The sequence below is a fragment of the Azolla caroliniana genome, unplaced genomic scaffold (genome assembly GCF_043228905.1).
Source record: "Azolla caroliniana isolate FFs.n. ecotype wild unplaced genomic scaffold, voAzoCaro1.0.p SCAF_2, whole genome shotgun sequence".
In the NCBI taxonomy this organism is placed as follows: Eukaryota; Viridiplantae; Streptophyta; class Polypodiopsida; order Salviniales; family Salviniaceae; genus Azolla; species Azolla caroliniana.
Genome location: NW_028230437.1, coordinates 21,026,133 through 21,098,221, shown reverse-complemented (window position 1 = coordinate 21,098,221; position 72,089 = coordinate 21,026,133). Strand labels below are relative to the sequence as shown.

Here is a 72,089-nt window from a genome sequence, read left to right as displayed (position 1 = left end):
AAGCATTTACATTGGCTCCAATTCTAGCTCATGTCGATCCAGAAAAACCATTCATTATCGAAGCTGACGCATCGGATTTCGCATTGGGGAGCATTCTGTCACAACGGGGTAATGATGAGAAGCTACATCCTGTGGATTTTCACTCACGCAACTTTGACGCTGCCAAAATCAACTACGAAATTCATGATAAGGAGCTATTGGCAATAATGGACTCGTTTATGCAATGGAGGCATTTTTTAGAGGGATCCTCTCATCAAGTCACCGTATTCAGTGACCATAAAAACCTTGCCTACTTTCAGGATGCTCGTGTGTTAAATCGACGTCAAGCTCGGTGGGCCCACCTCCTCACGCGTTTCAACTTCAAAATTACATATCGTCTAGGGAAGCACCAAGGGAAGGCAAATGCATTATCACGACATTCGTATCTAACACCGCGTCTTGGCGAGCCAGCTTTTGATAACCAAAAGCAAGTAATCTTGGGACCGGCACGATTGCAAGCAACACAGGTTTTTGGCATGCCCATGGATTCCCACGTTATTAATGTCATACATGCAGACCTGAAGACAGATGCTTTCACCCAAGCTATAATAGCACAAATTGATCCCTCTCGAGCTCCGTGTTCACAATCGCAACCACCAGGTACGGACTATCGGCAATTCAAATACCATGATGGATTACTCTTCTTTAAAGAACTTTTGTATGGTCCTAATGGTTCTTGCCGCCTTCGAGTAGTACAAAACTGTCATGACACATATACAACTGGGCATTTTGGTAGTACTAAAACATTACATTTAGTACAACGATCATTCTGGTGGCCCCATATGCGACAATTTGTCGAAGATTTTGTTCGGACTTGTGATACATGCTACAGAGTGAAAATGCCAAGGCATCATCCATATGGTTTATTAGAACCATTACCAATTCCAAGCAAGCTGTGGCAATCCATTGCTCTAGACTTCATCACAGATCTTCCAGTCTCTAAAGGGTTCAATGCAATTCTAACAGTGGTAGATGGATATACGAAGATGGCTCATTTTTTGCCATGTACTAAGAAAATCTCCAGGGAAGACACCGCCGAAATTGTCATGCGTGAACTATGTCGGCATCATGGACTTCCCGATAGTATCGTCAGCGACCGTGGACCCCAGTTCGTGTCAAAATTCTAGAAGCACCTTTTTAAAATGCTCAAAGTCACTTATAACCTCTCCTCTGGCTACCACCCACAAACCGACGGCCAAGCCGAATGAACAAATCAAACGCTGGAGCAGTATCTGCGGTGCTTTCTCAGCTATCGTCAAGATAACTGGGTAGATATTCTCCACTAAAGTTACGCCATTTTATGCTTATACGGGATGTCACCCTCGGTGGAGTGTACTTGAAACCCTAGAAGTGTCCACAAATCCTTGCGCGGAGGATCGGCTGGAGCAGTTACGCAAGATACAAGTGGATTTATCTACTCATCTCCAGCAAGCTCAACAAACACACAAGGTCTACGCGGATCGTCATCGACTTCCATCTAGTTTTAACATTGGAGATCAGGTGTGGCTGTTACGACGACCCATCAAGACTACTCGCCCATGTGAGAAGTTGGATTATCGGCGATTAGGTCCTTTCCGTATTATCGGAAAGATTAATGATGTCGCTTTTCGCCTCGATCTACCTCCTCAACTTTGGATACATCCAGTGTTTCATAGTTCTCTCCTCGAACGCTATCACGAGAGCACCATCCCAGGACGTATTATACAACCTCCACCCCCGATCGAGCTTGAAGATGGAGCAGAGTACGAGGTTGCCGCCATCCTTGATTCCAAGATTGTTCGCAGCAAGCTCTACTATCTAGTCGATTAGCTAGGCTATAGTCCCAACGAACGTACTTGGGAACCAATCGAGAATGTGACCAATGCTCGTGCGCTTCTTGAAGACTTCCATCGTCAATATCCACACAAACCGGGTCCTCCATCCAAAACGACTTGTGACACTCGTCGTTTTAAAGGGAGGATAATGTCATGATATGGCAAGACTCGAGCCCATGACCTTAAGTTATATGGGTCGAGCTCTTGACCATTATATCATTTATTGTACTACGTAGAATATTATTTTCATTTACATTTTATTATAAAAAATTAATGTATATTCCAGATTTTTCTGGAACATTCTAGAAGCTTCAGGATTACTCCTGAGAACACTATAAAAGAGGGCACTAGGCATTATGTTGAACCAAATTGGTCCAATGCCAGTCTTTAGCCTCATAACCCTTTTGTACTTACTCTTCTTATAATATATAATCTGTTATCATCATCTCTCTCTCTCTCTCCTCTTCTCTCTTCCTCTCTAGTTTTTCAAAAAGATCATACACATGATCATAAAGATCAAACGTTTAGTAGGTTCTCAAAGAAATTAGCGAGATGTGATGCTTTCATGCTTCCTACGCTGTCAAAGTTGATCCTTGAACCTTATACCGCAAAGCAAGAAGTACAACATTTGGATGAAGTTTATGATTTTAAACACTTTTGCGTGGATGGTGATGGGGCTCTATGTAGGGTTCTTGTACCGCTTAATAATATCAATTTTAACCACATCTTCCTCATAAAAAGAAGTTCTATGAGCCACAAACAAATATTGTTGTATGCCAAACAATACTCATCTAGTTCACAATGAGAGCCACAAGAGGGATGTAGGCTCCTATTGCGTTTTCCTTATGCGGTAATCCATGGTGCAGAACAAATGTCGTATGATAACTATAAAAGATTGACTCTTGGTAGTTTGATTGAAGAGAAAAAGATATATTGGATGCGATGCTTGGAAGAGAAATAAAAAAATATTGAGTGCACCAGGAAGTACGCTGGTGATCATGATGTTGAATGGTGGTGTTGAATGTTGAATGGCGAGATGGAAAGGCAGTTTGCATGAGCTACAAGTTGGTATGTTGGTTGCAATATTAGCTAGGGGTGATGAGTTGGGGCCTCCCTTTTGGATTGCTAGAATTCTTGAAATGATTAAGGATGAACAAGGCAATCAAGTTATGTCCATTGTGGTTCATTGGTATCATACCTCTTCCCCAGATGCATTTACTGGGAAGTACTCTTTAGAGATGGTTAAGGATATCGAACGCACACACAGAAACCGGAGAAAAAAGAATGTACCAAGCACGTCTACTCTCACATTGGATAATGTAGACATACTAGTGTATGACTTCTCCTTGACCAAAACACGCCATCTAAGACAAACCACAACCAAGATAATAAATGTGAAGATACCAAATGTAGCTCCCACAATGACACAAAGAAGAACGAGGAGCATGTCTCATAATCACGGTGACGTTGGATTGCAATTGGATGAAGACAATGCGTTGGTTGCTAGTGATGATGAGGATGAGACCTCACAAAGCTCTTCTAGTTCATTGGATGGGTCTAAAGGGGATGACATAGCTTTGGGAAGTGATTGTTCAGATACATGAACTATAAAAAATGTATTTTACAACAAATTGTCGATTCACGAATATGTATAAATATAGGTGGTAGTCCTTTTGTAAATTTTGTACATTCTTTTGTAAGTTTTGCGTGTCGATTATTTAGGCATTTGAGGAAAGTCCTAAACTTTCGGACATGCTAAAAATCAATATATTTTGATTCAATTTTGAAAAACCTTTACGCATGCGGCATCCCTTTTTCTGAAATGACCTATTTTGTGCCTTTTTATGACGGAAAATTCTTAGAATGTGACATTACCTATTTCAAATGACCCGGGGTTCTGGTCATTTTAGTTTGTCTATCAACAAATACCCAACTGGCATCATGGCCTTTTTGGGTGCGAGGAAGGCTAACAATAAAATCCAAGGATATATAGTTTTGCATTTATTGTTGGGAATGTCCAAGGGACATAAAAGTCCCACATCTTTAAGTCACTCAACTTTGTTGAATTGACATTGGTGCCATGCGAACAAGTGTCAGATGTATTCTAGGCTGCTCCTAAGAGCGCATCATGGCATTAGAAAATAACTTTCATTTTTGTTGGGAATAAGGTCGTCAAGATGTAGATACAACTCCAACAAAATGTGTCAATAAACTAACACGATGAGGGATCAAAGTAGATTGAACAAGATTAGACATAGACAAACTTCAAGATCAAGCTGAACAAGTAAAGGGAGAGAGAGAGAGAGGCACACAAACAATACTCTATATAATTCAATAGTTAGTTACAAACCAATGGCAACATCATCTTACAAACTGGTTATATACAAACTAGACTAGGGCAATTACCCTTTATGTTATTTACATAAATAACCTATCCTAATTTTTCCAATGGGGTAATGTGAATATGGCCATTATATCCCTATATTCAATAAAAATCAACAAAGGTTCGGTTTAGTTCAATTAAGCTCAAGACTATCCAAACCAAACCATTTAAAAATTTCGAGACCTCAACCAAACTGAACCGAACCACAAAACCGTTCAACTAAAACCATTAGGTCAAAGTCCAAACCGTTAAACCATTAAACCGTTGTCATGATGTTTTCGACACATAGTGTGAAACCACCCTCAAAAGAGAATAAAATAGTAGTCCAAATAAACTAATGTTGTTAAATCAACTATAGTAATAAATGAAAGGATAAAAAGTTAGACGTTGTTTTCAAAAGTAGAGAAAAGTAGAGAAAAAGATGGGAAAAGAAAAGCTAGGCGTCGATATGAGGAGCAAGGTCGAGTAAAAAGCTATTAATTTCCTCGTCCAATTTCCAAATCAGAAAAGGAAATATGCATAAGAAAGCTAACATAAAGAGCTTTCTAAGAATATCTTGCATGTCAGATTTGATGTTACGAAACAGAAATAGTGATAAAAAGAAACTCAATTCATATAGACAAACTTTGAGGGAAAACAAAAGAAGGGAAGCAAGAAATCCTAAACCTATAATAAGAGCTCCATTTAAGAAGAAGGGGGAAGGGAGAAGGGATGTGGAAGCTCTACTAAATTGGAGAGCGGAAGGAGAAGGGTCAACAACATCAAGAGGTGTCATCAACAAAGGAACTCCTTCTATATTCCAGTCTCTTCTTTTCTCCACCTGTCTTCCCCCATTCCTTTATAAACAATCCTTTATATTCACATCCAAACCGTTGTAATATGATTCTTATACTAAAAGAATCTATTATTTTGACATAAACTAATTTTTTCTTTCATCTACATGTGTTATGTGTAAATCTTCCTTGTGTTATGCGTATGAGCCCTAATTCCTTCCAATCCATAACCCTGGCGGTTCCGCCTCACGATCCGCACGTAGTGGTGGATTTTCACGACATCGTTTCAACGTAGGTCACAATTCAAATTTTACAATTTAAAATTTAAAAATGATTTCATTATTTCTAATTTTAATTTTTCAAAATTTTAAATATTTTTCCTAAAATGTGAGAATTAGGCTTAAAATTAAATGGTTGTTTAAAACAAGTAATATTTTTGAAATAATTTTTTTTTACAAACCGTTAAACCATTTTAACCGCAATTTCAAACCATTAAAATCGAACTGAACTGAACCAAGCCGTTTAAACCATTAAGGCATGGTTTCACTTAAGTTTTGTCTTCAGTTGCCGAATCAGCTTGGGCCAAAGAATTAAAGTCGAGTCGGCTGGGCTAAAAGATATAAGTCGAAATTGGTTGGCTTGAAAAACTATAGCCAAATTCGCTGAGCGAAAATCATCTGTGTCTGAATTGATGGATGATGTATGAAAGAATGCGCGGAAGAATATGTGTGAGAACCTGTTGATATATGCACAACAAATGCCACATATATAGGAATAAGAAGATGATTATAGACATACTTCAAGCACGAATGGAAGTTCTTATTTCTCTCTCTAACTCTTTCACTCCAAGACTCAAGACACTCACTTATACAAAGTTAGGTTAGAGCTTATGTAGTCACGCCCTAACTATCGGACATGTTCACACTTATAGATTCAAAGCGGAAGGAGTCGACCTTTTATGCCAACAAACTCCCCCATAAAAGGACTACTCTTTTGTATGTATACAAATGATTTGGGGTTAAATCTCCCACTGTCCAATGAAGCCTGTCGGTTGAGACATGTAAATATCTTCTTCCAAATCTCTGTGTACAAATGTAGTCTTTACGTCCATCTGCTCTTGCTCTACATCCTTTGCCACCATGACCCCGAGTAGGAACCGAAGGGTGGTCATCTTGACTATTGGAGAGAATATCTCATCATAGTCAACCCCGTTGTTGCGAAAATACGACGAGGATACGTGAACTTGAGGCAGGACCTTGGGGCCTCCGATAAAGGATATCACATTCGTGCGTTTATATTTTTAACAATGAACGGAAATATGAAATTTAATAATTTTCATTAACAAAGTAAAAGAAATTACAATATGTCCCAAGATTGGGATTCCGAAGTTTTAGGTTTACTGAGATTAATAGAAAAGAAAAATTAGGGGTTTTGAGAGATATGACTTCCGTAGGGAAAATTAGGGTTTTTGAGTGTTATGGCTTCCGTAGGGAAAATTAGAATTAGGTTATACGAGAGATATCGCTTCCGTAGGGAAAATTAGGGTTTTTGAGTGTTATGGCTTTGATAAGATAAGGAAGCTGAGAAAGAAAAGAAAAAAAAATGGAGAGAGGATAAAGTGGAGGAAAAGAATGGAATATACATGGAGTTCTTCGTTGATCATAGCCTCCCATGATCCTTTGCATGCGTCCGCTTTTAGTTGCATGGCCTCCATTTTTAGTTGCTTGGCCTTTTTTTTTAGTTGCATGGCCTCTTTTTATTTAGTTGCTTCGCCTTTACTTTACTTTACTTTAATTCGCCACATGATCCTATCATTCGTCCATCTCGACCGTCGCCCATCCGATCCGTCCGGTCCGCATCCGGTTTCCGTTCCGTCGTCGTCCGGTTGATGATTGCCGACTCCGTCCGATTGCCAGTTTCCGATTGCCGGCTCTATCCGGTTTTCGGTTTTCGGTTTCCAGTTCCCGACTTTGTTGCCGGTTCTATCTAGTTTCCGGTTCCCAGCTTTGTTGTCGGTTCTATCCAGTTGCCGGCTCCATATAGTTTTCGATTCTCGGCTTTGTTGCCGGTTCTATCCGATTGTCGGCTCTATTCAGTCGCCGTTTCTTTAGCCACATTTGTCCATGTAGACAAATTGGTCCAAGTCCAACTATTCCTTTTGTGCTCTCAACACATAGATGGAAACTAATGGTTCTCAATCTGCTTATATAGATAGATCTATGTGGGATATTTCACAATTCTATTTTCCTTATCTTCTCAAACTCTATATTCACATAACTTAATACTTACTTATCCGTTTCATGTGTAGTAAAATGCGTTATGAAGCTTTTCAAGACATCTATCTTTCCATATCAAGCCATTAAGCTAATCTTAAATACTTATTTTACTAGTTTTCATATTGTGTGTGGAAAACCACACGACACCGTGTTCTTGTTTGAATCCCTTTGCGAGGAGCGGAACTTTGTATTTGGGCTTCTCTGAATCAAATACATATTTTTATCTAAAAAACCATTTGCAGGGTAGCGGTTTCCTTCCGGCTAGTAGTTCTACCAACTCCCATGTTTGGTTCTGATGAATCACATCCATTTTGGATTTCATGGCTTGTAGCCATGTGTCGGTGTCTCACGCAACTATGGCTTCCTCGTAGGAGCTCGGTTCTCCTTCGCCTGTGTAGTAGACATAGTCGAGGCCTGGTTGATAGAACTCTGTAGGCCTTCAGACTTGTCTGGATCTCCTAGGTGCTGATTTTGTCAGTTCGATTTCTTCAATCAGCTTGGTCATTCGATGTCGAGTCGTCCTCCGTTATTTCATGTTGAGTGGACAAGCTCAACCGGATCCAAATCGGTTGAACAAGCTAGAGCCGGAACGAAGAACCAGATCGATGTCTAGATGGTATCCAGAACCAGGAGTTGAATCGGATTGGAACTAGTAGGACGTTAGAGGCCTACGAATCTAGGCTAGTACATAGGCATACTTTTAGGAGTATGTGTGAGTCGCTCGTATGAGCATTGAAGTACTTTTAAGCACATCTATGAGTCCTTTTAAGAATGTGTGTAAAAGCGCTCATTGAGCACACTATACATACAGAGCATTATTATTATGAATTGAGTTTATGTTGCTTTGTTCTCTCATTCTCTCTCCCACTCTATATCTCTATGATTGAAGCTTCCATTACACCTTGTGTCTGTTATCTGTTGCTATTCAAATAAACCGGTTTGTCAAAGCTTCCTCATATAAACTTTTACATGGTATCAAAGCGTGAGGGTTCAGAACCTCTGTTGCAAAGAAAAGTTATTTTTTCTAAAGAAAAAACCTAACGATTGGTAAAAGAACAGACCGAAAAGAGAAGGTATGGACATGAAGCATGGCAAGCTTCCTTCCAACAGAAAAGCTCGACCGGAGCAACTATGCATCCTGGTCGTATAAAATGCATCAGTACCTCCTGGACAACGGATACTGGAGCTACATGGAAGGAGCAAATGTAGAAACACCGAATTCGGCACACAAGAACTTCCCGGTATGGGAGCAAGGAGCGAGCCGAGTGTTGTATTGCCTCGCATCCTATGTGCACGACCAGATGCTAGGCTACATCAAAGATGCAAAGTCATAGAAGGAGTCCTGGGAAAATCTCCAGAAGATTTTCATCACAAGTACCACGGCGCGGAAGTTGCAGCTCCGGCAAGAGCTCAACAGTATTTGACAATAGGACATGTCGGTCACCGACTACACCACCAAGACTAAGGAGATCTACGACGCGCTCAGTTCTAACAACGTGACATTGGATGAGGATGAGATCTGGCTAGGTGGTCTAGCACAACGGTAGGGGTAAATCCACATGGCAATTCAAAGGAAACCATGCGAGTGTGTCAAGGACCACTCATTCGGACAACTAGATGTTTTACATAGAGGTGGATTGGGCCTATGGGCATGGAGAATGAGGTGGTCGGCATGCAATGCAGGCGGCCGACAAGAGCGGAACCCAAGGCACAAAGATAGTGTCGATAGCAGTTCCAAACCCGCCACAAGCGGCGGGAGTTAAAGCGTCGCAGAAACCGGCAAGGGAAAACTGGCACGGAATGCTACTACTGTGGCAAGAAACGCCACCGGGAAAGCGAGTGCTAGAAAAAGCACTCCGATTGAGATAAATCTGGATACGGCAAGATCGGACAAGGGAACTGACAAAGCTCGCACTACGCAGAAGCATCAGAAGGATCAGGAACCGGTAAGACCGAAAAAGGGCCAGCCTTTGTGATGAAGCACAAGGCGAACTCAATGAAGAAGACCCCTTCTGGATCGGGAGAAGTGTGGTACGTTGACTTAAGAGCATCAAACCACATGACGAGCCGTGAACAGTGGTTCATATTTTCGGAAAAGCTGGAGCAACCGGGAGTTTAGGAACCGAAAACGACACTCCTCACCCCATTGTGCATGTCGGAGAAGTCCCTTTAAGGCATGTCGGAAAAAAGGGAAAGCAAATGAAAGTATTAAATGTTTCGACAATCACAAAGAACCTGGTGTTGGTCGGGCAGATCGTTGACCAGGGGATACAAGTGCGGTTTATGCACCTTGGGTGCTTCATCTAGGAAGAAGGCTGAATAATTTTGCAAGAGTGCAGGTACAGGAGTTGCTTTGTCATCGCCATGTTCGAAAAAGCACGTAAGGTCGAAACGGATATCCACATGTGGCACAAGTGGATCAGCCACGTCATCTATCAGAGGCTTCAAGACCTACAATCGAAACATGTTGTTTTCGGATTGCCAAAATTTAGTGGCTGGAAGGCCCAAATTTGTAAAGTCTATCAGCTCGGGAAGCAACACGAACTTCCATTCCCCACTGAAAGAAACCGAAGCCGTAACAAGCTCGATCTAATACATTCAGATGTATCAGGACTAACACAGAACGTTAGTCTTGGCGGAAGCAGATATTTTGTCTCCTTCATCAACGACTACAGCTGACACACATGGGTCTACCTAATTGAAAGGAAAAACAAAGTTTTCGATTATTTCTGGAACTTGCAAAATCTTGTACAACGGAAAACAGAGAGGACAATCAAGTGCTTGCGGTCGAATGGCGGAAAAGAATATTTTTTCGGCCAATTCAACAATTATCTGCAGCAGAAAGGAATTCGGAGGGAATTCAGCTGTCGATACACACCAGAACAAAATGGTGTGGCCGAAAGGAAGAACTGGTCAATTGTGGAGGCAACACGGGCAATGTTGGAAGAGAAGAGCATGCCCAAGTTCTACTGGGCCGAAGCGGCTGTCTACATCCAAAACCGGATCGGGGATAAGGTGTCAGCACACGAGCTGTATTTCAGGCGGAAGCTGAATTTAAGGCATCTTAAGATATTTGGTAGCATTGCATTAATGCATGTGTCGGATGAGAAGCGGAGAAAGCTGGACCCGAACTCGGAGAAGTGCATCCTTGTCGGCTACTCACATGAGCAAAAGGGTTATAAGAGCTATAACCCCAAAACAAAACAAGTTTGAGTGAGCCGAGATGTCGAATTTGATGAGTTGGCATCATGATACTCTTAACAAACTCTGATATACGACTCCGACCCGATTCCGGAGGACGAGGCCAATGAGCCCGAAACGATCCGAATGAAGATGGATTTGGTATTCTAGATGAGTGTCCGATCTCATTCCAGCTAAGTTGGCCGGATGAGCGACTGAGTCAAAATGACCAGTCCGATGATGAGCCAGTGAGTAGTCGAGAGTCTATCGTGCTCTCCTCACACAAGGAACCGAGGAGACGGTTCACACCGGAATACGCCACCGGTAGAGACGAGTCGGATCGGAGCAAATCCGACTTTGGAAAGAATGAAGACGAACCTTCGAGAACGAAGTCCGAGCCGGCCCAATTTAAGTTAATGTACCTTATTTAAGAATAGGTCAGCGTGATGTAAATATAAACATATTAATAGGATTAGCAAATCAAGGCGTATCTCTATCTGAAGGGACAGAGAATAAAAGGTGATGTAACTAGGATGTAACAGCCCACGCTCAGCGGCCTATAAAAATGGGCATTTCGGAGGACGGGGTGTTTTTTGCGTCCGCTTGCGTGGGAAGCCCATGTGCTTTCGGCAGGGCCCCATTGTGTATCCCTAGGTGTGTGTGTGTGAGTGTGTTTGATTGATCGCCAGCACGCCGGTTCTAATCTCAACAGGGTTGTAATCACTTACTTGTAGTAATTGGTTCTTCTTGAGTTGCATTTCCCCGGTTTTTGCCATTCCATCGTTTCTCTTCTCTTCTCCCTCTTCTTTCGCTCACTCCTCGGTTCAGGGCCGCTACAGTTCTGCCTTAGTTTCCTACGCGCACACATAACAACATGACAACGTCAAATCTCAAGTTTCAAGAGAGTTGTCGCCAACAACGTGCAAAGGCGGGTCATCGAGCTTCAAGAAGGGAAGACAACATGGTACGAGTTCGAGAAAGAAATATTAGTAGAGTTCACGACGGAAGATTTGTCGAGAATGACTCGACATTTCTTTATGAAGTGGATAAAGAAGAAAAATAAGAAGATGAGCGCCTTGAGGGTTGTTATCCGTTCCTTTGGAAAACATCTTTGATGAGCTCACAAGCTATCGGTGTCAAGGGACCGTGTTACGTGGAAGCTTCTTCTACACGGGGGAAAAAAAGCAGAACACGGATCGTACATAGGCCACAACCTGTTAAGTATGAACGTAGCCCGATTTACGAGTACGGGGAGAATACACAGATAGAAGTTTAGAAAAGACGAAACTTATATTTCATGATAAAGCTTAGAACGATTACAATAATCGGCCTCATCCGGAAATAGTACGTACAAAGCTTGCTCCTATGATATTACCCTCCCTCAGAATGATCTAGGTATCCCCCCCTGCCGAGGTACGCAGACCTCGGTTTATATACTTTTTGTTCATACAGAGCCGAGCCGTCGGCTGACTGTGAGGCTTGAAGCTCGGCGTTTTCTTAAACTCTACCTTCCTCACCTACTAACCTTACCTACCGGCGTATTATATTTAACTAATTTATCCTTTTGTCACATGGACAAGGATTTGGCAAAACAACACAAATTACAAAAATTGCCCGTTCCTACGAGGGCTTATAGGTTGGTTTTATAACTCTTCCAATATGCCGAGGATATCCTCGGGGGCGTGGGGTTGGTCTGGCTGCTCGGCAGGTGGGGTTATAGTCTGTGGCTCGGGTGGGATGTCGAGGTCTGTAGGGGCAGGTTTCTCCGGTCTAACTGCCGTGGTGGTTGACTCGGGTCCTTGCTCGGTGGTTGTGGGAGCTCTGTTAATCACTGTATCGAGTCATTCCTCCTTGTACGCTTTGGAGGTTGTGATGGAGGTTGTGTTGCCGAATTGGGGATGACGGTGTCGTCGTTTGTGCCCTCCTCTGTTGGCACCGATTAAGGCAGGGTCGGGGTTATAGTCTGTGGCTCGGGTGGGATGTCGAGGTCTGTAGGGGCAGGTTTCTCCGGTCTAACTGCCGTGGTGGTTGACTCGGGTCCTTGCTCGGTGGTTGTGGGAGCTCTGTTAATCACTGTATCGAGTCATTCCTCCTTGTACGCTTTGGCTTCTAAGCGAAACACCATTAGATCGTCGTTGAATTCCTCTAAGAGTTGCTCCATGGCCGCGGTGTGGGAAGCTGCTAAGGCATGATATTCCTCCGTTAAGTCCTCGCGGAGGGTCTGGATGCTGGTGTCATCCATCTTGTAAAAACCTCGGCCCTCCTTCCGTCGGTTCTCGGCATCCGCGCGTAGTATGTGTAGGTCCGCGGCTTGGGTTGACCACCCCTGCCAGACATGGTCAAGCATTTCTTTGATCTTCATGGTGAATTGTTGGCGATACTTGTTGATTAGGATCTTGATTTTAGTATCATCCATGTTGATGCTACCGTGGTGAACTTCCATTGCCTTCCATGCTGGCTTTTACTTAGCTTTTGCAGATGAGGAGTGCTAAAGTAGCTAAAGTAGCTTGATTATCCTTTGCTTTCTCGGTGATGAGCGTGATTGTCTGCTCATAGCGTGTGGTGATCTGAGCTACAATTTCGTCCATGTCCTGTCGCCAAGCATCCCGATGTTGTTCTTTAGCGGCGAGGTGCTCGGTTTGCAACTGGTGATAGGCATCGGAAATTTTTTCCCTTTGCTCTTCCGAAATCCTCCATTTTTGCATATGTTCGTTGGCCATGTCTTGTAAGGCTCTTTGATGACGTCGTAATTCTTGGTTGTTCTCCAAGAGCTCTTGTTCCCGTTGGCTATTCCACTCGGCTTCTTTGAGGAAACATTCTTTGGCCTCAATGATAGAGACCTGAAGGGTCATCACCTCTCATTCTCATACTTCAAGCGCGCCCGACCTTTCAGCAAGCAGTCGCTTGAGGTTCGCTTCGCGGCTTGTGGCTTGTTCCCTTAGCTGGCCAAGAATGTTATTGTGGTTCTGTTCTGCCAACTCGGCCAGAGCGATCTGGGCCTGAAGCTCCTCCTGGTAGTCCTGGAGAGGAGGCCCTGTCTAGGTTGCCGCTTGCTGGATTTGGGGCGAGGGCTCCCTGTCTATCTGTGTAGATCGTTCCATGACAACGGAGGGTGGTGGCGTTTGCGTGGAGGCTTGGCTGGTTTGGGGGTGCAGGCTCATATCTGCTCGTGACAATGGTTCACTTGTCTGTACCGAGTCCTTCATTGTGCTGGCCTCGACCGTGGCTACCCTGGGGTGGGTGGTACCTTCAGCACTCGGGCTCAGGTTCGGAAGAGTGGCTGGTGAGACAACGTCACTCTGCGCAAGGAGGCTTAAGGGCGGTTGTTGCTGCTTGAATGTCGCAAGTTTCTCCTCGGCAGCTTGCCATAGCTCAGTAGCCCGTTTGGCTTGCTGATGGACCGTTTTGATATGTCAGGCCATGTCCTTGGCTGCCTGAGTAGTGTGGTGTAGATTGCGATATGCCTCAACTAAGGCCATGTTCAGATCTGGTAGTTCCATGAGGAGCGAAGCATTCTATGCTTGCTTCTTCCGTCCTATCTTTTGTAAGGCTTGATCCTCGTGAGGTTTGATTTCACCCATTAGAGCGCCAAAATCTTCTCCCTTTGTTTCCTTGGTGGAGAACACCTTTGGAGGGTTGTTATCCGTTCCTTTGGAAAACACCTTCGATGAGCCCACAAGCTATCGATGTCAAGGGATCGTGTTACGTGGAAGCTTCTTCTACACGGGGGAAAAAATGGAGAACACGGATCGTACACGAGCTACAACCCGTTAAGTATGAACGTAGCCCGATTTACGAGTACGGGGAGAATACACAAATAGAAGTTTAGAAAAGACGAAACTTATATTTCATGATAAAGCTTACAGCGATTACAATACTCCACCTCAACTGGAAACAATATGTACAGAGCTTGCTCCTATGATATTACCCTCGCTCAGAATGATCTAGGTAGCCCCCCTTGCCGAGGTACGCAGACCTCGGTTTATATACTTTTTGTTCATACAAAGCCGAGCCGTCGACTGACTGTGAGGCTCGAAGCTCGGCGTTTTCCTAAACTCTACCTTCCTCACCTACTAACCTTACCTACCGTCGTATTATATTTAACTAATTTATCTTTTTGTCCCATGGATAACAAGGTTATACGACGAGTTTGACCAGATGTTTAATCATCTCCCCGCCACGAACGAAGTGCTGCTTGAGGAGGACAAGACTTTTTACTTCTTGAAAGCTGTGGATATGAAGGATAGACGAGAATTCTAGACTCTCCTCGAAGATGATACCCAAGAGAAGGGGCTTGTGGCAGACTGGATTGCAGTGAAGTGAGCATGCAACAGGCTCGACAAGCGTCGTCAATGGGTTCATGACACTGACTTGGCAGGATTGAGGGGGGGGGGGGGGGGAACGGAGATAACCAAAGGTGACTGAGTCGCCCAAACAAAGCAACCCAGATGAAAAGAAGATTGATGATGACATCATTGAAGAATTGGAGAGAAGAAGTTCGAGACAGTCACACTAGCGAACATGAATCGTCGAGGCCCGAAAGGAAAAGAACCCTTTAGATGTGTGTGGTGCGACAACATGGACCACATGAGAAGGGTCTGTTCGACCCTTCGAGAGGCCTTTCGACAAAATATCCTATACATGGATGGCAACATGATCTGCTCGAATGAAACCAGAAGACCCTTGAGGGTGAATTTCGGAAGAGGGGGAATGAAGAAAGTTACGTAAGATGCCGACGCGACTCATGTGGATGCGATGCACTATGCTGCATTGACCGGAATAAGAGTTGGGAAAGTTTTGGTCTTCTGTTCTAGAGTGTAAGAAAAAGGGCAAAGTTACTTCAGACGATGTAGAGCTTGTGGACCAAAGTGTGCAAAGATAACTGGATGGTCGGATCCATTAGATGACAACACCATACTTGCAGAAGTGATGTGTCACAAGCACGAGGTGCTCGTGGATGAAAAGAGAAAAAGAATAGAAGAGCAAGAAAACCCATCAAAAAGACATGAAACAAGGAGCACAGAAAAGAAAGAAGATGCAGAGGCAAGTCGAGCTTTACGAACGAAGGATGGAGACTCAAGCCGGAAAGGGGAGTCGAGCAAACGAGTCGAAGAAATGGTTCGGCTCATGAGGGTTGACGTCGAAGACCTCGCTCGGAAGACAAGAACTATGCCTACCTATAACCTATGGTCGGACATAGCACAAATGACCAATTTGAAGAAAATTCTCAAGGACCGTGTTCTTGATAGCCATGTGACCTTGTCCTTGAGGGAATTGTTTGGCATTAGGAAGAAGGAATTTCATGGTACGATCGTGGACCTTGAAGGAGAAAAAGGCGAAAGTCAGATGGGGAAGAAGAGAAGCCATAAGAAGCAAAAGAAAAATCCATAACGATGGCAGGGGATGAAGTCAATAATGATATGGTGGACAACCATTATACTCGGCCTCATTGGGCACGAGCGACGACGGAGATGTTAGTAAAGTTGGGAGAGAGAAAAGATACAGTCGTAGCTTTAATAGACCATGGGTACAAGATCAACCTTATATCGACTGAGGTCTACAAAAAGGGAAGATGGCCCATAAATACGAATCATGGGTGGAAGATCCATGCGGCAACGAAATCTACCGAAGACCTCTATGGTGCATGTCCTAATATCCCCATGATGATTGGCAACGTCGAGATAGATCAACATTTTTTTGTTCAAGATTCAACATCCCATCCTATCATTCTTGGGAAATTCTACATAATATCATCCCGTATGGAAACCAAAGTATTCGATAATGGTGCGGCATTTTCTCGAATAAGGAGTCTTGATGGGAAGAAGGCCGTACAGTTCTTGACTATACGTGCCAATCATGAAAGGAATCGGGATAGTCTCGGAGAAGATGCTTCAGGTTGCAAGCGGAGTGTGAATAGTCCAAAGAAGTGTATGCCCCAAGAAGAAAGAAAAGTTCGAATTTGCAAAAGGAGGGTTGTACGTAGCCCCTAATGGAGTGTGCAAAATCAACACGTTTGACAAAGAAGAGAAGTCTCCGATGCAAAGCTTCAAGGAAGCTTTACGAGAAGAACAAATATTGGAAAGTGATGAAAGCATCGAATGGGTTATGGAGGAAGCCTCATTTAACAACACCATTGGAGGAATGGAGAATTTCGTGAACTTGGGCCCTCGTAGCTAGCGATCAATTCAGATAAACTCCATCGAGATGTATGTCGCCATTGACGAGTATAATCAAAGTATCATGGCAGAGAATGTCGAAGCTAATACGAAATACAAAACAGTGGACAAGAAAGTAAAGCATGTTGCTATTTTACTATTTGAGGATAGTTGTCAAAGGATGAATGAAGTTGCACAAGATCCAAGCCTATGGGATCCGAGAGGAATCAGACATGCCTTCAGTAAAGAGACAAGAGAAAAGTTTCGTGCCGAGAAAGATGATTTTTTGTTGCTAGAAGAGGAAGTCGCATTTTGGGAAATGCTCAAAAGACATGGGAAAGCATTTGCATTCCATCCAAATGAAATAGGATGCACCAATCCAAGGATGATAAAACCGATTATGGTATTCACAATACCACATGTGTCGTGGAACCTGAAGCCAATACCAGTCCCAAGAGCGAACATTCCAAAATTAATCAAGCTCTTGAAAGAGAAGGTTGAGATGGGAATTCTGGAGCCATCAAATGCCCCTTACTCGAATAACTGGTTCACGGTACCAAAGAAGAATGGAACCTTAAGGTTTATACAAGATCTTCAACCAGTGAATAAAGTTACGATCCGCAATGCTAGGATTGGTCTAAGTATCAATGAGTTTGCAGAAGCATTTAACACCAGGACATTTGAAACAGGTAATATGTCCCATTTTGAGAACTGTCCATCAAAAAATGACACAAATTAGGGTGATTCACAATAAGGGGTGTTGCATGCGTAAAGGAATTTTAAAAATGACCCAAAAATATATTGATTTTTAACATGTACAGAAATTTAGGTGTTCAAAAAAATGCCTAAATAATGGACATGCCAAACTTACAAATGAATGTCCAAAATGACTAACCCCAATATTTATAGAAATTCTGAATCCAAATCTTGATGTGCAATACAATATTTATCGTTAACGTATCAGGACAATCATTTTTCAAGTTTATGTCATCATCTTCATACCCATTAGATGAACTAGTATGAGTTTATGAGGTCTCATCCTCATCATCAATGGCAACTAATGCATTGTGTTGATCCAATTGCAATCCAACCTCATCGAGTTTATGAGCCATGCTTCTTCTTTGTCTTTGTGTTGTGTCTGAAGCCACATTCCAGATCCTCTTTTAGTATCTTCATTGTGGTCTGTCACAGATAACTTGTTTTGGTCAAAGATAAGTCATACACTAATATATAAACATTATCCAATGTAAGAGTAGATGTGCTTGATGCATCTTTCCTCCTCACTTTTTGGTTATGATATTTCATTATGTACTTTCCATTTACAAGATTAGATTATGTGAGAGAAGCTTTCTACCAAAATCATTAGAATCTAAAAAATGTCTTAAAGATTCTCATAGTAAGCCTTTGATGTCGTACAGAAATCTGATTCATTCCATCTAGATTTGATGCAACATGTCGAATTTTAATCTATACATCTAGAATTGGATATAATGCATCAGATTCCTGTAAGTCTTGGAATTTTTTAAAAATTTCCATTAAAAAAATACTCTTGCATTTTAATGCATTGCATTGAATTCTAGCTACATAGACTAAAATATGATACATTGCATGGATTTCCCGAAAATACATAAATAAATACAAATTGAAAAAATAAAACATTTTCCCATAAATAAATAAATAAACATTTTTTATTTTACTCGTAAATAAATAAATAAAAATTGACAAATTAGATTTCAATGGAAATCCAATTCCGTGCATCGGATTCAATTGAAAATCCAATTCCGTGCATCGGATTCAATTGAAAATCCAATTTCTCTTATTTTTTTGAAAATTTTCTTATTTTTTGAATTGTTTTTGAATTTGTTTTTATTTTTCCCATAAAAAAATAAATAAAAATTGAAAAATGGATTTTCAACGGAAATCCGATGCACTGCATCGGATTTTGGTTGAAAGTCCACTTTTACGTATTTTTTTCCAAATTTCCTTTATTTTATTTTATTTTTTTGAATTTTTTCTATAAAAAATAAATAAATATTGAAAAAACAGATTTTCAATGGAAATCCGATGCACTACATCGGATTTCCGTAGAAAATCCACTTTTTGTTTGTTTATTTTGTTTGTCTATTTTCTCATAAATAACTATATAGAAATTGAAAAAATGAATTTTCAAAGGAAATCCGATGCATTGCATCGGATTTCTATTGAAAGTCCACTTTTTGCTATTTGTTACCAAATTTTCATATTTTAAAATATTTTTTTGTATTTTTTAAATTTTTTCTCATTTTTTCCCATAAATAAAAAAAAAAAATTGCAAAAAATGGGTTTTCAACAGAAATCCGATGCACTACATCGGATTTCTATTGAAAATCCATTTTGTCTTATTTGTTTCCAATTTTTCAGATATTTTGAATTTGTTTTTGTATTTGTTTTGAATTGTTTTTGTTTTTATCATAAATAAATATATAGGAATTGAAAAAAATGGATTTTCAACGGAAATCTGATGCACTGCATCGGATTTCCATTGAAAGTCCACTTTTTCTTGTTTGTTTAAAAATTTTCTTATTTGTTTATATTTTTCTCTAAAAAAGTGTTAAAAATAAACAAATTGTGATTTTCTCCATTTAAAATGATGTGTTTTCAACGGGAATCCGATGCACTGCATCGGATTCCCGTTGAAAACAGATCATTTTCAACAGGATTTTCAATGGAAATCCGATGCACTGCATCGGATTTCCGTTCAAAATCACTGAGTTTCGTTGAAAGTCCAATATTTTTCTTATGTTTTTTCATAAAACATTAATTTGCAATTGAAATCCGACTCAATGGTTTAGATTTTGTTGAAAATGTAATATTTTTTTATTATCTCATTGTTTTATGAAAAACCTAAAAGAAATTTGGATTTTTAATTGAAATTCGATGTAGTGCATTAGATTTCAGTTGGAAATCCACTTTTTTAATATATTTTTATTTATTTTTTGAAAAAATGAAAAACAATTGAAAAGAAAGAGGAAGCGCCGGTTGAGCCACAAAGCGACGAGCCTAACCACGTTACGGTGCCACCAATCACAACAAGTAACGACGAACGCTAAATATCCTCAATATTTTGGAAGACGAGTAAAGGGAGGAGGGGTCCGACATGCCAAGGCATTGTCCCACAGGCGTGCCATGTGTTGTTTGCCGTAAGAGGACACACGTAAATAACTCATGATAAAGAAGCGTATTAATTATAATAGAAGCGTTGAAGTAACGCGTTTAACGGTTCAGGCGGGAAGCGTAACCGACTAGGCCCTGTGTATATAAAGGGCATATGAACATTATAAAGAGCTAGCGCAATACTAAGCACAATCGTTTAATATAGTTTTGGTCTTCTCTAAGTTCTGTCTCTTATCTCTTGTCTCTTCTCTGTTGTCTCTGTGTGACTGTATCAACGTAAGTGTGTAAGGTGAATACAAGTTGCGTGGTTACGCACACTAGGAGCTCGGTTGTAGCCGTCTCAAGTGTTACGCCGTTAGTAAACACATTGTCGTGAAAATATGATGAGGATACATGAACTTGACGCAAGACCTCGGGGCCTCCAAACAGAAGATATTAGATTCGTGCGTTTATACTTTTAACAATTAATGGGAATGAGAAAATTTAGTAATTTTTCATTAGCAAAGGGAAAGAAAATTCCAATATGTCCCAAGATTGGGATTCAGAAGTTTTAGGTTTACTGAGATTAATAGAAAAAAAGAAAAATTAGGGTTTTTGAGAGATATGGCTTCTGTAAAGAAAATTACGGTTTATGGCCCTGATAAAAAAATTAGGGTTTTTGAGTGTTATGGCTTTGATAAGATAAGGGAGCAACCCCCATGGAGAAAAGAAGAGAGTAAAATATATATGGGGTTCTTTGTTGATCTTTGCCTTTGATGTTCCTTTGCATGCCCACTTTTAGTTGCATGACCGTTACTTTTAGTTGCATGGCCTTTACTTTTAGTTGCATCAATCATCCATAAAGTTCAGCCCGTGCATGATTCGTATTTGCGTCCCGACCGACTCGAGCCATGCAATTGTCCTGACCGAGCCGTGCGTGCATCCCGCAATTGAGCCACACCAAGCCGTGTGTAATGAACCGTCGAGCCCACGTCCTTTTGAGCTATGCACGCATCCCGCGCTTCAGCCGCCAAGCCGTACGTCACAAATTGTCGAGCCACGCGTCCTTCTGAACCGTGCATGTGCCTGTGTGTGTAATGAACCGTCGAGCCCACGTCCTTTTGAACTGTGCACCCATCCCGCGATTCAGACGCCAAGCCGTACGTCACAAATTGCCGAGCCACGCATCCTTTCGAACGGTGCATGCGCCCGTGCGTCGTTCTACCCATTCATCAACACAATCTAGCCCAAATCACCTTGAACATTCTATGCTCCACACATTGATATAACAAATAGGTTCTGACCCTCCTTATATACTATTGGATCCGATGTTGTCCTATCTATGTGGGATATCTTGAAGACGTCCATCTTTTTGTACTAAGACATTTAAATTAATCTAAAACAATTATTTACTATTTTTTGACATCGTGTGTGAAGAACTACATGACATTCACCCCCACCAAACCTGCACCAATATGTGCCAATTGTGGTGAGGTTCCTCTTTTGATTACTCTTTTTCAACCTCGATGGTCGAGGCTACATCGTTTAGAGCTTTGATTTCAAGATTTGGGGCCTCTCTTCTCTTAAAGATCTTGATTCTGTTTCTTGCAATTGGCAAAGCAAGTGGTGTACCATCCAGTTCTACTAAACGATATGTTGCATTATTTTCCACTTTCTTCAGCACATGGTCCAAACCATCGTTGTGAAAATTTTCGAGCCGTAATATGTTGGTTGTCTAGGCTACTGTCGTAGACCAGCACCCAATCTCCTTCAACGATTTTCCTCGAACAAAGTCAATGTCGTTTGTCGAAGTCTTTCTTGTTTTTCAGCCTTGCATTCTTTTGCCACGCTTTAGCCACTTCTATATCTTCCAACTTCCGCTCCAACTAGTGAATCTTCAATGCTAGAAGATCTTCTCTACTTATCTCATCTTGCCATGGCAATGCAAACCATGAAACTGTAATACTCTGTTCCACTGGCATTATCGGCTTCTGACCGAATATAAGATCTTCCAGCATGTATCCCATCACCGTGCGATGAGTAGTCCTGTCAGCCCATAGTGCAAATGGCAATAGACATGGCCATTCTCCTATTTTCCCATGGCAAGCTCTCACTAGAGCCTTCACAATCAGTCCATGTCCACATTCCACTTTCCCATTCGCTTCCAGATTATACGCCGTGGTAAGAGATAATTTGATTCCCATCCTAGACAAGAATTCTCTAGCTTCGTTGGCATCCAACTCGCCTCTATCAACCACTATCTTGCTGACGCATCCACATCTGCAAATAACATCTCCAAGAAGGAATCTGCATACTGATGATGTCTTCTTAATTCTCAATGCTAGCCCTTCAACTTGATTGGTAAGATCCTCTCTCGCGAGCACAAGATACTTCATATGCCATCGCCCCATTCGCATCATTACGATGTCCACCATCCACTTGTCATGCATAGCCAACGGGTAAGTCAGATGAAGTTCATCTCGATGGCGAACATTTGAAAACATCTATCATTCCTTACATGTTTCCACATAAGTTGCTACATCTTTGTAGATGCACGACCACCAATATTTCTCCTTAAGCTTCGCGAATGTAGCCCATATTCCTCGATGGCCTACAAAAACATTGTCATGAAATTCAGACATTAGTTTTTGTCGGTCTTCCAGCTTGCAAACAACTCTCATTGGGGTCCCATTCTTCTGTTTTGCATGCCTCCAAAGAGCTCCATCCTTAAGGAAATACTTGTACCCCTTCTTCCGAATTTGGTGGAAGTCTTCTGTCAACCATGATTCATCTTTTTGGAGAGAACTCAAGTATTTCCCGATCACCACGAATTCTCCTTCGTAGTCCTCTTCTATGAAAGTAGTCAGCACCCGAGCATAGGAACTTGTAAAGAAATCCAAGCCAACATCCTCTTCATTAGAATGTCGATCTTCTTCTCCGTCGTATCTTTCTCGTGCTAGTATGTCTGCAATGACGTTACGCTTCCCAGCTACATGAAGGATCTCTAGGTTGAGTGATTTGATATATGCAATCCAACGTAGTATGGCAATATCTAGTGTACTACAACTACATATCATACCCAAGATTGGTAGGCAATCTGTCTCGATTATGACTTCTCCTCCAATAAGGTAGTCACGATCAGACTTGATTGCCGATACAATTCCCCATAGCTCCCTCTTCACTTGGGCATACCTTCTTTGCCTATCACTTAACACTTTTGCGCAAAACTGAATTGCATATCGGTTGCAATCTTCGTCTTCTTGGTTGACAACCCATCCAATTCCGGTCGGACTAGTATCCACGGTCACGAAAATGGGCTTGCCGTTTGAATAGTCTGCCTTCCATAATGCAGGTGCCTCCATCAATAATTTCTTCAGCCTTCAGAAGGAGAAAGTATGCTCGCCCATCCATTCGAACCTCTACTTCTTCTTTAGTAGACCATACAATGGCTCAACAATGTGGGCGTAGTGTGGAATCCAAATATGATAAAACACACATGCTCCAAGGAACCTTTGAACCTCCGTTTGGGTTACTCATTCTTCTTTCATGTCTTGGATCGCATTCACCTTGGATGGTGAAGCCTTCTGACCGTATGCTCCACACAAGTGACCAACCACCAAGATCTCTAGTTTCCCGAATGAGATTTTTTCTTCCGAAAATGTCAAATTCGCATCTTTGAGCATTTGGAGCACCTTCTCGCAATCTTTCATATGATCCATGACGAACTTTCTGCATCCATCCTTATCTTTCGATTCATCCTTCTCCTCATCCAAACATCCTTTTCTCGGATTGTCATTCAAGAATGGCATCGTGATGCTTGGGATGCAATCCTTCAAGACCTTGTTCATGGCATTCACCATATGAGCCACCAAGTTCATTGCACCTTGAGGTAAGGTACACATCCGCACAAGCCCGATCGGAGTCCTCATGGTTGTAATGTCACGACCGTTGATCGCCAACTGGAATTGATCGTATCCAGAGTGGATAGCTCAAGTCCATGACTTCCTCTATTTCGCCGATGGTGTTGTTAAATGAGGCTTCCTCCAGAATATGAGATAGGAATTCTTCTTCTTCGATTATGCTTTCTTCGTCTAGCACCTTCTTGGAGTCTTGTATCCAATGCTTGTCCTTCTGGTTGAGTAGTGTTAGTTTACATGTGCCCTAGGTGTGACGCATGTTGCTTCTCCTTGCAATCCACGGTCTTTGCTTCCTTGTGGAGATTTTTGATTGCTCAGACTATTTGTGGGCTACGCGTCAATAGTTCGCTTTAAAAATCCGAGGATTCACCTCCAAGGCTATCTCACTTCCTTTCGTGATTAGCTCGCACCATCAGGAGTTGAACAGATCTTTCACTATCAAGACTCTTGACTCACGCAAAGGCTACTCCATTATCGAACACCTTGGTCTCCATCCGGGACGATGTTATATACGGTTGTCCTAGGATGACAGGATGCAAAGCCGAGTCTTGCACGAAGAAGTGTTGATCAATCTCCACATCCCTGATCGTGACCTTAACATTGGGGCAAGCTACGTACAAGTCCATGTGGCCTTCGTTGCCACTGAAATCCTCCATCGGTGGTTTGTATTAATCGGCCATCTTACTTTCTTGTAGAACTCGGTCGACATGAGGTTGATCTCCAAGCCATGGTCAATCAAGGCCACCACGGTCTCTTTCTTCTCCTCGATCTTCACCGGCATCTCCGTTGTCGCTCTTGGCCAATGAGGTTGAGAGTAATGGCTATCTCCCACCACTTCTTCTTCCTCCTCCTCTTTCGATCTTGTCATGGTTATGGCACTTGTTTTCATCTCCCCTTCATCATATTGTTACCGCTTCCACTTAATAAGGTCCACGATAGTATCATGGAACTCCTTCTTCGCGATCCCAAGTAGTTCTCTCAAAGTAAGGTCGACATGACTATCTAAAGCCTCTTCTGAAGATCACTCGTAGTGGCTTCCGGGTCTCGCTCGAGTGGATCATGTTGCCCTTGGGCCCGCGTCGACCTAAGTTGGCTAGTGATATAGCTTCAAACTTCTTGGAGAGTTCTTCGATTATAGATTCCTCCATCGCTTTCTTGTCGAAATTGTTGATCAGCTTGCTCGGCTCGATCATTGTAGGCATCGTCCTCCACGATTGTGGATTCTCCACATCAGTCTCCTCTAACCATTGTCGATGCTTATCAAGACGGCTAAAAGTCTTCTTCACCGCCGCCCAATCCGCTACCAAGCCATTTGGTTGCATTTCAACCTCCAAAAGGCTGCCCAATTCTCGCCGTTCTTTCATATCCACCACCTTCAAGAACAGCAGGACTTTATCTCTTTCGAGAACTCGTTGATCCGCACTCAGAAGTCAGTTGTACTTTTGGTCAAATTCCGCATATACTCCTGCCGCACACAGATTATTCCCTTTCTTCTCGATCCAAATCATTAGTGTATGTCGAGTCATCCTTGACGCATCTTCAAGCATGTATTCAGCAAGAACCACGTTTTCGAACTCTGCCCAAGTTGTGTGCTCGTTTTAGATCTCCATTATGCGCTCACAGATCCCTGGTTCCACCACACGTTTAAAGCTAGAAATTTGTTTGAGATCATTGACATCCCTCTGCTACATCTCGTTTAGATAGGTAGCAAGGAGATCTGTGATATTCTTGCCACCAAACCATCCAACTATCTCCACCGTTCAATCAACATCTTTGTCGATTAAAGCCTCCCGATCTCTCACCTTCAGCATGTATTCCATGCCTTTCGTTAATTCCTCTCCTTGAGTTCCGCTTGTCGAAGCCATCATTGCACTTGATATCCTCCTACTGCCTTGTTTCACGTCGGGTTCACCAAAGATGTTGCGAAAATACGACGAGTGTCGTGAACTTGAGGTAGGACCCCGGGTCCTCCGACCAAAGGATATGAGATTCATGCGTTTATACTTTTAACAATTAATGGAAATGAGAAATATTGTAATTTTCTTTTCCTTTGCTAATGAAAAATTACAATATTTTCTCATTTCCATTAATTGTTAAAAGTATAAACGCATGAATCTCATATCCTTTGGTCGGAAGCCCTGGGGTCCTACCTCAAGTTCACGTATCCTCGTTGTATTTTCACCACAATGCTCTAACTCACTACGTTCCACACGCTATGCAATTTCCTGCCCTGTACCACGATCACTTTGATACGTACCCCGAAGGACTGAGGGTCGGCCATGTTCCTAACCGGCAACACTTGGTTGCTTAACATGAGAACAAGTGACTGAAGAGTATTCAATTACATCTTCATACAAGGAGTTATCGGAAATTTTTTTTGCTTTTAAGGATTGGGTTAGTATTACATATTTGAAATTTTCCATTCTAGTTTATTACATATGTGAACAATGTATGAGTTACTTCTTTTGTTGTTTCACATAGAAACCATGTCATAGCAAGAAGCCTGGAGAAGTCAAAGACAAACATGATTTTCCAACTTCCTTTCTTGCCCATCTTGAAAGAGCACAGAAACAAAACAATCGGTGCTTAATGAAGGCATTCGATGTGGACGATTACGGAACTTTCAAGAAGTTTAGCCACAAAAATGATATCACCCAAGAATTGTATTATAATGTGTACTATGGTGATGTGCCGAAGATGATCCAGAAGTTGCCAAACAAGCAGTACACGTTACTCATTGTGGATATTCCATACGATTTATATATGGTCGGATCTTCTTATGATGATTAACCATTTAGGTTCAAACAATTGGAGAAAATGGTGAAGGATTTCGCAAAAGTTGACCAAAACGAGCTTGTGGAGAATAGTGGTCTTTCATAGCATGGACCAAAGATATTCTATGGCTCAAGCGTTGAGATCTCGTTGTCATGGTGTAGAGAACCTTGTTTGGTAAGCCTTACTTTTGGGTGTGACCATAATGAGTCTCCAAGTGTATCCACTATATGATACATGTGTATGGATGTCCTCATTCATGTGTGTGTATTGGGAAAACTCTAGATGATATTTCACATGGACTTTATGTCCATAGTGTCCATATGTTTGATTTTCTTCTTTCTTACTAACATTAGAGTAAGGTATTATATCGGGCCGCATTCACTAAGTATTAGAGTGCATAATGCATAATCACTAACTATAGCTATCAAATGTTGTATACACCATGTTCGTAACCTGTAATTTAATTACATTTTATGTCTAGAGGTCATGATTTTCTCAATATTTCAACCAACTTTGCAAATTACATAATATAGCATTTAAATTGAATAAGCAATTGTCATATTCTTAATTTTAAATAAATTTTGTATTCAGAGATCATCAACTTTATAAATATTCAAAGAATACATGTTTTTTACTTTAAAACTTGTTAACTATTAATAATTTAGCAAATTCTATATGGGTTGACGAACATGTCATACTAATGTAACAAGTTTCTATATATTGCATAAATTTGCAAAATTATAAAAAGAATCTAAAAATGGAATGCACTATCCTTCCACTTCTGAACGCGAACGTGTTAATTATAGGATCATGTTATGACATTGAGAGCATGTCGAAACCTTTATGAACTCTTTCAATGGGTCTCTCTGTTTGAGGGACGTATGACTCCACAAGGTCATCTAACTCTTTTAAACAAAACCCTAAGTCCTAGAGAAATTCCATCAAGGCTCTTGTCAAGATTACAATCAATTTTTAGAGTCACGCGTGATCGTGTGGAAGTTGATGATGTATTTGTAAACCCACCAGTTGTAGGTTTCAGCCCATGCTAGAAGTCAAGCTGGTTACGACATTTGGTACATCTCTAGTATGTCCTAACAAAATAAAGCAAGATAATCAAGAAACTATGGACTAAAATATGGCTAATGTTTCTTGACATACAAACCTTTCAAGACCCTCCATCTTGTCAAGTCAGTCTAGTTGGATCTTTCAATCAAACCTTATTGCATTATTTGCAACATGATAACAATGTAGGAAGTGCCCTTGACGGTGCCTATACGTGTTCTTGGTTTTGGTGATGGTTCTGGTGCTGGTGGTTGTACATGAGTTGTCCTCCTAGTTTGTGTTTGCAATGGCATTAGAGAAGCACTTACGGAGGTCATCATACTCGAGCGTTTGTAAGAGAGCCAAGTGTGATGTTATATCCTCATCTGTATACCCCGATACCATCGTGCAACTATATGGAGAATATAAGTGTTGGGATGGTTGATGGTAATTTCTCCAACATAAGTTCCATAATACCTAAAACACGTACATAAACAATTCTAGTATGTATGTGTGTGCATGAATGATTGATTGTAGGAATGAATGTGTGCATCAATTTATGTATGCTATATGTGTGTGACTGAATGTGTATGTATGAATGAGAATCTTGTGTATAAATGTTAGTTTGAATATATTTATGCTAGTTTATAATTGAATTGTTAAACGTAAGGTATCTATGTGTACGAGTGTATAAATGTACGTTGTCGTGCCTTTCGGCTCCGGATCGTTTGCGTGAGTCGGGTGGGAACCACTGGGGTTTTGGACTAGGAGAAAGAAGAATATGAGATGAGGCTAGTAATGGATAGATTATTAGAAAGAGAGATAGAAATTTCGTGAATCCCACGAGTGTATTGTATTCGATTAATCAATATTTAGATAAGAATATGTATTTAGATTGAAAGAAAGATATAAGAAACTTGTGAATCCCACAAGTATAGATTATATTATTTTCGTGAATCCCACGATTATATTAATCGGTTGGTGTTTTCGGAAATATATCCAATTTCCAAATATTTCACACACCTATTACATTGTGCTCCCCATCCTTATGTAGTGATGGGAGAGACTAAGCATAGCTACATGCTTTTTTTCTAATATGTTCATGCACACTAAATATGCATGTGATGCTTTTCTAATCCTTGCTTTTATTTGCTAAATATAGTGCTCATGCACGCTAGATGTGCATGAGTCACTTTTTAGTTGCTTGCGTTTTTCTATAAAATATTCACGCACTCTAAAAATGCACGATTTACCTTTTAATAAAGGTAGGTGCAAATAAAGCACTTATAGTTATTAAATCTATTTGTAGAACACTAAAGATAAGGTAGCATAATGGTAAGGTTGGGGTTTGTCAACGTGGAGGTACAGGGTTTGAATCCTGCCCTATGCACGTGATAAATATCTTGATATATTATTTTATTTATTTATATGTAATTAAATCGGTTATATTATTTTTACTTTTTCACGTAGTGTACGAAATACACTACGACAACGTGCATGAATGTGTTAATTAATAAATTATTATATGGATGTTTGTATATGATTGTGGTAATGCGTACATATATATGAAATCATAAATAGCCTGAATAATGTGCATGTGTCCATTACCATACACACTTACATTACAATTTAACAATGAAGTCCCAAGTACCTTTGAGATATTGGATATATTTTTCTCCTGAATTAGAATGCTTGATAATAATATAAAAGGAAAGAAGGTGGTCAATACAATGGTCCATGCATTGGGACATGAAGATTATAACAAGGGTGTAAGTGTGGTGTAGAACAACTTCGCATCATTTGATCGTGAAGTGCCCAATGATAAGGCTAAAGATAAGAACATGTGTGAAAACGAGATCCCTTGGAATAGTTTGGACAATGCCGTGACATAAATCTCTAAGGCTTCAAGCCTAGCCTACACTACATTGGAAAATATGAGAGGACCATTGGCATTGTGCAACAATATGCACCTTAGAAGCTTTGAGCTGGAGCACTACTATACCCGGTAATGGAAATAAGAAGGTTGAAGGTTGTCTAGATGATGGCATGAATGTCCTCTCCAAAACTTCATCCCCAAGCTTCACTATACTTTGTAACTTTATGAAGCAATGAAGTTATATGGGAACAAAGAATATGTAAAGGCCAAATTTGAGAAGTCATTTGCCATATAGAAACATTTAATACATGCATAAAATCATAAACATACATACAATTGTACTTTGTACATATATACACATACAATCATTAATTTATACAAATGCATACATTCATTCATTTACACATGCATATAACAATCACACACGCACATTTTTTACAATCATTTGCATACAATCATAGAAATATAAATGCATTAATTTATATACATATAAACATTCGCATAAGCTCTTCATCATTGCGACTTGTCATTTTATTTCCATTTGACATTCCTCACCATCTAGTTCTATATGTAGCTCAAATTTTAATGGTAACTACTAACGGAGGAGTAATAGGAACACTTCAAAAAAAGGAAATGAAGAACTATAAATAAAAGGGGTTGTACTCCCCTAAACTATATTACGGATAATGTTGCTTTCCATTACTTTATGAATGATAGATTAAGTAGAGTAGGCCTTTGACATTTATCTCATTATATTGCAAATTACATTTTGCTTGATTTATACTTCATTTTCCATATATATTAAGTAGAGTAATGCAAATATGGTCAAAACGATAGATGATGAAAAAAAAAACCATAAAAAATGTGGAAAAAAAACCTAATCCAAATTATGTTATTTAGATTTCGTAGATTAGACAAATAAAATTGCATATTGTATGTTATGTTGTTATTGAAGTTATGGAAAAAGGATGGATCATGGGAGACGATACAATACCCCCCCAAAAAGAACAAAAAAATACGAAGAATATGCTGGGTAGGAATCTCCTCAAGGTCAACACAGATACAGAGGGTAGTGCGCATAGATGATGTTCAAAAGAATTCCTCTCTACATAATTTCCTGAAAAAGAGGTTTGAATATAATGAGTCTGTGCAGATTAAATTTTTCAATGAGTTGAATGGCGATTGAGCAATGCATGATCTGTGGGTCTCCCCTTTAGATGACCTTACGAACGAGGAGAGCTCAATCAGAATCTCCTGGTTCTAGCAGCGACACATCAATCCATCCTTACAGCGAAGGATTGACCAAAATGCATGATTCTCTGCAGATGATCCTCTCTGAGCAATAGACCATGACTTGCTCATTCTGTACATATACATATACATATACATATACATATACATATACATATACATATACATATACTACATATACATGATATATATTATGTATATGTGTATGTATACATACATTATTACATATATAAACCCCTCTCTCTCTCTCTCTCTCCCTCATCCCTTCCACCCCCTCAGTTCACACTTGGCCACCCGTTGGGGCCGTCATTCTCATCCCCCGACCATGTATGCTCCGATGGGCCTCATCACGGCTCTCCTAGTGCTTGCCATCTTCTTCTCCCCTGAATTTCCGACTGCGCACGCGACCAATTCCTCCAACTTGAAGATCCTTGTTCCTCTCAAACTTGGATTCGAGGAGTTTGTGAGTTGGCAATCGTCTGAGATACCGGTCACGCCCAACTCCGTCGTCAATTTCTCCGGCTTCGCCATCAATGTGTTTCAAGAATGCGTTGAGAAGCTTAATTATCGTATTAATTACACATTAATTGGCTATGGAGATGGCCTTGTAGACCCAACCTATAATGACCTTGTGCAAAAGCTTGTCTCTAAGGTATTACATTAGCTATACGTAATTTGTTTTTGTTTTTGTTGTAGTAATGACACTTAAATTTCGTAAAAATCAATCGCTTAAGGTTAATCATTTATGATAAATGGACCTCGATAATGTGTTTATATCTATGTTAGCAAGAATTTCTACGTGCACATTAATGATAGAAAAGACATAAGGGATTGTGGCAATCCTCAAGTAGGATGTCATGGCTAGACAGGGAGAAACTAATATCTAAGTCCATAAAATACCTCGAGACTATATGTAACAAATTACTAAGATTGTCCTAATATCATACCCCTTACCATGGAATCTCGTTCAAAGATTGACATAGGCACTAACAAATTGTTGATAATTCCATCTATAATTGAGGGTTTGATCCAGTGGACAAGAGTTTGAACTCCAATACATATGAGTGTTTTAAAAGTAATTTTTAGCATCGTTAAAATTATTTTGACATTCCATGATATACTATTCAAGCATCGGTTGGCCAAGGTAATGTTTTCTAGTTATTCTTGTAAGATCTATTTGATTAATTGTGCAAGATCTATATTTCTTAGCGCCAAATAAGTCAAATATGAGAGGCTTATTCGGTGAATAATTGGTTTTGTTGTATTGTATGGAAAAGCTACTCTCAAGAGAGTACGATGTGCTCACTTCGAAGAGATAAAGTAACTTTGTTAGTAATCCTTGTGTAGAATGGTCCAAGGAATAGTTTGAGCAAATTTAATACCAAAGATTGAAATTTTTACTCAAAGAAATACATGTGCAATCAAGTACAAGTGTATGGAGTAAGAGCCAAAAATGTATGCACTAGAATCGCTTCGTATGGAGAGGGAGTTGTCCGATTTTGACATACGGAAGCCGATTTGATGAAGATATTGCGTTACCTTTGAATGCCAAGCACACGGTGCTTTGAATTTCCACTGCTTGATAATGATATTTACATAGCATACAACAAGTTGGATTAATAAGGTTTTAATTAATTCTGTGCTCCAGTAATACGTTCGTATTGGTTTTCACTATATGCATGCATGGTCATAGGACGTAGATGGAGTAGTTGCTGATTTGACGATCACTAGTGACCGGTTACAGTTAGTAGACTTTACCCAGCCATATATAGGATCAAGTCTTCAAATGATCGCGCCACTTCAATCTAGGAGTAATATTTGATTCTGGACATTCATTTCCCCTTTCTCTTGGCAACTTTGGATAACCATTGGAGCATTATTTATTGTCACAATGTCTTTGATCTTCTTCGTGGAATGGTGTGGCCGAGCTGATGAACACGATGGAGGTTGGGGAAAGGCCTTCTCAAAATCGTTTTGGTAAGAACTCATGATCACCTCATATCATATTGTTTGTATCAAACTAGATTTTTCAACACCTCATATTAGTGTGTAATTTAAACGCACACAACATATGAATGCGAATATTTAATTGTATATATTGATAATAAATATGTTAAATTCGAGTCATAATATGGCATTGATGGCAATTGACAAGGTGCGGAACAACTTTCAATAGCAGGTACTATGATATTGACAAGGGATACAAGACTCTCTTAGGTGGAGGGTTTGTCGAGGTAGTGTTTATAGCAAAAAGAAGACAACCCAAACTTGAAGATAGATGTCTAGGGTTTACGGTTTAGGAACATGGAATTGGACGAGGTCCGGGCTGGGAGTACATGTGTAATATCGCGCTTTATATCAAAATGAAGTTAACCCAAACCCAAAGATAGATGTCTAGGTTTCTCAAGTAACCCTCACCTAATAGGGTTTAGGGTTTCATAGTAACTGCTACCCAATTGCTCTAGATTGTTTTCCAGGAGCTATTTAGACAACAATCTTACGATTGATTGCTAGCCATAGTTGGTTGGGAGATTAGTTACAAGCATAAACTGAAAGACATGAAGGGGATAGATATCATGAGGAATGTAGGAAGACAATGTGTTGTTGAAGAAGAGAAAAATCTAGAGACGTGAACCATGGGTAGAGTTCATCATAACAATAAATATATTAGGAAAATAAATATATCAAGCAGCTAAAATTACAAGTTAGTTACCTTCGACGGAGAGTTACTTGGGTGTTGAAGGACTATAGACTATGCCCTCACTAGTGTGCATTATATAATTGAGTACCTAACTAACATACTACGCCTTGCCTCATCTCATCTTTCAAGATCCTTGTCCCGTTAGGAGCATCTACCGTTCAACAAAGCTTTTGCTTGAGTAAATGACAATAGAATAGTATGCTTGCCCAAATCTTCAACTACAAACGTGTTGGTCTTCGATTACTGAGATTCGTGAGGAAATCCGATTATGAAATGCACAATAATGCGGGAACAAAAAAATAGGAAATGCACAGAGTACACAGTTTTACGTGGAAGTCCTAAACAGGGAAAACCACGGGAATAGAGATCCACTATACAATGGAGAATACAAAGGAGACAATATAAAACACTCTCTCTGCACAGAGTCTTGGCGTCACTCTCACTCTCACTCTTCACTCTGTTCCTACTACTCTTACTTCTATTATTATACTAATAATAATAGAAAATAATCAACCGATTGATTGAATAGTCAATTCAACTAGTCGACTCTAGTGTCGACTGTCCAGTTCGCCCGACTAATTGGCCTTGTCGTTGACAGTCCGGTCGGCTCGACTAGTCGGTCTAGTTTTCGACTTGGATCCTCTGTTGTCGACTCTCCTTGACATCGACTGTTGTCTCCCGGCCCGACCAGTCAGCTACTCCTTGTCTTCGACTATCGGCTCCTCCCATAGGAGGGACATATCCCTAACAAACTCCCCCTTCACTCCTATGGGTGGAGTTAGTTAGCCCTGTCCTTTGTCGACTTACTTTGAGTTTGTCCATCGATAGGTTCTTCGTGAGCATGTCGGATCCATTTTAGTCAGTATGGATCTTCACAAGAGTAAACTCTCCATCTTCCACTCTCTCCTGTAACCAGTGATACCTTCTCTATATGTGCTTGGTTCAGGAGTGGTACATAGCGTTCTTGGCTAGATGTATGGGGTTGTGGCTATCACAGTGAAGCAAGGACTCCCTTTGCTTCATTCCTAACTCACTGAGAAAATTTCTCATCCAGATCAGCTCTTTTCCGGCCTCTACCGCTGCCATATACTCTGCCTCTATGGTGAACAAGGCCACATATTTTTTGAAGTTGTGACTGCCATGACATTACTCCCCATGCATAAGTCATCATGTACCCTGAAGTGGATGAACTTGAGTTTGTGTCCCCCAATGTTTCCAAGTCGGTAAACCCTTCAACCATACCTTAGGCATACCCCAAAGGTGCCTTTCAAGTACTTGTGTATTTATTTAACAGTTGCCCAATGTTCTCTTCCTAGATTACTCCTATATCGGCTTATTGTCCCCATAGCAAATGCTATGTATGGTCTCGTACAAACCATAGCATACATTAAACTGCCGACGGCTAAGGCATATCGTACTTTCCTCATCTCAACCTTTTCTTTCTCACCCCTTAGGCATTGCTTAACATTCAACTTAGTTGGCCGGTAACATAGAGCCGACTAGCTTTGCTTCCGAGATGTTGAATCTTTCTAGGATCTTTGTCACATACTTCTCTTGTGACAACCACAACACTTTCTTAGTTCTGTCCCAAACTATGCGCATCCCTAAAATCTGTTTAGTGGGTCCAAGATCTTTTATTGCAAACAACTTGCCTAGAGCTTTCTTTTAGCTCAAGATCCTCTTCATGTCTTGTCCGACTCTCAAGATGTCATCCACATATAATAAGAGAATTAAGAAGTAACCTTCATCATACCTCTTTACATACACATAGTGATCAACTTGTGTTTTCTGGAACCTATATTCCAACATGAAGGACTCGAACTTCTTATACCATTGGCATGGAGCTTGTTTTGAACCATACAAGATTTTCTTTAGTTGACATAGTAGGTTCTCTTTCTCTTTCTTCGCAAAGACTTTGGGCTAATGTGGGACATCACCTTTCAATGGTATTGAGGGAGACCTATTGATCAAATAAACAGTTGTGTACATCGCCTCAGTCCAGTACATTTTCGCCAGCATAGCATGCAACATCATGCTCCTTACTCTTTCCATTATCATCTGATTCATCCTCTTTGTAAGCCTGTTTATTGCTGGGGTCTTTGGCACTGTGTATTCGATTCGAATACTTTGGTCCTTGCAGTATTCTTCGAAATGCCCTCTATATTCGCCACTGTTGTCGGTTCGGACCACCTTCAACTTCTGACTTGACTCTCTTTTTGCCCTTGCTTGGAACTCCTTGAAGAACGACAATACTTGATCCTTCAATTTTAGTACTAAAGTCCACAATTTTCGACTGTAGTCATCGATGAACGTGACGAAGTACTGTCCGCCTCGATGTGATGGAGCCTCCACATAGCACACGTTGGTGTGCACTAGTTCCAAGAGCACTTCTCTTCTTGGTGGTCTTGAGTAGAATGCTGCTCTGTTCTACTTTCCGACTAAGCAGCCGACACACTTCTCCAAGTGTACTCCTTTCACTTCCGGGAGAAGTTCCTGGTCAACTAGTAGATGCATTCCCTTCTAACTCATATGGTCTATCCTCTTATGCCATAACTCTCCACTCGAGTTGGCTACCAAGTTCACTTTCGACTTGTACAGTCGGGCATGCATCATATACAATGTGCCCTCTTTTTGTGCTCGGACCACTATGAGGTTTCCTCGATAGAACTTCCACTTGCCGTTTCAAAAGCTACCATTGTAGCCTTCATCGTCTAGCCTTCCAGTCGATATCAAATCAATCTGATATCGGGGACATCTAGAACTTCCCTCAGATTAAATCGATAATCTATCAACATCATTAGGCTTACACTTCCTATGTCCGCTATCTTGCACTCCCCATTATCTCCCATCTTTAGATAGCCATGATCCCTAGCTATGTAAGTCGAGAAACACTCTCTCGACGGAGTTATGTGGAAAGATCCACCTGAGTCGATTACCCACGTACACTCTTCACTTGCAAGATTTGTGCTTGCCTGTTCACAAATGAACAAGATCTCCTTAACACTTGTATCTACGACCAATGTGCCCTTTTCATCAGGAATCTTCCTGGGTTCGACATTATTATGGACACCTTTGTCCTTCCTCATGTGTTCACAGTCCTTTTGGAAGTGTCTAGGCTATCCACAATAGAAGCATGTTAGCTTGCTTTTGGACTTGGATCTGGCTTAGGACTTGTCCCTTCTTTGTGGACTTCTTTGCCGATTTCTTCCTCTACATGTATGTTGAGTCAGATTTGAAACCCTTGTCCTTCCTTCTTGTCTCCTCGTTAAAGAGGCTTATCTTTACCGTTTGTAGCGACAAGTTCTCTTCTTGAAATGAGGTGTTGAGAGTAACCACCAGGTTCTCCCACCTGTCCGGTAGTCTACACAATGACAGAATGGCCTGCATTGTATCCTCAAGGGGAAACTTAGTTGCTGCAATTTGGTTTACATACCACATGAATGTGCTTACATGCTCGACTGTGCTTTCCCTTTCCCTATACTTCAACCTCACAATCTTTCTCATCAAAGATGTTTCATTGATGACATTCTTCCTCTCATATAGACCTGACAAGTTCTGGCACATCTCATAGGCATTTGTGACGTTCACCACATGTTGAAGGAAACTCACATCGACACACTATCTGATGGTGGCCACCGCCTTTCTGTTCAGAACTTTCCATTCAAACTCTAATAGTCCCGGGGGTATTTATGCTCTGTCGATGGGCTCGTATAGGTCTTTGATTATGATAAGGACTTCCATCTTTATCTTCCAATCTGCAAAGTTCTAAAAGTGTAGAACTATCATGCCTAGGAAGCCACTCACGCATGCTTCCATGCTTGCACCTCCAGCTCTGATACCAGTTTGTTGGTCTTCGATCATGGAGATTTATGAGGAAATCTGATTGTGAAATGCACAATAATGCGGAAATAGAAAAACAACAAATGCACAGAATACACAATTTAATGTGGAAACCCTAAACGGGGCAAACCACGGGAACAAAGATCCACTATACAATGGAGAATACAAAGGAGATAGTATACAACACTCTCTCTACATAGAGTGTATCCGCCATGTAGGGTTCTTGGCATCTAAGCTCACACAGCTATGGCGCCACTCTCACTCTTCACTCTGTAACACACAGTTACTAAGCTCACACAACTATGGCGCTACTCTCACTATCACGCACGCACTATTAACTCTGTAACACACATCTATAGGAACTCTACGCTATTCTATTCTTTCTATTCTACAATGCATCACACTATGTTTTTCTCTAAGTGTATTTATACTTATACACATTATGGGTTATTTACTAATATAGTTCCTTAGTACTACTCTCACTATCACACTCACTCTTCACTCTGTAACACACATCTATAGGAACTCTACGCTATTCTATTCTTTCTTTTCTACAATGCATCACACGATGTTTTGCCCTAAGTGTATTTATACTTATACACCTATGGGTTATTTACAAATATAGTTCCTTAGTACTACTCTCACTTCTATTATTATACTAACAATAATCGCAGTTAATCAACTGACTGATCGAGTAGTCGACTCCAGTGTCGATTGTCTAGTCGGCCCGACTAATCGGCCTTGTCGTCGACCCTCCGGTCGGTCTGACTAGTCGGTCTTGTCTTCGACTTGGATCGTCTATTGTTGACTCTCTATGACATCGATTGTTGCCTCTCGGCCCGACCAGTTGGCCAGTCCTTGTCTTCAATTGTCCGCTCTCTGTGACATCGATTGTCGGCTCTCGGCCTGACCAGTTGGTTCCTCCCATAGGAGGGACATATTCCTAACAACCCCCCTAGAACTCATTATATAATTGAGTACCTAAATAACATATTGTCTCACTTGTCCTTCCCAAAATGTTGGTAATTGGAAAGTCTTAATGAAAGGAAGCAGAAACTATATGATTTGTGGAATGGTAAATAATGTGACAGATGTGATTATATTGTTCTATGTACATTCCCAATGGTTTGGTATGACCTATTACCTCATCAAATCTATGTTAGTAAGGGTAGTGGCATTACCTACGCATTACAACTCTCTCTTTCTCTTTGCTAGTTAAATGTTCATTCCATGGTTTGGTTTTTAACCAAACATTATCCTCATTATTCAAAACCCATCTCTATAGTCTTGTTTTTATTATCTAAATTCTAATAGAATACATCGTTTCTAATTTGTATTCCATCAATTATTTATTGATCTTGCCAGGTTGACAGCCATGGCCATCTTCTTCTCTCATAGTAAGTACACATTCAGATTATACATGATGAGTGGATAAATATTGTTGAATATAAGAAAACCTAAGTTCAAAATTTTTTAGATATCATATATTAATATTGTCCTTGAAAATGTTCGACACATTTTACTAAACAAAGGGAATGCTTCGCAGGGGATGACGCCAAAACCCACTCAGGTCGAGCATTCACACTAGTTTGGCTAGTTTTTGTACTCATATTTACATCGAGCTATATAGCAAGCTTGTCATCTATATTAATAGCGCAACAACAACAACAACGTCCAACCATTCGAAGTTTCGCAGACTTGCAAAAAAGTCATCTAAAAATAGGATGTCAAGAAGGTTCATTCGAAGTAAATTACTTGAAGAATAACCTCTTCATTTCATCAGAACGACTCATGAACTTGATTACGCAAGAAGATTATGACAATGCATTGACGTCAGGTAATGTGTCGGCAATTATTGATGAGTCACCTTACTTGGCAACCTTCCTTACCAACCTAGGATGCAAATACACGATCGTTGACTCGAACATTGGCTACTTTGGCGGATTTGCATTTGTAAGTATTCTTGATCGCATTTAAACTTGCCACTTCCATATGGATATTCTTCAATCGATGTGGTCTATTAAGGGATTTCCCCCCTCGCCTGCAGGCATTTCAAAAGAACTCATCCTTAACTAATGATATGTCACTTTCTATTCTATCTTTACAACAAAACGGAGATCTTCAAAGGATCAAGGATAAGTGGCTCGGTTCTGGAGTCTGCATTACAAATTCTCCTGACACAGTAAAAATGTCTCTCCATAGTTACGGGGGTCTATTCATTGTCATAGTGGCGTCGTATGTTGGAATAATATTGTTAAGATGTTTATCGTTCCAAGTGAATCAATGCAGAAGGAATAGAAAACCAGATCCTCACCATCCCATTGACATGGAAATGAGAATGAATGCAAATCCTTATGCCATTTATGCTTGAATCAAATATACTCACAAAATCACTAATTGTTGAAGGGGACAAGGTTGCAAAAACAATTGTAGGGGGTGAATATTATAAGGTATTGTACAAAGTGGAATAATTAACAACAGAGAGTAATAACATCATTTGTAATCTAAGTTGGGGAAGATCAAAGTTTAAAGCAAATTTGCTAGTGTACAAAGTGGAATAAGCAATAACAGAGTTATAACAACATTTGTAATCTAAGCTTGGTGAGATCAAAATTGTCCTCGTCACATATGTTTGTAATAAATATAACACTAAAGGTCATAATGGAAATTTTGATTTTAAGTAGATTATTGCCAAAATCATTAAGTTCTTTTAAATGACTTACAAGAAAGACTGGGTGATTACACTAGCATAGACCCATAGACAATGTTTTTGAATCTTGAGGCACACATAGAAGTACATTATGTCCAAGGCTGAATACACAGGGTTGCCTATTCTAGTTGGCATAAAAACGTATTGTATCTTGAGGTTTTTATACATTATGTCCAGAAATATGCAATATTATCTTGGATATCCCTTGGAAAGTTTTGTATCAAGAGGGGCATGTGGCTCAAATACATACATAAATATAAAAGGACTAGATCCCGTTGATATATGCTTGGAGCTATTATAAGCAAACACAAAAGTTGGGAGATAACATTCCCATTTTGTTCGCTTTGCAAGAATGTATGCTCCAAGCATGTCATTAAAATTTTTATTCATGCATTTCTTCTATGCATCTGATTGAAGATGATATGTGGATCTCATGCTCAAGGTTCTTTCTAACTTCTTAAGGATTTTCGTCCAAAAGTCACTACTACACTTTCAATCGTGATCATTCACAATATCTATTGGTAACCCTTAAAAATGAAACAACTCATCAACAAATTGGTAAGCCAATTTACAAGCAATTATCGTGATTTTAGTTGCAATAAACCTAGCAACACCAGGTCATTTGAAACAGCTAATATGTCGCATTCTCTTTTTCATATGTTGGTGAGATGTTAAAAAATGCCTTATTTTAGTAGAATTTCAAAAAGGCTCGATGCATGTGTACATGGTTTCGTGAAACATAACGAAAAATAGAACTAAATAATATCATGACAACAAAATCATCAAGCATATATTCTGTCTACCATGCTTTTTACCAAATCTAGTGTATGGTATGGAAGTCAATGCAAGTAAAATTGTATCACTAGTCATTGTGCATAATCTAAAAGTCATACCCCACTAAATAAGTTTCTTCTTCTAATTTTGTGTGTATATTTATATATAATAAATCTTAAAGCAATTTGTGAATGTTACAATTAAGAGATGTTACTATGTTGAGAGAAATATTCCATTGACACGTGACACATGACATTGTTAATGTAAAAATAAACTAGGTTGCAATAACTTCCAAATCATACGAACAAATGACAGAGTATAAATTTATCAAGTGAATACCCCAAATGATAATGTAGACTTTAGAGTCCAACATATACACATAAAAATTATACTTAAACTCTAAGTTCAATAAGTGTTACTCGCAAATTAGAAATAAGCTCAAATTATATATTACACCAAACTTAAATTAACAATTAATATTGTTCAAACTTTAGAATAAGCCATATGCATTCAATCCAATAGTAACTCCGGTAAGGGAGGCTCTTCAAGATTAGCTATTTGATCAGGATTGTCCTCATTGGCTTCATCAATAAGCTCAATAGAATCTTTAGTATGTTAGGGCTTTGACACACCTTCTAAGTTCACAAGATCCCTTGCTTTTTCATCTATAGGTTCCATTGGTTCTCTAGAAGTCATCTGGAACATATCTATTTCATTGATCTGCTTTGCCCCAACTTCTTGGTCTTGATAAGGACAATCCTAGATACCTTGGATCCTCATTTTGATGATGTTAACCTGCTCAGGGTCCTTCTCTAATGGAACAGAGTTCTTGAACATCTTTAATGTGCATATTGTGGTAGTACCTAATAGTAGTATGAAACTACACATGTTCAAACAAACTAAAGAATAGACTATACGTTAATCTAAATTGATGTGACAAGTTTTATATTATATACATGTGCCAGAAAACAAATCTAAAATTCAAATAGGTCGATGAGGCGGTTGATTAATCTTTGTGGTTTTTGGTAGGGGTTCACCAACAGGCTCTTATCGTTAGATACATGGCATAACTTCTTTGTTACCGCTGGGCACAAGATGTACATATTTCTTTCATTCACATGTGCCCAAGCCTTCTTCTTCGTAATTGCATCGTAGTACCCCACAAAAAGATGTTCAACCACACTAACCATTCGATCACCCGGACTATGTTCAAAAAGAGATGAATGCCTTCTATCGGTGACCCAATATGTTTAATATGTCATGCAAAATTTTTTATAGACTTGACAAGGTATTCTCCCGCTAGTACTATACGTGCAACTAGACAACACGGCCGGAGAAAACAAAAACTCAGCTGTGTTTGGTTATTTAAGAATGCTAGTAGAGAGGGGCATATTAAAAAAGATGAAGGTCAACTTCTTACTAGTTGGTCATACATATGATCATAAAGATCAAACATTTAGTAGGTTCTCAAAGAAATTAGCGAGATGTGATGCTTTCATGTTTCCTACGCTGTTAAAGTTGATCGTTGAAGCTTATACCACAAAGCAAGAAGTACATCATTTGGATGAAGTTTATGATTTTAAATGCTTTTGCGTGGATGGTGATGGGGCTCTATGTAGGGTTCTTGTCCCGCTTAATAATATCAATTTTAACCACATCTTCCTCATAAAAAGAAGTTCTATGAGCAATACTCATCTAGTTCACGATGAGAGCCACAAGAGGGATGTAGGCTTTTATTGCGTTTTCCTGATGCGGTAATCCATGGTGTAGAACAAATTTCGTATGACAACGATAAAAGATTGACTCTTGATAGTTTGATTGAAGCGCAAAAGATATATTGGATGCGATGCTTGGAAGAGAAATAAAAAAATATTGAGTGCACCAAGAAGTACACTGGTGATTAGGATGTTGAATGGTGGTGTTGAATGTTGAATGGCAAGATGGAAAGGCAATTTGCATGAGCTACAAGTTGGTATGTTGGTTGCAACATTAGCTGGGGGTGATGAGTTGGGTCATCCCTTTTGGTTTGCTAGAATTCTTGAAATGATTAAGGATGAACAAGGCAATCAAGTTATGTCCATTGTGGTTTATTGGTATCATACCTCTTCCCCAGATGCATTTACTGGGAAGTACTCTTTAGAGATGGTTAAGGATGTCGAAGGCACACACAGAAACCGGAGAAGAAAGAATGTACTGAGGACGTCTACTCTCACATTGGATAATGTAGACATATTAGTGTATGACTTCTCCTTGACCAAAACACACCATCTAAGACAAACCATAACCAAGATAATAAACGTGAAGATACCAAATGTAGCTCCCACAACGAGACAAAGAAGAACAAGGAGCATGTCTCATAATCACGGTGACGTTGGTTTGCAATTGGATGAAGACAATGTGTTGGTTGCTAGTGATGATGAGGATGAGACCTCACAAACCTCTTCTAGTTCATTGGATGGGGCTAAAGGGGATGACATAGCTTTGGGAAGTGATTGTTCAGATACACCGAATTCGGCACACAAGGACTTCCCGGTATGGGAGCAAGGAGCGAGCAGAGTGTTGTATTGCCTCGTGTCCTATGTGGACGACTAGATGCTAGGCTACATCAAAGATGCAAAGTCACAAAAGGAGGCCTGGGAAAATCTTCAGAAGATTTTCGTCGCAAGTACCATAGCTCGAACGTTGCAGCTCCGACAAGAGCTCAACAATATCTGACAAAAGGCATGTCGGTTACCGATTACACCACCAAGACCAAGGAGGTGTGACACACTTGGTTCTAATAACGTGACATTGGACGAGGGCGAGATCTTCCTCAATGGTCTAGCACAACGGTAGGGGTATGTCAATTCAAAGAAAACCACGCAAGTGTGTCAAGGACCACTCAATCGGACAATCGGATGTTTTACACGGAGGCGGATTGGGCTTGTGGGCGTGGAGAATGAGGTGGGTCAGCAGCAATGCAAGCGGCCGACAAGAGCAGAACCCAAGGCACAGAGATAGTGCCGATAGCAGTTCCAAACCCTCCACAAGCGGCCGGAGTCAAAGCGTTGTCGTGGAGAAAACCGCCCCTAGGAGGAATCAAGGAAATATGCGCAAGAATTGGCCCTTACGTGTGGGCACGCTATTAAATAACTTGTACATACTTAGGAGGAATTCAGTTGATGTGAAGATAGTAGGTAGTACACATTTATTGTTTAGGAAATGGTAGTGTATCTTTGTCCGAAATGACAGAGAATAAAGATGATGAAGGCCGAGAGAGGGATCGCTTTTGTCGAGGAGTAAGTGCTATCGGACTGGAACCGAGCTCTTCTCCTCTATCTTTCATCATTTTCTGCAGGGTTTGGGGAGGCAGCCTCTGCTTCGTGGAAAGCCCGAGTGCTTCCAGCAGAGGGTCCATCTCTTGTTGTTGTGTGCGTTGTGTAAGTTGGTGTCAGCAAGTTGGCACTTGCCGGCTAGCCGGCTGTAATCTTGATTATATATATATATATACACATTCGCCTCACTCGTTGTTGAACCTTGTTTGTGAGGTCTCTGTGAATCTGTGTGTGCGCGGTTGGGCCGTATGTTCGTGTGCTCCTCCTTCTGTCCAGCTATTCCCCGGTTTAGGGCCCCCGCAGTTCCGCCTTGGTTTCTCCTACGCGTGCAGAATAACACGACATTATTTGGTGAACCCGACATGAAACAAGGCGATAGAGGAATCGAAGATGAGGGGATCAGAGCTCGCCGAAGCCATGGCGGCAGCAGTCAATCAGATAGTAAGTGCTCGTGAGGGCATGGGTGCCCTCGACAGGGCCATTGAAGCAATTGTCGTCACAATAGGCCGGTTCGATGGGAAGGATGCCACGAGTTATTTGGTGGCCTACCAAGCCAAAATGGTGATGAGGGACATCCCGGAGGAAAGGCGTCTGGTTGGGTTCCCTTAGGGCGACACTAGGCATCCACGCAGAGGTGCTCGAGGTGCAAGCTGGATGCCGGACCTGGGGAGAATTCAAAGTGTGGCTCCTCGAACTGTATGGGCTTGATGACACACTTCGGTTAACGAAGCGGGACTTCGTGGATTGGGTAGAGACCCCTGGGAAGGGGAGGAATGCGTCGGTGCTCCTCCGGGAGTTTGAGGAACGCTTTGCATGACTTTCGGCATTGGATAGGACCATATTGGACACGAGCCATGTTCTATTATTCATCAAAGCTGTGGACGAGCGGGATCGGGAGCAAGTGGGTCTCCTGCTGGAAACGGACGATGGGCTGATGGCCGACTGGGCCATGGTAAAAGGGGTTTGTGGCCGTTTCGACAAACGGCGTGAGTGGGCCGACAAGAGCTCATCGGAAGCAGGAGCGGTTGCAGCAAAGAAGCTCGAGGGACCCCCATCGGCGCGAAGGGAGGAAGCCCGGGATTGGCTTGAGATAGGCTCGGCTTCGACCAACGTGGTCAAGGGCCCGCCCAGAGGAGCTGACGTAGATGGTACGAGACCTCCAGATTGCACAGGCAAGGAGGGACGAGTTGGTAGAAAGTCACTATTCAAAGCTACACTAGCCAAGAGCCACTACGGAGACCCTGGTTAGGATTGGAGACGTCTAGGAGCCGGTGGTGGTGTTGGTAGACCATGGTTCGGAGATCAACCTGATGTCTATGGACTTCTACAAGAAGGGCAAGTGGCCAATCAATACCAAGCACGGGTGGAAAATACGAGCGGCGATGCGCGCCACGGAGGAGCTACACGGGGCCTGCCCAAATGTAAGGGTGAAAAACTGTGATGTCGAGATTGACCAGCACTTCTTCGTGCAGGAGATATCCTCGCATCCGGTGATACTCGGAGAACCGTACATTATGGCAGCACGCATGGAGACGAAGGTGCTGGATAACGGTTCGGCGTACACACGTGTGAAGAGCCAAGATGGGCAACACTCGTCCAATTTCAGACGGTGTGACCGAACCACGAGCGCAACCACCAGACCCTTAGCGGCGAAAACCAAGGGGATTTTTAGAGAGGGCTATCAAGGCGTCGGGCCGCGATAGTCCAGACACCCCAGAAACACCCCACACGTGTACCATAGGAAGGAAACCCTGTACTGTAGATAGAAAATTTTGGTTCTCCGACAATGGAGGCATACGATAACCAGCATTAACAGCGGGGAGAAGAAACGGGCAGAGGGACGTCTTAGGGCGTGCGGAGTCCTAGGCCCCGACGATGAGATTGGTGGAGTCATGGAGGCGGTCTCTTTCGATGACACCTAGGGGGAATTAAGGAAGGTGTTCGAAGAAGGCCTCAGCGAAGACCGGACGATTCCGGTTAGTTTAGAAAGGATGTACGAAGTCATCACCGACTTCGGGGAGAGGGTCGAGTTGGATCGGACGGCCCATGTGCATACGAAGTACAAGACTGTGGACCGGAAGGTTAGGCCAATGGCGGCACCCTTGCTGGAGGGCAACGAGTTACGGATAAAAGGGGTCGCGTCGGACCCAAAGTCTACGGGATCTGGCCGGCATAGGACACCGATTCACCAACATAACGCTACGGGAGCTCAAGGTTGGTGGGGGTGGCTTTCTACTGCAGGCGGAGGAGGAACGGTTTCGGAGGATGCTCGGGAGGCATGGGAAGGCCTTCCCATTCTCGCCGGACGATTGTTGAGCCGATGGTTATCTTCACGATACCGCACGTGCCATGGAATCTCAAACTGATTCTAGTAAGCTGATGGAGCTGCTGAAGCAGAAGGTGGTGGATGGGCATCCTTGAACTGTCGAGTGCCCCATACTTGAAACGGTGGTTAACCATGCCTAAGAAGAACGACACGTTGCCCTTTATTCAGAATCTGCACCCGGTCAACAAGGTGACCATTCGGAACGCAGGAATCAGACCGACCATTGACGAGTTCACGGAGGCCTTCGCCGGAAGGTCGATTTACTCGGTCAAATATCTGTACTCGGGGTACGACCAATTCCAACTAGCCGTGGAGAGTAGGGATATTACGACAATGCGGACTCCTCTCGGCCTAGTGTGGATGTGTACGCTTCCGCAAGGGGGGACAAACTCGGTAGCACACATGGTGAATGCGATGAATAAGGTGCTAAGGGATTGCATCCCGAACATCACCATGCCGTTTTTGGATGACATTCCGATCAAGGGATGTCCGGTGGAGGATAAGGACGAAACGATCAGACCAGACGGGTGTCGGAAATTCATCTCAGACCACATCGGAGACTACGAGAAGCTGCTACAAAGACTAGAAGGCGCGCAGCTCACCTTCTCCAGGGAGAAGTCGGCTTTCGGACAGTCGGAAATCATGGTCGTCGATCACTTGTGTGGGCCTTATGGCCGGAGACCGTCTCCGGCAAAGGTCAAAGCCATTTCCGCGATGAAGAAGGAGTGCAAGTCAGTAACAGAGGTGCGGAGGTTGCTGGGGGTGTGTGCGTTCTACCACATCTGGGTTCCACATTATGCGCACATCGCGGAACCGCTCCACGGGCTGCAAAAGAAAGGGCGGAAATTCAACTAGGACGAGGAACATACGGAGTCGGTCCGAAGATTGAAAGAAGCGCTTACCACGGCACCGACACTTCGTAAAGCGGTTTACAGCAAGGACGTTCTGATCTATGTAACCGTAGATATGAGCCCGACATGGATAGGATGGGTGATCAGTCAGGAAGACGAGGGCGGCACACGGGTCCCTATCCGGTTCAGAGCAAAGGTACTCAGTGAGCGACAATGAGGATATGCCCAAATTAAGCGCGAGCGCTGGGGTATTGTTTCGGCAGTCAAGGCCGATAAAGATTATCTTATCGGGACGGAGGTAATAATCGAGGCGGACTTCCTACCGATCCTTGGGTTGGTTTCCGGATGTGCGACACCGGACCTAGCAATGCTCAGGTGGATCACGTACATTAAGTCCCTGAATCTGGAGGTACGACACATCTCCGAAAAGGACAACGCCATGGCCGACATACTTTCAAGAGCGACGTTCGACGACGAGGACGGCATGGTTTCGGAGGACGAAGAAGTCGGCGAGGACTTCTTCGAGTCGGCGAGGACTTCTTTGAGTCGGCTTGCCTAACAAGGGTAGGGAATTTAACGAGGGTGAATATGAAGGGGAGTGTCTTAGGATTTGTAGATTCCTGAAGACAATGACGTTGGATGCCGCCTGGACGAAAGGCGAAGCTAACCGAGTCCGGAAGAAAGCGTACCGGTTCTTCCTATGGGACGGGAACCTATGGAAGCATCCAAAGAAGAGAGGCGGCGTCCCACTACGAGTAGTGGCAGGAAAGGAGGAGCGGTAGATGCTGCTCGCGGCGTACCATGAGAGTCCTTGGGACGGTCACCGCAAGACTTGGGTCACATTTGAGAAGCTAAAGGAGAGGTATTGGTGGCTAGGGCTATACTGAGACGTGCACTGGTTCGTGACGACGTGCGAAAGTTGCCAGATGCACTCCATGATCTAGCATCGAGACGAGCTACACCCGACCTACCCGCCAACCGTCCATTTCAAGTGGATGGTAAATTTGGTGACGATGTCGATGGGGGTAGGACAGATGCGGTACTTGGTACTGGCGCGAGAAGACTTGACGAACCAAGTGGAGGTCCGCGCACTGCAGAATAAGACGACTTTGGCGGTATGCCGATTCCTGATTAAGGAGGTGGTGTGCTGGTACGGGTGCGTAGGAAAGATTGTGGCAGATTGGGGGGAGCTGGACGCGCAGGAAGTCGAAGAGTTGTTCGACCGGTTCGGGGTCAAGCTCTCCCTCACTACGGCGTACAACCCAAAGGCGAACGGGAAGGTGGAACGAGGGCAAGGCCCAATCGTGAAGGCGTTGGTGCGAGCGTGTGAAGGACAGGTTGGGAATTGGCCGCGGCTTCTACCTTACGCATTGTGGGCGGACTGGCGCACAGTTTGGTGACTGGGTTCATGCCGGCGGAGTTGATGTACGGGCATAAACCGATTATGTTGGTGGAGCGGGCAATCACTTCGTGGGCCGCGGTGGATTGGAGGAACGAAATGAGCCGGGAAGAGCTATTGGCGGCGTGGATTCGACAGCTTGAACGGAGACCAGAGGACGTAGAGCGAGCAAGGGAGAAGTTGCGCACAACACGGGGAAGGAACAAGGCCCGGTTCGATCGGACACACCGGCTCCGGCTGAAGGAGATTGAAGAAGGCGATTGGCTGCTGGTATATGACAACAACCTCAACAATCAGCACAAAACAGTGCGAAAATTTGCGAAGAGGTGGTTCGGGCCCTACGTCGTGACGAGCGCTAACGACAATGGCATGTACCATCTCGTGGAGCTTGAGAGGATGCGGATAGATGTGCCAGTAGCAGGGAAGAGGATCAAAGTATTTAAGAAGCGACACGAGGACGAACTGGACCTGGCAAGCCTAGACGATGGCGACGACAACACCAACGCGGACAACGACTTGGAGAATGAAGGGTGATTACGGGCTGGTCTTCCCCGGCAATTGTTGTATTTGGACTATACGTTAATCTAAATTGATATGAAAAGTTTTATATTATATACATGTGCTAGAAAACAAATCTAAAATTGAAAATAGCTCCATGAGGCGGTTGATTAATCTTTGTGGCTTTTGGTAGGGGTTCACCAACAGGCTCTTATCGCTAGATACATGGCGTAGCTTCTTTGTCACCGATGGGTGCATGATGTAGTTGACAACATTTTTTACATTGACATGTGCCCAAGCCTTCTCTTCGTAATTGCATCGTAGTAGCCCACAAAAAGATGTTCAACCACACTAACCATTCAATCACATGGACTATGTTCAAAAAGAGATGAATGCCTTCTATCGGCGACCCAATATTTGTAATATGTCAAAGGTCGCAGAAGGATATTGGAGATGAATGCCTTGTACAAATGCATTTAGTAGGTAATACGTCAAACAATAAAGCCTCAAGTCTTCCTAACTTATCCTAATATCCATAATGACCCTAATCTTACAGTGACATTCATGCAAAAAGTTTTATAGACTTGACAAGGTATTCTCCCACTCCCACTCCTACCGCCTTGTTTCACGTCGGGTTCACCAAAGATGTTGCGAAAATACGACGAGTGTCGTGAACTTGAGGTAGGTCCCCGGGTCCTCCGACCAAAGGATATGAGATTCATGCGTTTATACTTTTAACAATTAACGGAAATGAGAAATATTGTAATTTTCTTTTCCTTTGCTAATGAAAAATTACAATATTTTCTCATTTCCGTTAATTGTTAAAAGTATAAACGCACGAATCTGATATCCTTTGGTCGGAAGCCCTGGGGTCCTACCTCAAGTTCACGTATCCTCGTCGTATTTTCACCACAATGCTCTAACTCAGTACGTTCCACACGTTATGCAATTTCCTACCCTGTACCACGATCACCTTGATACGTACCCCGAAGGAGGGTAGGCCATGTTCCTAACCAGCAACACTTGGTTGCTTAACATGAGAACAAGTGACTGAAGAGTATTCGATTACATCTTCATACAAGGAGTTATCGGAATATTTTATTGCTTTTAAGGATTGGGTTAGTATTACATATTTGAAATTTGCCATTCTAGTTTATTACATATGTGAACAATGTATGAGTTACTTCTTTTGTTGTTTCACATAGAAACCATGTCATAGCAAGAAGCCTAGAGAAGTCAAAGACAAACATGATTTTCCAGCTTCCTTTCTTGCCCATCTTGAAAGAGCACAAAAACAAAAGGATTGGTGCTTAATGAAGGCATTCGATGTGGACGATGACGGAACTTTCAAGAAGTTTAGCCACAAAAATGATATCACCCAAGAATTGTATTATAATGTGTACTATGGTGATGTGTCGAAGATTATCCAGAAGTTGCCAAACAAGCATTACACGTTACTCATTGTGGATATTCCATACGATTTATATATGGTCGGATCTTCTTATGATGATTAACCATTTAGGTTCAAACAATTGGAGAAAATGGTGAAGGATTTCGCAAAAGTTGACCAAAACGAGCTTGTGGAGAATAGTGGTCTTTCATAGCATGGACCAAAGATATTCTATGGCTCAAGCGTTGAGATCTCGTTGTCATGGTGTAGAGAACCTTGTTTGGTAAGCCTTACTTTTGGGTGTGACCATAATGAGTCTCCAAGTGTATCCACTATATGATACGTGTGTATGGATGTCCTCATTCATGTGTGTGTATTGGGAAAACTCTAGATGATATTTCACATGGACTTTATGTCCATAGTGTCCATATGTTTGATTTTCTTCTTTCTTACTAACATTAGAGTAAGGTATTATATCGGGCCGCATTCACCAAGTATTAGAGTGCATAATGCATAATCACTAACTATAGCTATCAAATGTTGTATACACCATGTTCGTAACCTGTAATTTAATTACATTTTATGTCTAGAGGTCATGATTTTCTCAATATTTCAACCAACTTTGCATATTACATAATATAGCATTTCAATTGAATAAGCAATTATCATATTCTTAATTTTAAATAAATTTTGTATTCAGAGATCATCAACTTTATAAATATTCAAAGAATACATGTTTTTTACTTTAAAACTTGTTAACTATTAATAATTTAGCAAATTCTATATGGGTTGACGAACATGTGATACTAATGTAACAAGTTTCTATATATTGCATAAATTTGCAAAATTATAAAAAGAATCTAAAAATGGAATGCACTATCCTTCCACTTCTGAACGCGAACGTGTTTATTATAGGATCATGTTATGACATTGAGAGCATGTCAAAACCTTTATGAACTCTTTCAATGGGTCTCTCTATTTGAGGGAGGTATGACTCCACAAAGTCATCTAACTCTTTTAAACAAAACCATAACTCCTAGAGAAATCCCATCAAGGCTCTTGTCAAGATTACAATCAATTCTTAGAGTCACGCGTGATCGTGTGGAAGTTGATGATGTATTTGTAAACCCACCAGTTGTAGGTTTCAGCCCATGCTAGAAGTCAACCTAGTTACGACCTTTGGTACACCTCTAGTATGTCCTTACAAAATAAAGCAAGATAATCAAGAAACTATGGACTAAAATATGGCTAATGTTTCTTGACATACAAACCTTTCAAGACCCTCCATCTTGTCAAGTCAGTCTAGTTGGATCTTTCAATCAAACCTTATTGCATTATTTGCAACATGATAACAATGTAGGAAGTGCCCTTGACGGTGCCTATACCCGTTCTTGGTTTTGGTGATGGTTTTGGTGCTGGTGGTTGTACTTGAGTTGTCCTCCTAGTGTGTGTTTGCAATGGCATCAGAGAAGCACTTACGGAGGTCATCATACTCAAGCGTTTGTAAGAGAGCCAAGTGTGATGTTATATCCTCATCTGTATACCCCGATACCATCGTGCAACTATATGGAGAATATAAGTGCTGGGATGGTTGATGGTAATTTCTCCAACATAAGTTCCATAATACCTAAAACACGTACATAAACAATTTTAGTATGTATGTGTGTGCATGAATGATTGATTGTAGGAATGAATGTGTGCATCAATTTATGTATGTTATATGTGTGTGACTGAATGTGTATGTATGAATGAGAATCTTGTGTATAAATGTTAGTTTGAATATATTTATGCTAGTTTATAATTGAATTGTTAAACGTAAGGTATCTATGTGTACGAGTGTATAAATGTACGTGCATGAATGTGTTAATTAATAAATTATTATATGGATGTTTGTATATGATTGTGGTAATGCGTACATATATATGAAATCATAAATAGCCTGAATAATGTGCATGTGTCCATTACCATACACACTTACATTACAATTTAACAATGAAGTCCCAAGTACCTTTGAGATATTGGATATATTTTTCTCATGAATTAGAATGCTTGATAATAATATAAAAGGAAAGAAGGTGGTCAATACAATGGTCCATGCATTAGGACATGAAGATTATAACAAGGGTGTAAGTGTGGTGTAGAACAACTTCGCATCATTTGATCGTGAAGTGCCCAATGATAAGGCTAAAGATAAGAACATGTGTGAAAACGAGATCCCTTGGAATAGTTTGGACAATGCCGTGACATAAATCTCTAAGGCTTCAAGCCTAGCCTACACTACATTGGAAAATATGAGAGGACCATTGGCATTGTGCAACAATATGCACCTTAGAAGCTTTGAGCTGGAGCACTACTATACCCGGTAATGGAAATAAGAAGGTTGAAGGTTGTCTAGAAGATGGCATGAATGTCCTCTCCAAAACTTCATCCCCAAGCTTCACTATACTTTGTAACTTTATGAAGCAATGAAGTTATATGGGAACAAAGAATATGTAAAGGCCAAATTTGAGAAGTCATTTGCCATATAGAAACATTTAATACATGCATAAAATCATAAACATACATACAATTGTACTTTGTACATATATACACATACAATCATTAATTTATACAAATGCATACATTCATTCATTTACACATGCATATAACAATCACACACGCACATTTTTTACAATCATTTGCATACAATCATAGAAATATAAATGCATTAATTTATATACATATAAACATTCGCATAAGCTCTTCATCATTGCGACTTGTCATTTTATTTCCATTTGACATTCCTCACCATCTAGTTCTATATGTAGCTCAAATTTTAATGGTAACTACTAACGGAGGAGTAATAGGAACACTTCAAGAAAAGGAAATGAAGAACTATAAATAAAAGGGGTTGTACTCCCCTAAACTATATTACGGATAATGTTGCTTTCCATTACATTATGAATGATAGATTAAGTAGAGTAGGCCTTTGACATTTATCTCATTATATTGCAAATTACATTTTGCTTGATTTATACTTCATTTTCCATATATATTAAGTAGAGTAATGCAAATATGGTCAAAACGATAGATGATGAAAAGAAAAACCATAAAAAATGTGGAAAAAAAACCTAATCCAAATTATGTTATTTAGATTTCGTAGATTAGACAAATAAAATTGCATATTGTATGTTATGTTGTTATTGAAGTTATGGAAAAAGGATGGATCATGGGAGACGATACAATACCCCCCCAAAAAGAACAAAAAAATACGAAGAATATGCTGGGTAGGAATCTCCTCAAGTTCAACACAGATACAGAGGGTAGTGCGCATAGATGATGTTCAAAAGAATTCCTCTGTTCACACTTGGCCACCCGTTGGGGCCGTCATTCTCATCCCCCGACCATGTATGCTCCGATGCACCTCATCACGGCTCTCCTAGTGCTTGCCATCTTCTTCTCCCCTGAATTTCCGACTACGCACGCGACCAATTCCTCCAACTTGAAGATCCTTGTTCCTCTCAAACTTGGATTTGAGGAGTTTGTGAGTTGGCAATCGTCTGAGATACTGGTCACGCCCAACTCTGTCCTCAATTTCTCCGGCTTCGCCATCAATGTGTTTCAAGAATGCGTTGAGAAGCTTAATTATCGTATTAATTACACATTAATTGGCTATGGAGATGGCCTTGTAGACCCAACCTATAATGACCTTGTGCAAAAGCTTGTCTCTAAGGTATTACATTAGCTATACATAATTTTATTTTGTTTTTGTTGTAGTAATGACACTTAATTGTCGTAAAAATCAATCGCTTAAGGTTAATCATTTATGATAAATGGACCTCGATAATGTGTTTATATCTATGTTAGTAAGAATTTCTACGTGCACATTAATGATAGAAAAGACATAAGGGATTGTGGCAATCCTCAAGTAGGATGTCATGGCTAGACAGGGAGAAACTAATATCTAAGTCCATAAAATACCTCGAGACTATATGTAACAAATTACTAAGATTGTCCTAATATCATACTCCTTACCATGGAATCTCGTTCAAAGATTGACATAGGCACTAACAAATTGTTGATAATTCCATCTATAATTGAGGATTTGATCCAGTGGACAAGAGTTTGAACTCCAATACATATGAGTGTTTCAAAAGTAATTTTTAGCATCGCTAAAATTATTTTGACATTCCATGATATACTATTCAAGCATCGGTTGGCCAAGGTAATGTTTTCTAGTTATTCTTGTAAGATCTATTTGATTAATTGTGCAAGATCTATATTTCTTAGCGCCAAATAAGTCAGATATGAGAGGCTTATTCGGTGAATAATTGGTTTTGTTGTATTGTATGGAAAAGCTATTCTCAAGAGAGTACGATGTGCTCACTTCGAAGAGATAAAGTAACTTTGTTAGTAATCCTTGTGTAGAATGGTCCAAGGAATAGTTTGAGCAAATTTAATACCAAAGATTGAAATTTTTACTCAAAGAAATACATGTGCAATCAAGTACAAGTGTATGGAGTAAGAGCCAAAAATGTTTGCACTAGAATCGCTTCGTATGGAGAGGGAGTTGTCCGATTTTGACATACGGAAGCCTATTTGATGAAGATATTGCGTTATCTTTGAATGCCAAGCACACGGTGCTTGCTTGACGCCATAGAGTGGCTTCTTGAGTCGGCATACAGCTTTCGGGTGAGTGCTCGAGTTGAAGCCGGGTGGTTGTATCATGTACACCTACTCTTCTAATTCACCTTGTAGAAAGGCGTTCTTGACGTCCATTTGATGGAGGTGCCACCCTTTCGCCGCGGCAAGCGCAATTACGGTTCGTACTGTCGTCATCTTTGCCACCTGGGCAAAGGTCTCTTCGTAGTTAACTACGTGCGTTTGTGCGTAGCCTTTCGCTACGAGTCGTGCTTTGTAGCGGTTGACGAAAGCGTCGACGTTGTACTTCACTTTGTAAATCCATCTGCATCCGATCGCCTTTTTGTGTGGTGAGGTGGAAACAAGATCCCATGTCTTGTTCTTGCGTAGTACCTGCATCTCCTCGTTCATGGCTTCGATCCATCGCGGATCCTTGGCTGCTTCAGAAAATGTTTCCGGCTCACGTACGGTTGCCACCTTCATCATAAAGGCATAGTGATATGCCATGTAGTCATTGTAGCCGAATCAGCTTACCAGATTCTTTTCACGAGGGAAGCGACGAAGCTTTTCATTTGCAGAGATGAGGGCTTTCTTAGCTCTGATTGGTACATCGAAGCCACTGAACTCACTGTCGAGTGAGTGAGTCAACTCATTGTCGTAGAAGCGATCGTCTTCGTATTCCGACATTTTCGCCTTGCCTTTGTCCATCTTCAGGCTAGGCCGTGATGTGCTTTGATCGCTCGGGGGCTCTTGTGGCCCACTTAGCCTTGTGGTAATCAGGCTATCTTCAAACATGTCTTCGAGGTGATCTCCACCTTCTCGCTCTTGTTCGGCCGGTTCCGCGTCGATCGGGGTCGAAGTCGAAATCTTCTCTAGTGCGTACAAGGATGCGGATTCATCAAACATGACATCTCGACTTACTCGAACTTTTCGGGTAGATGGGTTGTAACATTTGTACCTCTTTTGTTCGAGTGAGTATCCTACGAGAATACATTTTTCCGACTTTGGATCTAGCTTTTGCCACTTTTCGTCGGGTATGTGCATGTATGCTATCGTGCCGAATATCCGGGTGTGCGATAAGTCCGGCTTCTTTCCGAAGTATTTTTCGTGCAGAGTGACCTCGTGCACTCCGGATGTTGTGCACCGGTTCATTAGGTGAGTGAGTATCCTACGAGAATACATTTCTCCGACTTTGGATCTAGCTTTTGCCACTTTTCGTCAGGTATGTGCACGTATGCTATCGTGCCGAATATCCGGGTGTGCGATAAGTCCGGATTCTTTCCGAAGTATTTTTCGTGCAAAGTGACCTCGTGCACTCCAGATGTTGTGCACCGGTTCATTAGGTAGACAACTGTATGTGCAGTTTCGGCCCAATATGACTTGGGCATATGCTTCTCATTCATCATGGCCCGTGCTCCTTTGAGGATGTGCCGATTTTCGCGCTCCGCTACTACGTTTTGTTGCAGAGTGTGTTGGCAAGTGAATTCTCGCCGAATTTCTTCCTTTTGGAGATATGCCATGAAATCGTTTGAGAAATACTCCTTGCCGCCATCCAATCGAAGGCATCATACATGACGACCAATGGCTTTTTCGACTTCATTTTTAAAACTTTGGAAGTGTCCGAACACTTCGCTCTTTTGCCGCATCGGATAGAGCCACGTGTGCTTGGAGAAGTCGTCAATGAAGAGCGCGTAATATCGGCATCCACCAAATGTAGCCGTCTACGCTGGTCCCCATACGTCGGAATGGACTACGTCATGTAGACCTTTGCTCACATTCCGCTCTTTCGGGAATGGGTATCGGTGTTGCTTGCCGATTTGGCACGCTACACATACACCTTCAATCTCCTTCTCTTTGAATGTCGGGAGTCTGATGACGACTCCTTTCGATTTCATTGCTTTGAGTTTGTTGAGATTGATGTGGCTGATTCTCTTGTGCCTTAGCTCTATGTCGGAGTCGGCTTTTGTGCTTTTTGCGAACATGGCGGATTTCATCTCGTGTGAATAAAAAATGAACATCCGGCCCTCTCTTCTTCCGTGTTCTATGATTTGGCCTGCTTTTTCGATGAAGCACCCTTCTTGGTCGAATTGTACTTGCATCCCTTGCTCAACCATTTGGCCGACCGAGACCAAATTCTTCGTGATGGTGGGAACATGCAAGACATTTTTAATGTATGTTTGCTTACCTCTTTCGCCGAACCGAACATTGCCGATGTGCTGAATTGGGTGTGTAGTATTATCTCCGGTTTCCACATAACCGGGTCGCTCTGGCTCTCGAAGTTCGAGAAACCATTCTTTATGAGATGTCATATGGTTTGAGGCTTCGGAGTCAACAAACCATATGTCCTCCAGATTTAGGGCACCAGTTGAGATAGAGGCCGACATAGAGTTTGCTCTATGTTTCATCATGAACATTCCGCCACGGTCAAAGTTGTGTGCATACATTCCGCCACGATCTTCGTAGTTGGAGTTGTGCCCATACATTCCGCTATACTCTTCATAGTTGGAATTGTGCGCGTAATTTGTGACTTGTCGGCTTGTGGAAGCCGATTCGCGCACCTTCTTTCAACACTCTTCTTCGTGGTGGCCGAGCTTTCCGCAATGTTTGCATTCGGTTGCGTTTTGACGGCTCGGGCCGGAGTGGAAGCTCCCCCTTCTTGCAAAGGCTCCTCGTTGGCTTCCGTTTTGCGGCCAAATTTGGGAGTTGTTGTCGTAGGTTAGTCCTCGTCCCCGCCTTGTCCTTGGCCGAATCGGCCTCTCGCTCGTCCGCGTCCTCTTCCTCCATTCGAGTGCGTGTAGAGCATGTGGCCTTCCCACTCATTGCTGCTTTTACGCATGTGGTTTTCTTCGAACAATAACATTGATTGGATCTCGAAGAAGGAGGGAGATTTCTCCCTTGCTAGAACGACGGTTCGCATCGCGCCGAACCGTGGTGCGAGGCCGTTGAGGCATATTTGCGCCATCTCATCATCATCGATATTTATGCTTATCGAGCCGAGCGAGTCGCAAAGCTCCTTGATCTTCAAGGTGTATGTCGTGATGGATATGTCCCTTTGTTGAATGTTGTTCAATTCTTGGCGAAGTTGAAGTCTTCTTGCAGTTGTGTTAGCCGCGAAAATCTTTCATAGATTTTCCCATGCCTCCTTCGGCGTCTTGGCTTCGCGAATATAGCCGAGCATGTGATGGTGAACACATGTGGCCAAGCAATACATCACACGGCTTGCGGCTTGCTCCCATATCGCGTATCCAGGAGCCGTTTCGATGGGTCCGTCTTCGTGCGCTCCTTTGATGTAGCTCCAATAGCCTTCTTCTTCTTCTTCTTCTTCTCTCTTCGAATGTGAGCTATGTAGTCGCACCACGATAGCGATGAGCCGGTTCATCGTGAACGTCGGCGTAGAGCTCAACACACGCGGATGGGCTAGATGGAGCTACCAAATCGCTCTGATACCATGTAAAGAATCAAGAGATTGATTCCATGCAGTGGAATTTATATGAACAGTGTGTGTGTTTGAGAGAGAGTGAGTGAGTGAGTGCGAGAGACAAGGAGTAAGACACAGAGAATACGCAAGGTAAATTATATTAACAAAGGAGAAAGACTCAACATTATACAAAGTGGGAGGAGGGTGCTTTATATAGTCACCCTCTCTCTTCATTAACTACAAGACTCGTGGAGCATGGGGAATGTGAAAGCTCATAAGTTATGTGTCATAGAATATGATTCTGTGACTCATACTAAATGCTAGAATACAAAGTGGTGACATAATGGTGACTCTTGACCGTTAGAGTGTCTATTCACTCTCAAGGTGAGTTCACACACAAGACCAAGTTGAGCTTGATTCTCAACAGCATTGAAGTACTTCTCAATACTTCTGTGAGTTCTTTTAAGGACGTGTATAAAAGTGCTGACTGAGCGATTGTATGTACAAAGCATTATTATTTTTAATTGAGTTTATGTTGTTCTACTCTCTTTATCTCCCTCATGCTCTCTGTCTCTCTGATTCAAGCTTCCATTAAACCTTGTCTCTGTTTTCTGTTGCTATCTAGATAAACTGGTTTGTCAAAGCTTCCAGATATCAACTTTTACATTTCGGGATTGGTTGACCGAGCCTACTGAAGAAATATGTAAAAGCTATCGTGCGGAAGTGTCGACAAAACCGGCTAGTCCGGATGACATCAAAACATAGAACGGAGGTTTAATGGAAAGCTTGAGTACACGGGAGAGACAAAGAGATAGCAAACCAAAACTTAATTCAAAATAATAACACTTTGTACATACACATGTCCTATAGAACATGTTTTATACAAGCCCTTAAAAGGACTAAGAGAAGTACTGACATGTACTTAAGTGCTCATACGAGCAACTGACACTGACTCCAAGGAATATGCCTATGCCCTAAGCTCGTACCATAGGCTCCAACGGCCTACTGGTTTTCATTATTCCGGAGTACAATCTGATTCTCCGGTCTGACTCCAGGTTCCGGATACCGATCTGTCCAGACACCGATTCTATTGTCCGCTCCGGATATTGATCCGACTCTGGCTTACTCAACTGATCCAGATCTAGTTGAGTTGGTCCTCTTAACACTCCCCCTCAAGCCCAACTTGAGGTCAGATCGCGATGTATGTCCGCCGGTTGTTTCCTCCGACTCCTCCTGGCGTCTTCCCGCCTGGCTCGCGCTCCTCGTCCGATCCGGTTCCTCTTCCCACGACCTGTTCAGTTCCGTGCACCTCAACCTTCCCTGTCGGTTCGTCTACTCCTTTGGCCCTTGTCAACTCCCTTGTTGTCGTGGTCGTAGCGCTTCTCGACCCACTGGCTCCTCCGTGTCGGTGTCGACTTCCGTTGCCCTTTCGACTGCTTGGCCAATCGATTCAACTCCTTCGAATTGAACATTCCGATTGAATCAGCTGCTTCCGATTCACTTTGACTCTTGAACGAATCGGTTGTTTCCGATTTGTTCCTGCTCTTATCCGAGTTGGCTTTCTCCAACTCATATCCGATCTTCAAACCCTTCACGACATCGGACCATGTCCATGTCTTGGTCTTCTTAGCCACCTTGGCTTTACCTTGCCCTTTTTTGGTTGGCTTGGGCTCCATCTTTGCCTTATGGTCGCTCCCCCTACGTCTGACAAGTCTCCACTTGTCTGTTCTATCTGCACAGGTCCATCCGTCTTCGGCTTCTTGATCCGACGAGAACATTCCGACTTGAACAGTTGGTCTGAAATCGAAACCGTCATCTAATTCGACTTTTCGAACATCATCAATTCCGGCTTCACCTTCCCCCTCAAGTTCGGCATATCGAGGTGTTGGAGACCAAGCTGGCCCGAAAATTGCCGCAACTTTTCCAGGCCGAGAGGTTTGGTGAAGATGTCAGTAGGCTGCCGATCCGTCAGAACATACACCAATTCGACGTCACCAGAGAGGACTCACTCTCGAAGGAAAAGGTCATGCACCTCAATGTGCTTTTTTTAGGCATGGAAGACGGGGTTCTTCACCAGCTGGATGTTGCTAAGGTTGTCGAAGTAGATCATCGTCAAATCAGACACCTCAATCTATAGATTCTTTAACAACCGTTTAAGCCAAATGGCTTCGCACGTCGCAACAGCCACTCCTCGGTACTCGGCCTCAGTGCTCCATAGTGCAACTATCGGCTGCTTCTTACTACTCCAGGCGATGACGACATTGCAAAGTGAAAATGCGAATCCGGAAGTTGACCTTCGATCGTCAGCGTTTTTGGCCCAATCAGCATCTGTATAGCCAAGGGTGAAAGCAAGCTACGGTGTACCAACTTTTGGCCAAAATTTTAGTACTATTTCGATGAAGAGAATAAACACTATAATTTAAAATAAATCCAATAAAAGTGACTAAAAAGTTTATCATCACCTACTAAAAATATAAAAGTTACATTCAATGGGTTCAAATTTTAAAAGAACAAAAAACCCACACATCCTTCCAGTGTTACGTCTCTGTTCAAGTGTCCCTTGTGTAATAAATTTAATTGTTGACGGTGAGTGAGTGACTCTCTCTCTGTCTCTGTCTCTCTCTCTCTCTCTCTCCTTTTGTCGCTATCTCTTTCTCAGATGTCTCTCTCTCTCTGAGATCTCTCTTTGCTTTTCTTGCATTCACAAAGTGTTCAAGTTGTGTCGACGCTTCAGACCATCTGCACCTCCAGGCAACCACGTTCTGTATTCTCTTTGACCCTTCTGCAACCTCAAGACACTCTCTACTCACTCTGTCCCCTTTGTTCACTATGTCCCCACCATCTCTGCTCATTGGTGCTTGTTGTGTCACATCATCCAGAGCAAACAAGAGTTCTCTGCTCTTTGTTGTTGTTGTGACCCATCTGTAGGGAACATGCATTCTCTGTTCTTTGTTATTATTGTGACCCCTCTATGGTGTATCGGACATTCTTTACTCACTCTGTCCCCTTTGCTCGTTGTGTTCATACCATCCAAGCTCGATGTCCTTCTTGTGACCCATCTACAACAAACATGCAACAACCCCTTCAAGCGACACAACATCTAAGTCTCCTCCTATTGTAGGTTTTGTTGCATGATCTACAATAAATTCTTGGCAAATAGGTTCTGACTCTACCACATATTCATTGAGAAGCTTCAACTATTCGAGAATAGGTATATTCTTGTTGATTTTGGTTGTAAATGTTCTTGTAATGTCTGGTTTTTCAAATGTGCTCATTTGAGAGTCTTTTATAGAAATATGCTTAAGTCTTGTACATGCTCATTATGGTAAAGGGGTGTAATGATTATGTGATGCTATTTATATATTATCTTCCTCAACATGTTCTTGTTGAGCATGTTTGTTGTTGTTCCTGCTCTTCATTTGTCTTGTTTTTCAAATGCGTTCATTTGAGAGTCTTGTACATAAATATGCTCGAGTCTTATACATGTTCACATATGTTGAGCGGCAAGCTCAACTGGATCTGGATCGGCTGAATAAGCCTGAGCCGGATTGGCATCCAAAAGGATGAGCCGGATCGGTGACCCAGTGAGCAAGTGAGCCAGTAAGCTGGGGAGCCGGTTAGCCAGATACATCAATAACCGAAAGCCTAGTAGCAGTTAGACTACTAGGGAGTTAATAGTCTCGTAGTCAGTGCCAAACGCTCGAGTGAGCATTGAAGTACGGGGTACTTCTGTTAGTCCTCTTAGGACTTGTATAAATAGTGCTGTTGAGCATGTTTCATGCACAGTGTTGCTATAGTTTTTGAATTTAGATTATTGTTCTTCTCTCTCTATCTCTCCCGAGTACTCTCTGTATTCTGTGTATTATTCTCTCTCTCTCTTTCTCTCTGTTGCTACGCAGCCAAGTTGTTGTCTTACGCAGCAAAGTTGTTGTCTTTTGACATGGTATCAGAGCGCGAGGGTTGAAGACCTCTGCAACCGACATTCGCTTTCGCAAGACAAACCCTACAGGTTGTGAGAACAGAACAATAGACAGAGAAAAAATACAAACAGAGGTATGGTGAGTTCGCTTCCTATAGAGAAGCTCGACTGGAGCAACTACACGTCCTGGTCATACAAAATGCACCAGTACCTATTGGGGCATGGGTATTGGAGTTTTGTGGAAGGAACGAATGAGGTAGCACCAAAGCCTGGACACAAGGACTTCCCGGTATGGGAGCAAGGAGCGAGCCGAGTATTATACTACCTCGCATCCTGTGTGCATGACCAGATGTTCAGCTACATCAGGGATGCAAAGACGCCGAAGGAGGCCTGGGAAAATCTGCGTAAGATTTTTGCCGCAAGTATCACAGCCCGTAAGTTGCAGCTCCGGCAAGAGCTGAACAACATCCGACAAAAAGATATGTCGGTTACGGACTACACCACCAAAATAAAGGAGATTTGTGACGCACTTGGGTCCATCAACGTGATGGTGGACGAAGGCGAAATGGTACAAATCTGCCTTGGTGGTCTAGCACAAAGGTATGGGCCAATCCAGACAGAGATCTGCACCCGGGAGAAACCACCGACCTTCCTCGACTTGCAATCGAGGCTGATGGTCGAAGAAAACCACACGAGTGGGTCTAGGACCACTCAATCGGACATCCGGATGTTGTACACGGAGGCGGATAGGCCCCATGGGCGTGGGGGACGAGGTGGGTCGGCATGCACTGGAGGCGGCCGACAAGTGCAGGAAAGAAAACACAGAGAACGTGTCGGTAGCAGTTCCGGGACTTCCACAAGCATGGGGAGTCAAGGCGGCGCCGAAGGCCGGCAAGACAAATCTGCCACGGAATGTTGTTATTGTGGCAAAAAGGGCCATAGAGAAAGTGAGTGCTAGAAGAAGTGCGCCGATTTGGATAGATCTGGATCTGGCAAAACCGGTCGGGAGAACCGGCAAAGCTCGCACTACGCACAAGGATCGAAAGGATCCGGAACCAAGAAGAGCGGTAAGGGGCCAGCCTTGGTAATGAAGCACTAGGCAAATTCGATGAAGAAGACCACTTCCAAATTGGAGGAAGTATGGTATGTTGATTCCGGTGCATCGAATCACATGACGAGCCACAAAGAGTGGTTCTCCTTCCTGGAGAAACCGGAACAACCGGGAGTTGTTGAAACCGGAGATGACACTCCTCACCCAATCGTGTATATCGGAGAAGTCCCTTTCAGCCACGTCGGACAGAGGGGGAAGCTGATGAACGTATTACACATTCCAACTATCACGAGAACCTAGTGTCGGTTGGACAGATTGTCGACCAGGGGATGCAGGTGCGGTTTACGCACCTCGAGTGCTTCATCGAGGAAGAGGGCCAAATCATTGCGCAAGGGCACAGAGATGGGAGGATGTTCATCCTCAACACCAATGATGTTGGCACCGCATTGTTCGCCAAAGGATAGAAGATTGAATCGGATATTGATCTCTGGCACAAGCGGATCGGCCACGTCAATTACCGGCAGCTTCAAGACTTGCAAAAGAAACAAGTTGTTTTCAGTTTGCCGAAGTTTAGTGGCCGGAAGGCCCATGTATCTGAAACCTGCCAACTCGGGAAGCAACACCGGCTTCCAGTCCCCACCGAACGAAACCGTAGCCGTAACAAGCTCAACCCTATTCATTCGGATGTATGGGGACTGGCACAATACGTAAGTCTTGGCGGGAGTCGATATTTCGTCTCCTTCATCGACGACTATAGTTGGCACACATGAATCTACCTCATTGAGCGGAAGAGCGAAGTCTTCGACTGTTTCCGGGACCTTCAAAGCATGGTGGAGCGGGAATCGGAGAGAAAGATCAAGTACCTATGGTCAGATGGCGGAAAAGAATATTTTTCCGGCCAATTCAACAGTTATCTGCAGCAAATAGGAATTCGGCGAGAGTTCAGCCGCAGATACACACTGGAATAAAACGGTGTAACCGAGAGGAAGAACCGGTCGCTTATCGACGCGGCAAGGGCGATGCTGGAGGAGAAGAGCATGCCCAAATTCTACTGGGTGGAGGCGGTCCGGATGGCCGTCTATACCCAAAACCGGATCAGTGACAAAGTGTCCGCAAATGAGCTGTATCTCGGGCGCTAGCCGAATTTCTGACACCTTCGGATATTCGGCAGCATAGCATATGTGCATGTGCCGGATGAGAAGCAGAGGAAGTTGGATGCAAAGTCGGAGAAATTCATCCTAGTCAGTTACTCGCATGAGCAAAAGGGGTATAAATGTTATAACCCCCGGACGAAGCAGGTCTGAGTTAGCCGGGATGTTGAGTTTGATGAGACGGCATCATGGTATGCCTTACCGGCTCTGACTTCCGATCCCGACCCGATACCGGAGGATGAGGCAAGTGAGCCTGAACCGGTCCAGTTAGAAGATGAAGACGTCGACACTCTAGAAGAGAGTCCGATCTCATTTCGGTTAAAACACGTTCGCGTTCACAAGTGGAAGGATTGCGCATTCCACTTGTAGAATCTTCTTAAAACGAAGAAAATACACCCTCTCTACAATAATTGGATGCACTAGTATCACATGTTCCTCAACTTGATAAGAATTTGCAAATATAAAAATACATGATAGATCTACGAGTGGAGATCATTAGAAATCATGCAAGTGTAGACATGTTGATAAGTTAATGTATCTAAATAAAGTTCAACTATGGCTCAATATGGCACTATTGTGCGACAAGGGAAACACTAACTTAAAGACTTATATTAATTAGGTAGGTTTTACAAAAATATGAGGTGTACTTGTATCCATACTAATAAAATGAGATATAATTTATACTTTGACCCATACGTGCATGTATGTAATTGTCGAAAATGTAGGATAGTGCACATTAGGATAAGTGATTGGAATAACTAACTTATTAAAGTATTCAATACTTATATTAAAAGTTGATCTAATCTATTCCTCAGTTTGTTCATATGGGATCAAACCATATGTGTATACAATTGTGCACAATGTAAGGCAGTGAACTTTAGGATAATGTCGTGGAAATAACAAACCTATTAGGCTTTCATACCTGTATTTAAAATTGATCTACTTGTTGGGATTTCGGTCCCTCCGGATGGGATGTCCCCGGAGACAGATGACGGCAAGCCCGGTTGCGGTTACGGATGTCCCCGGAGATAAATGACGGCAAACCCAGATGCGGATCCGGATGATGAAGAGTACCCGGCATGAAGCCGGATGAAGAGTACCCGACATGAAGCCGGATGAAGAGTACCCAGATGCGGATCCGGATGATGAAGAGTACCCGCATGAAGCCGGATGAAGAGTACCCGGATACGGATCCAGATGACGAATGTACCCGGAGAGAGATCCGGATGCGGGGACATATTTGTGAATATGTTTGCCAAGGCCCCTTGAGGCTATATTTGTAAATAGCCCGAAAGTCATATGTGTATAAATATGACTTAGGGCAAATAGTTTATTGTGGCTGCTGTTGCTCATTTTGAGAGAGAGAGAGAGAGAGAGAGAGAGACGAAGAGGTCGTTGCCTCTGTGTACTGCCGCCGCCTGTGGCGAAGACAGTGAGCTCAAGGTTGTTGCCTTGTAGCTTCACCATTGTACATCTCTGTCTATAGTGATAGTTGGAGTTTGAGGACTCCCGTGGTTTTTTCCCCAGTTAGGGTTTTCCACGTTAATCCCTGTGTATTCGTGTGTTTCTCTCTGTGGTTCCTATTTTCTGTTGCATTGATTAGCGCTTACTCGGTTGTGGTCGAGTGGGGAAGGAGAATCGGAACGACGATTCTTAACAAACTGGTATCAGAGTGACGGTAACACAGAAAATGGAAGGCGGCGGTAGTGGGCCTCCGGGCATGATGGTGCTGAATGCGCAGAATTACGCCGACTGGAAGATCAAGATGGAGGATCTTCTGATTGTTCGGGACCTGTACGAACCGATTGACAGGTCGGAAATACCGAAGGGGGTACTTGAGTCGGAATGGAGGCTTCTGAACCGGAAAGCCGTTGCAACCATTCGGCAATACGTCGACGTGAGCGTTCTACAACATGTGGCGAACGACACCAACGCATATGAGATGTGGCGGAAGCTGTCGGGCCTCTATGAGAGGAAGAATGCGTTGAACCGGACCTCCCTGATGAGGAAGATAGTGAATCTCAAGTACCGGGACGGCGAGAGTATGGTGGAACACGTAAGCACGTTCATGGGATTCGTGAATCAGCTTGCGGCGATCAAGTTCCCGTTGGAGGATGCAATGCAAGCCATCATCCTGATGTGTACATTGCCGGAAAGCTGGGAGAACTTGGTGGTGACTCTCAGCACCTCCTGCACCGAAGATAACTTGTCCTTACAAACGGTAAAGACAAGTATTTTGAACGAAGAAGCGCGTCGGAGAGATAAAGAACCGGCCTCCGACTCGAAGGCGCTGCTTACCGAATCGGATCGGGGAAGACAATGGAACCGGAGTCCGCAAAGACGGGAGAAGTCGGGGACCCGGTCGCAGTCAAGAGGAAGGCCCACATGCTTCCACTGTGGGAAGCCGGGGCACTTCCGAAAGAATTGTCGGCATTACCGAAAAGACAACGGAGCCGACGACACCGATTCGAAGAAGTCACCGGAGAGAAACGGTGCATACCGGGGAGCCACGGACCGGAGAGGTTCGGATTGGCGAGGGCAGGACCGGAAAGGAACAACGGCACTCGCGGCAAGTGAGGAAGAAATCATGCTCATCACCGAAGAAGGTGAGCTAAACCTTGCCGGTGAAGAGATGACCTGGGTGGTCGATTCCGGAGCGTCGTTCCACCTGACCCCGGAGAAGAAATACTTCTCATCCTACACAGCCGGTGAGCACGGCTGTGTCCGGATGGGAAATGAAGGTACATGCCGGATTGCCGGCATAGGAGACGTGTGGCTGATGACATCAACCGGATGCAAGATGCTGCTGAAGGATGTTCGACACGTTCCGGAGGTCCGATTGAACCTGATCTCGGCCAGGAGGCTAGATGATGAAGGCTACACGGGGAGCATCCGGAACGGTGTCATGAAGTTCAGCAAAGGGAGCCTGATAGTGGCTCGGGCCCGGAAAGACAACACACTGTACCTGATGAATGCCCGGTTATGTCCGGAAGAGCTGAATGTGGCAGCCGACACTGCCGGTGAGCTGTGGCACAAAAGACTGTGCCACATGAGTGAGAAGGGGATGAAGAGGCTTGCAGAAGACAACCTCATTCCAGTGAAGCATGTGCACCTGGAGAAGTGCACCGATTGCCTGGCCGGTAAGCAGAACCGAACCTCCTTCCACCCAAGGCCACCGACGAGACGTAGTGTACCATTGGAGTTGGTACACACTGATGTGTGTCAGGTAGAAACGAAGTCACATGGCGGAGCCCAGTAATTCGTAACATTCATAGATGACCATAGCCGGAAGCTGTGGACGGCACCGTTGAAGACAAAGGACCAAGTATTGTCCGTCTTCAAAGAACTCCACGCGAGAGTGGAAAGGGAATCCGGCAAGGAGCTGAAAGCGATACGAGCGGATAACGGAGGGGAATACCGGGGGCAGTTCCAGGAGTACTGTCGCTCGAAGGGAATCCGGCTCGAGTTTACTGTGCCGAAGACGCCGGAACTAAACGGACTGGCCGAGAGGATGAACCGGACCATAATGGAGAGGGTCCGGAGTATGCTGGCGCATGCGAAATTACCCAAGGGGTTTTGGGCTGAGGCAATGTCGACGGCGACATACGTGATAAACAGATCACCCTCAGTACCTTTGGACGGAGACACGCCGCAGAGAGTGTGGACCGGTAGGGAAGTATCCTACCGGCATCTGAAGGTGTTCGGGTGTCTCGCATATGTGCATGTGGCAAAGGACCGGAGAGGAAAGCTAGATCCAAAGACCCGGCCATGCATATTCCTCGGTTACGGCGACGACGAGTTCGGCTACCGAGTATGGGACCCGGTCGACAAGAAGATATTCAGGAGTCGTGATATCATCTTCATGGAGGACAAGACACTCGCCGACTGGGAGTCGGAGAAGAAGATGAAGAGCTCCAAGTCGACCGGTGAGGATCAACTCTACGAGGAGCAGTCCCGACCGGCAAGGGACCGGTTAGCACTCGAGGATCCGGCCGAAGACGGTGAAGAAACAGAACCGGCCGAAGAAGATGAAAATGATACCGGAACCGGCCCCGATCCCGAAATGGATTCGGATGAAGAAGAATCGGAAGAACCGGTTACCGAAGCTCCGGAACGGAGATATCCTCTAAGAGAGAGAAGGGCCCCCCGGAGATTTCCGGAACCAGAGCACGTGCTGCTAACCGACGAAGGGGAGCCAGAAAGTTTTGAAGAAGCAAAGCTTGACAACCATAGCCGCAGGTGGTTAAGTGCCATGCAGGAGGAGATGGATTCCCTGCATGAGAACCACACATATGAACTTGTGGAGCTGCCGAAAAGTAAGCGGGCACTTCGAAACAAGTGGGTGTTCAAGCTGAAACCGGGAGATGCCGGAAACCCCCCGAGATACAAAGCCAGGATAGTAGTGAAGGGGTTCCAGCAGAAGAAGGGCGTCGACTTCGACGAGATATTTGCCCCGGTAGTGAAGATGACCTCCATCCGGACGGTGCTGAGCATAGCGGCAAGCATGGACCTCGAGATAGAACAGATGGACGTGAAGACGGCATTCCTTCACGGTGACCTCGAAGAAGAGATCTACATGCAGCAACCGGAAGGATTCGAGAAGAAAGGGAAGGAGCACCTGGTATGCCGGTTGAAGAAGAGCCTTTACGGACTGAAGCAGGCTCCCCGGCAATGGTACCGGAAGTTCGACTCCTTCATGACCGACGAAGGGTACCACAAAACGCAGTCCGATCACTGCGTGTTTGTGAAGAAGTTCGAAGGAGGAGACTCTCTAATACTCCTCCTGTACGTGGACGACATGTTGATCGTCGGACGGGACCAGGGCAAGATACGGATGCTGAAGAAAGCACTTCACCAAACCTTCTCAATGAAGGACCTGGGTCCGGCGAGGCAAATACTAGGGATGCACATCATCAGAGACCGGAAGAAGAAGCAGTTGTGGCTGTCACAGGAGTAGTACGTGACAAAGGTGCTTCACCGGTTCAACATGTCGGAAGCAAGACCGGTCGGATCGACCCTCCCGACAAACTGCAAGCTGTCGAGCAAGCAAAGCCCCAAGACAAAGGCTGAGAAGGAGGACATGATGAAAGTGCCATATGCCTCTGCCGTCGGAAGCTTGATGTACGCAATGGTGTGTACAAGACCGGACATTGGATACGCAGTCGGAGTGGTGAGCCGGTACATGAGCAATCCCGGCAAGGAGCACTGGAACGCGGTCAAGTGGATACTCCGATACCTGAAGGGCACGGCAAACGTGTGCCTCCGATTCGGCTCCGGTAAGCCCGAACTCGACGGCTTCACCGATTCGGATATGTCGGCTGACGCAGATACCAGCCGGTCCACATCAGGGTATGTGATGACGTATGCAGGGGGAGCTGTTTCATGGCAGTCGAGGCTGCAGAAGACGGTTGCGTTGTCAACCACGGAGGCGGAGTACATGGCGGCTGTTGAAGCCGGCAAGGAAATAATATGGATGAAGGACTTCATTAGAGAGCTCGGTATCCGGCAGGAGGAGTACCGACTCTACTGCGATAGTCAGAGTGCCATCCACCTTGCGAAGAACGCGGCCTATCACTCCCGGACGAAGCACATCCAGCGAAGATATCACTGGATCCGGGAAAGGATAGAAGAACAGGAGTTCGTGCTGACAAAGATCCACACGGACGAGAACGGCTCAGATATGCTGACCAAAGTGCTCACACCCGACAAGTTGGAAGCATGCCGGAAGACGATTGGATTGGAGAGACATCCCATGCCGAAGTGAAGGGGGAGTTTGTTGGGATTTCGGTCCCTCCGGATGGGATGTCCCCGGAGACAGATGACGGCAAGCCCGGTTGCGGTTACGGATGTCCCCGGAGATAAATGACGGCAAACCCGGATGCGGATCCGGATGATGAAGAGTACCCGGCATGAAGCCGGATGAAGAGTACCCGACATGAAGCCGGATGAAGAGTACCCGGATGCGGATCCGGATGATGAAGAGTACCCGGCATGAAGCCGGATGAAGAGTACCCGGATACGGATCCAGATGACGAATGTACCCGGAGAGAGATCCGGATGCGGGGACATATTTGTGAATATGTTTGCCAAGGCCCCTTGAGGCTATATTTGTAAATAGCCCGAAAGTCATATGTGTATAAATATGACTTAGGGCAAATAGTTTATTGTGGCTGCTGTTGCTCATTTTGAGAGAGAGAGAGAGAGAGAGAGAGAGACGAAGAGGTCGTTGCCTCTGTGTACTGCCGCCGCCTGTGGCGAAGACAGTGAGCTCAAGGTTGTTGCCTTGTAGCTTCACCATTGTACATCTCTGTCTATAGTGATAGTTGGAGTTTGAGGACTCCCGTGGTTTTTTCCCCAGTTAGGGTTTTCCACGTTAATCCCTGTGTATTCGTGTGTTTCTCTCTGTGGTTCCTATTTTCTGTTGCATTGATTAGCGCTTACTCGGTTGTGGTTGAGTGGGGAAGGAGAATCGGAACGACGATTCTTAACACTACTCTATTGCTTAGGTGATTCACACAAGATCAAACTCCGAACGATAACGCAACTGGAACCATTATCAACACACTACACAATCTAAGCAGCAATGGAATAGAAACATAATAGTTTTAACAATATAAGACAAAGATCCATAATAACAACATGGACAGTCATGGCAATAATTATAGGGCCATGTTCTGTTAAGGTTAGCTTGGACCAAAATCAGCCTCCATTTAAGCTAGTTCATGTTTCTCCATAAGTTTTGTAGTCAGCTATGCACGCGGTGAAACCAATATCATAAATCTACTAATCAAGTATATAAAAATAAAATTGAAACATATAGATGATTATAAAGAATAGAATCCACTAGGTAAAACCCAAAATTTGTATTAATAATGTGAAATCTTAACAAATCGTCAGTGTAATATTCTTTATAGAGTCTATTACATAGCAATCAATTCATCAACGTCATTTTCTTCATCATCTTGTGTAGAACTGTCTTCGGCTATACGTGCATTGGTTTCCCCTGTTAGCCGGGCCAACGAAATATCTTCTATAAGCTCATCATCAAGCTCTATTAGCTCCCCCGGTTCGCCGGCTAACGGAGGAATAGGCTCTCGCGAAGCGGGTTGAAACCTTTCTGTATTGGCGAGGTTCTTTGCACCGACCTCCTCATCCTGGTCTGGGCACTCCCACAAAGCCTTAATCCGCATATTAATAAATATAACTTGGTCCTCGTCCTTCTCCAATGCAACTGTATTTCTAAACAGCTTCAATGCACATGCTGACGTAGTTCCTATGATGTAAGTAACAAGAAGATTTAGTTGTCAAACGAAAAAAAGTGATTGGTTATCTCAAGATCGTTACCCTAGTTCGAGGAATACCTGTGCCAGAAAAGAGATCTAATATCCAGTCTCCTTCGACAGAAAACATCTCGATCAAGCGCATCATAAGTCGTTGAGGTTTTTGGTATGGGTTGACAAGTCCCCGTTCTGTCGTGGTGACATGTCGCAATTTCCGAGTCACTGCTGGATATAC

At 42.8% G+C, this 72,089-nt stretch overlaps 2 protein-coding genes across 2 annotated transcripts; both read left to right on the top strand.

Moving 5' to 3' along the window:
• The first annotated feature begins 16,669 nt into the window (after nucleotides 1-16,669).
• On the top strand, nucleotides 16,670-17,364 carry LOC147867563 (uncharacterized). The gene is made up of 2 exons (XM_087315712.1): nucleotides 16,670-17,309; nucleotides 17,360-17,364. The coding sequence occupies exons 1-2, from the start codon at nucleotides 16,670-16,672 to the stop codon at nucleotides 17,362-17,364; spliced, it is 645 nt and encodes a 214-aa protein (XP_087171838.1).
• Nucleotides 17,365-32,479: 15,115 nt separating this feature from the next.
• LOC147867562 (glutamate receptor 3.1-like) lies at nucleotides 32,480-39,524 on the top strand. Its single transcript, XM_087339648.1, has 4 exons — nucleotides 32,480-32,589; nucleotides 38,519-38,550; nucleotides 38,700-39,106; nucleotides 39,201-39,524. Exons 1-4 carry the CDS (start codon nucleotides 32,504-32,506, stop codon nucleotides 39,522-39,524), a joined length of 849 nt encoding a protein of 282 aa, XP_087195774.1. The 5' UTR covers nucleotides 32,480-32,503.
• The last annotated feature ends 32,565 nt before the right edge of the window (nucleotides 39,525-72,089 follow it).

Coding starts and splice junctions, on each gene's coding strand:
- LOC147867563 (XM_087315712.1), top strand. CDS start 16,670: ATGTATGTCGCCATTGACGAGTATAATCAAAGTATCATGGCAGAGAAT.
- LOC147867562 (XM_087339648.1), top strand. CDS start 32,504: ATGTCTTTGATCTTCTTCGTGGAATGGTGTGGCCGAGCTGATGAACAC. Junction 32,590..38,518: donor GCCTTCTCAAAATCGTTTTG/GTAAGAACTCAT, acceptor TGATCTTGCCAG/GTTGACAGCCATGGCCATCT. Junction 39,107..39,200: donor ACTTTGGCGGATTTGCATTT/GTAAGTATTCTT, acceptor CCTCGCCTGCAG/GCATTTCAAAAGAACTCATC.